We start from the raw sequence: 72089 nt of genomic DNA on the forward strand, positions 1-72089 counted from the left end.
TCTAGCCTTATTCCTTATACTTGGTATCATTTAACCTATGTCCTTTTGTTAATAAACTTGTTTTACTTTTTCCATAAACCAATTCAGTCCTTTGATTGAAATGGAGGGTTTGTCAACCCCAATTAAGTTAATCAGCTGGTGTGTTCTGTCTCTTTAAAGGAACAGCAAACTTGATAAGGATTTGGGGGTGCTACAGTAAGAGGTGGTGAGCACTGAAGAGTAAGATGTCACTGAGGAACTTGGGAATTGGTGTTCACTGACTGTTACCCAATGAGGCAAGGTCTGGCAGAATCCTGGAGAATTTGCTGGCAAGACAGACAACTGGTGCGTCAGGGAGGTGACGAAGCTCTCATTTGCTGAGGCTAGTGGCTCAGAGCTCTGGGAATCCCAGCAGATTATTGTACCAAGCCATGGACATTTGTAGAACCCATGAAGTTAGTGAAGTGAAGATTTGGGTTCTGAGGCCTGGCTTAAAGTTAAAATTTAGGTCACTATAGCTACAGCACTCAGGGGTGTGAAAAATTCATACCCCTGAGCACCATAGCTATGGCAACCTACTTGCTTCTGTAGGTTCCATCAACCAAGCTACTGTCACTGGGGGAGGTGGTGTTCCTACAGTGAAGGAAAAACCCCTTTCGTCATTGCAGCTTGTGTCTACACTACAGGGTTATGCTGGCATAGCTACAGTGCCATAGGTATGCTAGTATAATACCCATAGTATAGACATGGAGTGAACTTGGTATGGAATGAGCAGAATCTCTATAGCATCATTTCAAAAAGAGAAAGCTAGGAATGAAGGAAACCAGATGAGCAATTAAATAGTAATAGAGGGTTTTCTGAGCGGGAAGAAAAAAAATCCTATGCATGAGATGTGGTTGAGAACACGAGCCAAGAAGTAGCTCTGCATTTGGTGAAATACGCCATAAAGTGCAACAGAAAATATTGTTTTCCTAAAGGTACGGGGAGCAGTTAAAGCCAAAGGTATCTAGATTCTGCGAGAACATCAAGGCAGCAACACAGATCCCCTTGTAAGTACAGTGACTGTAGAGCAAACTATTTCAAATTGGCAAATACGCCTAAACATTAATGGCAGAGATGGATCCTTTAAATGGAATACTGAGGCACCCTGCAGTGTTATTCCAAAGAAAATATACAATACTGTCGCTACAGAAGCGGTATAGAAATCTGAAGTAAAGCTTGTTTCAGATCAGAACTTAAAATGCCAGTATGAGGACAAGTAATAATTACAATTTATTTCAAAAAACAGACTCACTTACATTTCCAAAGGATAAAGGCAGGGAAATTACCTGGTAGCCTGATCCTATCTCCGTTGAAAATAGGAATGTTGTGATTTACTTCAATGGTAGTAGTATTTGGCCCCTGTTTTAGGACTACAAATTGATCTAGACATGATTTTATTAGAAGTTGTTTCCTGTAACTGCTACAGAGCCCTCAAAGGAGTCCACTTAGAGAATTCTGAGACCAAGAAAGTCGGGTTGGAGATTCCTATATTAAGACAGAAAAGTCATTAACTCTAAAGATCCATTCACAAAGGCAAATCCCATTTGTCTTAGCAGATAAAGTTAGAAACTGTAATTGATAATATAGAAAAGTTAGGAGTTACTGAAAAGATAGTACAACCTATAAACTGGTTCAATTCTATGGCTATGATAGAAAAGACACGTAAGTCATGGATGTGCATTGCTCTATGTAATTTAAATAAAGCCATGAAATATGGACATTATCCAATAAAAACTACCAAGGAAGTGGCAACTAAACTTTCAGAAGCACAAATATTTTTAGTATTCGATACAGAACATGCATTCTGGCAAATAAAATTACATGTGTCATGCTCTAAGCTAGTGACTTTTAACACAAACGTATTATAAATTGAAGTGAATGCCATTTGGTATTAGTTCTGTCCCTGAGATATTTCAAAGAGTCGCCTCAGATCTCTGAGGGATTATGAGGTGTTAAAGATATAGGGTAAGATTTTCAGCCCTGCTCCAGTACCTCTGGGGCCAGAGTGCTGTACAGAGGCATTAAAAGCCTCATATCTGGCTGGGAAAGGAGTTCCCTGGTACAGGCACTGCAGAGACAGCTGTACTACTGCCTCCAAGGATACCCTTGCAAGCCCTATGGTAGGTGAGATATTGGAGGTGTGGCCAGGATTGCCACCTGTCCAGGTTTTCCCAAGATCATCTCTTTTTTGGGGTAGCTGTCCTGGGAAATCTGTAAGGGTGCTCAGTACATGCTGGCAGCTCTCCAGTTTTATGGGCTCAGGGACATCCTGGATGGCGCACAGTTTTGTACCTCAGAGGTGGCGACTCTAGGTGAGACGATTGGAGGGCCATGTCAGAAGTAAGGCCGCAACATTGCAGAGCTGCAACTTGGCAAGCCTGCCATCACTGAGACAGGCCCTGAGGGCTGTTTAAGTTATACCCAAGGCCTCTCCCACCCCTGGAGTAGTCCAGGATCAGGAGGGAGCAAGGTGGCCTAAAGACACCACAGCTCTTCTCCCTCCCCCACTCTGAGGGGAACAGCACAGAATCTCACCACTAATGTACTAGATTTGAATGTGGATTAGTGATATTAAAGGAGACAACGGAAGGCTTATGTGAGTATTGCTGAGAGCAAGTGAAAGATACTTAACACTGAACATTAAACAACCACAACAATTGGTCTAACAGAAGTCACCCCTGCATGACATAATTAGAGATTGATTACTGATTCAGATATAACAATAGCAATAGCTAAATGCACACACTACGGGATAAAATAGATCCATAGAGATTTATGGGGATGTTAAAGCATTTAGTAAAATTAATTTCCAGTCTGGTCAATAGTGGCCAGGTTTTCAAAGGTATTTAGGCACCTGAAGAGGCAGATAGGGAAGTTGGGCACCCAGACACTTTTGAAAATCCCACTAGGCACCTATCTGCATCTATAGGTGCTTAAACACAGTTGTAAATCTGGCCCCAATCCTTTAAAGTAGCTGCTGGCATAACCTTGCATTGAGAAGTCAGATATAAGAGACATTTGAGCAACTAAAATGACAAATCACCAATTCACCACGTTTAAAATAGTAGTATTTAACTAAGCCTGTTGCACTGTCAGTAGAGGTATCTGCCAAAAGAAGAAGTGCATAGTTTATGCCGGAGAAGTAACCAATTGCATTTGCCTGGAGGTTCCAGAATAGAACATGACAGCAATAAACTGTGCCTAAATTGAAAAGGAAATGATGACAGTTGTATTTGGTTATCTTCAATTCTGGCAATATATATTTACAGAAGCATCAGTAGACCCTAAAGATGCTGCTAAGTTTTGCATATGAGAAAGAAAAGAAACCAATCACAAAGTACTTGAAATTTTGTTTAAAAAATTCTTCATCTTTCACACCAGTTAGAATTCAAAATATGGCATTGAGGCTCCAAAGACCTGATTTCTCAGAAAGAATATAGATAAGATGAGGAACTACACATTGCAAATTCCACTAGCAGGGAAGTAACCAGTTCAAGGCCACCCATAAAAGAAACTGATGAATATGAAATTAATGCAGTGAAGCACATGCCCATAATGACTTCAAAATTAGATTTCAAATTGAAACTCAAAAGGCCAGTTTTAAACTGAACCAGATGAAATTTTTAGGACAAACAGTTTGTCAGCTGAAAAATGCAATTGTGGGTTAAATTCAGCAAATAATTTTGGCTGAAAAAAACGAAAAAGCAAAAAGTTAAAAAAAGTCAAAATGTTTCATTTTGACATTTTCGAAATGAAACATTTCAACTTTTCATTTTGAAATGACATTTCATTTCAAAATTCAGCTAGCTTTATTTAAAAGAACAAGCAAAAAAAAAAAAAAGAAAAAAAAGGGTAAAAAACATCCAGAAGCTTATTTTGTTTGGCTTGAAACATTTTTTTCAGTTTTTCATGTTAGCCCCTGAAACAAAAAATCAATTATTCACTCAACTCCAGTTTAAACAAACTGAAATTAACAATTTTACCTAGATGGCCTAAAAAAAAGCAAAATTGAGGTGGACCATGTCTTAACAAAAGGGGAAGGATTGGGGAAAGAAGATTAGAAAATCTTTGAGGCAGGGACCATATCTCCCCATATGTTTGTACAGTGGTCAACACAATGACACCTGATCCAATGACATCCTGATTGAGGCAAATGGGAGTTACCACTATACCAACAGGCTATATTTAAGTGAGAAATTATTATGGTTGAGATTTTAAAGGAGACTAAGGGAGTTAAGCACCCAAGCCCCAGTGAGATTAATTTTAATAACTGCTCATTTAAATACATCTCTCTCATCAAGGTACTGGAGAATGTAAATAAAAGGCAAAAGGCATTGGGTCGGATTCTCAGTTACATTAAGGCCCCTTTACACCCCTCTGTTGATTTACATTGGCAGAAGGGGTGTACATGAGAAAGAGTTCTGTGCTGGGATGAGAGCTCAGATAGCTGATATGATTACTCCAACCAAAGCAAATACCAGTCTTACAGATACAGCCGAAAGAAAGGCAAAAAACCCAAAACTGTTACTATAATAGTATTGTAATGTTATTGACATGAACTGGGACTGTATAGATCATTGTTGCAACCAAGGTCCTGTAGTGGCACCAAATCTTGTATTAAGGGGAATCAAATAAGGTGTCTAAGACAAGGTTATGGTTTGCTGGTTATGATTATGCTATCTGTATATGTGTATCATTTTTGTAGTTGAAGTTACAAATATTGGCTCTATATTGTATGTATTTCAAATTTATGCTATGCTTCTGGGTGACACCCCAGACAAGTTGGTGTCAGCACTGCCTAGGCTGCTTGATGGCCCATTAAGGACCATCAGCTATACAACTGACCCATTGAGAGAAGGCAGATACACCTTGTGACTCAGGTCATTCCTATGGACAGAACTCTGAGGTTTTTCATTCCATGTGATGGACAGCTTGTCCTTGGGACAAAGAAAGCAGAGACCACATGGCAAGAGACTGTAGCTCACGAAAGCTTATGCTCAAATAAATTGGTTAGTCTCTAAGGTGCCACAAGTACTCCTTTTCTTTTTATAAAAAGCTGCTGCAGCTCCTCCATCTTGTCTTCAATCCTGCTTCATACCTCTGGAGGGACTTTGCTACAAACAGAAACTCTACACAAAGGACTGATGACCCATCCCAGCGGTGGATGTACTCCAGAGACTTGATTTGAACCTGCAGTTTATTCCATCACTGCTACAAGCCTGAACTAAGAACTTTGCCATTACTGTGTGTAATTGATTCAATTTAACCAATTCTAGCTCTCATCTATATCTTTTTCCTTTTATGAATAAACCTTTAGATTTTAGATTCTAAAAGACTGGCAACAGTGTGATTTGTAGGTAAGATCTAACTTGTATATTGACCTGTGTCTGGGGCTTGGTCCTTTGGGATCGAAAGAACCTTTTTTCTTTTACTAGGGCATTGGTTTTCATAACCATTTGTCCCCATAACGCGTGGCACAGGTGGTGATACTGGAAGTTGGGGTGTCTAAGGGAATTCCTTGTGTGACTTGTGGTTAGCCTGTGGTGTAAAACCAAAGTCCTCTCTGTCTGGGGTTTGGTTTCTCTTAGAGGTGGAAAAACCCCAGCCGTGGGCTGTAACTGCCCTGCTTTAAGCAATTTGTCCTGAATTGTCACTCTCAGTTGCGTCCCGCCAGAACCAGCATCGTTACAAGTATACACAACCACTGTTCAGCCTGACAGCTGAGCAGCCACTCTACCGGAGAACAGATAGATAAGAGCTGGAAGCATTAAACCAGACCAGAGCCACAATCATATGCTGCGGAAACAGACAGAGGGAACCATCAGGCTATCCCAGATATCTGATTATGTTAACAACAAATTAAAAAAATTACAGGTGCAGATGTGATTGTGCTAGGAATAGGTAAGGGAATAAGAAACTGTACCAAAGCCAGCAGAACCATAACAGGCAGCTGCATCCCCAAGGTCACCCAGTGCAGAATCACTGCAGGTATTGCCATCACAAGTGCAAATAGCGCTGGGTTGATGTCACAACATAATCCACCTGGAGTGAGTCATTTTAGTGGCAGTGTCCTGAAAAAACCATCCGAACACATATGGGACAGAAATAAACAATCACTGATTCCAATAAGTATTTCAAATCCACCAAGTCTTTCTCCGCTATGTTATTTCAAAGTTGTAGGTATTGCCTTAGAGTCTCAGACTGATGAATTAAAAGAATTTTAAAGGGTGTGGGGGAAGGAAGGGTGGGTATCAAATTACTAGTATGGGAATAACTGCAAATGAGATGGGGAGCATATCTTTGATGAGCTTCTGAGCATACCCAGTGTGAACTAGATATTTCCAGAAGCCTGAGGAGACTGACACTGAGCTGAGTGCTAGTTAAAGTGGAATGCCTTCTCTCCTGTAGCAAACCAGATGCCCAAGAGCTTTCTAAACATTACAGGGATCACTTCACCCTCCCAGTGAAATGCAGCTATCTCTGGGGTGGAACACTGCTGTTGTTGAACAGCCACACAACCCATCCATTCATGATAAGATGAAGAAGACTATGTTCAGCTGAAATGTAAAGAATCACTTTAGGAAGACAAAATGTAATTACCCAAGCTGGAATTTGCTGAGAGTACCGCTAATGTCCCGACTCTTTGGTAAGGTAGCAAGGGGTCTTTAAGGACCTTGAATGGCCAAGACCCCTGTTTTATGTCTCATCTGAGGGATGGAAGGTCCAGCAGTTCAGCCCCATGAGTACTGTGCTGAGGCATTGCGTTTAGTGCTGGTTCAGAGGGAAGAGTGTCCCTTACTGAACCACTCACTGTAGCACTCTGGGGTTCCCGAGGGAGGGAGAGCAGAGGTGTCTCCCATCCAAGTACTGATCAGGCCCAACGCTCTTTTGCCATCAGTGGCAATCTGATTCCAAAAGCAGCAAGACACAACATAGGATGGAAAAGGACCAGCTGGAAAAGGTCCAAGGTGGAGAAATATCCCATGAACTCATCTTCTCCCTGCAATATCCCACACAATCACATCATATCTGCAAACATACAGAAAGGGAAATGAAAAGCCTGATAGAAAACCTTTGGGGACCTGGCAGCGTTGTTATAACTTGTCTGCCTCCCTACTACTCTGGCTCACCCATGTCACCAGGGACAGCAATGACCCTTTCAGCTGAAAGCAGAGCCAGGCTGCTGCACTGACTTGGCTGTTGAGCTCAAGCCCAGATGATATCATCCTCAACTGGTCATTTATATATACTGTAGGCATTTCTATGATGCTATGACCATAGGTTCTGATGTGATGACCCTCCAGGATGCATTTAGAATAGATACAGGGTGCAAATAATACTCAGTGGCCTACGTTCTCAGTGCTTGGGTGGGAGCCCTTTACTAAGGGTATATCTATACTACCCGCCGGATCGGCGGGCAGCAATCAATCCAGCGGGGGTCAATTTATTGCGTCTAGTCTAGACGCAATAAATCAACCCCCGAGCGCTCTCCCGTCAACTCTGGTACTCCACCTCGGTGAGAGGCGCAGGCGGAGTCGATGGGGGAGCGTCAGCAGTCAACTCACCGCAGTGGAGACACCGCAGTGAGAGATCTAAATATGTCGACTTCAGCTACGTTATTCACATAGCTGAACTTGTGTATCTTAGATCGATACCCCCTCCCCTACCAGCATAGACCAGGCCTAAGTATTTGCACTTCAAATACTATACTGCCTCGAGGTAAGAATGGTCAAGATAATACTTAGTCCTGCCATGAGCGCAGGGGACTGGACTAGATGATCTCTTGAAGTCCCTTCCAGTCCTACTATTCTATGATTATTTGTAGCCCACAAACTATCTGATGGCAGGTACTAGTCTTAATTGCAGACCAAGCATTACACAACCATGGGTTACTGTGTACATATCAATTACTATAAAGCAGCAGGGTATTATTTATACAATAAATGCTACATAAAGCAGCAGGGTATTATGTATAGGGCAAGCAGTATAGAGTGGAATGGTATTTACTATACAGCAATGGTACTGTATTATTTACTCACCAAGTATTATACAGGGACAGGGTGGCATTTACATGCCAAGTTCTATACAGGGGCAGGGTAATATTTAAAAACCAAATACTATACTAGGGAAGGGTATTATTTACAGGCCAGATTCTATGCAGCAGCAGCAGGGTGTAATTTCCAATAGAGGGAAAGGATATTATTTCCAAGCCAGTTAGGATAGAATGGAAGGGTAATCACTACTGTAGAGCATCAAGTATTAGCTACAGGCTAAATCCTATAGAGCAGCAGGGTATTATTGACACACCAAATACTATACAGACCTAGGTATTATTTACAAGCTAAATAACAATGGCAGGTTATCATTTACATGGGAACTATCCTATAATTTCTAATAACAGAACTACTTGGTTATTGCTGATCTTGAAAGTATGTTGCAGATCATGCAATGGTTATTAATTTTGGACCTACTGCCGCTTTGCTATAGTGCTGTAAATCTAGAGCAATCCATTGAAATCAAAGGACCACCATGTGTAATGCAGGGGTCAGTATTTCTTATGCTGTTACAGGGTATTTATTGAGTAAATAAATGCAAGTTCCATGTAGGAAAGAGTTACAGATTACTCCACCTTCTGAACAGAGGCTCCAGGAGCAGATGCTGATGAAGAATAAGGACTCCAGATGGAGGGGACTCACTGTTCAGTTCCACCTGTTTCATGAAGTGCTTGTTCCCACCAGGTATCTTCTGACTCTTGCCCTTTTCAGTTTGCTGTCTAATCTCACATTGGATGTTTCCCTTGGTTGTCCTCAAGTGCCTTCTCTTGGAAGCTGTTCCGTTATCAAATTAAACTTCTTATCTAATCTAAAGTCCCTCTTCATTAATTTAAGGCTGTTACTCATTGGGCTGTGTCAGATAAATCCTCCCTTCCTTCTGTTTTTTCCTACATTATTGAAGACAAAGTCTCCGAGACCTCTGACTGATGCTAACCCATGTCATTCCAGAAGCCATAGGCACACAGGAATTGCCACCTCAGACCAAACAAATGATCCGTCTAAGCTAATATCCTGTCTCTGACAGTGGTCAGCATGAAAAGCTTTGGAGTGTAAAGCTCCCATCATGGAAAAATATGGAATAAACTGCTGAGGAGGAAGTTTCTTCCAACACTAGGCAGTTAGTGGTTGCCTTATGCCTTGGAGCATGACGGTTTTACGTTCCATATTTTTTCCTAATGTAAGCTAGCTTATTGGCCATGATTCAACAGACAGTTTCAACCCTCTCCAGCCTAACTATAGCCACTCCCTGCCCCACCAAATAGTTTCCTGTCACACATATTTTCTACCTAAAAGACAAGGAGGTTTTCTATGTCGGCCTTCACTTCATAAATGCTCCTTCATTTGTCCCCCTGATACTGCCTCTGCTAACACAAAGTGCCCTGTCACTGGGCTTTCTGTATAAGCACATGGGGCTATAGGAGAAAGGTCTGTATCGCCTCATTTCTCCCAGACACATATTACACCAAAGTCCTTTCGAACAACCTTCACTCCAGTATCATTGCCTGGTAACACTATGATAACCGGGACCATCTTTTTGTTCTATTTGTACAGCACCTAGCGCAATGGGGCCCTGATCTATAATAATAACAAAAACACCTCCCAGGCCCTATAGCACAGACCTCCCTTTCTCAAGACACCTCCTCACCAAAATCCCTTATAATAATAACCACACCTCCACATGGTGTAAGCCTTCCTGCTAACTAGCTTCAGGGTTAGCAGTGTTGATTATATTTTTTCACACTGGTTACATGACCAGCTTTGCTAATCTGGGGGCAGGGAGGGGAGAAAGGGAGGAGCCCACACATAGTTTATCTCAGAATTTTGCTCCTCCCCTAAGGTTCCTCTTACTGCAAGACACCTAGCTTTTCTCTAGCTTACATCAGAGTCCAGAATGCCAGCCTTAGTGAACTTCCATGCAGTGATGCCTTGGCTGATGAAACTAATGATTGCAAATCAGAAAGTCCAAACCTAAAGCACATGCCACAGCCTCCCATTCCTCTCCACTGTCACCTCTTCCTCTCAAAGTGACATTGCTCTGTCCCCTTCGCTTAGTCATCACCAATTGATTCCCAAACACACACTAGATTCTCCCTTCCCAAGGGTCTCTCTAGTGAGACACAGTGAAATGCAGCACCATGGAAAACATGCAAACTCCACTAACAAGTGGCTTCAGCTGAGGACAGCAGGCATGGGTCTGAGAGCCAGCAACACCGAAGTTCTGTTCTATGCCCTGACTCTGACCCTCCTCTCCTGTTTTAGGCGAGTTACTTCACCTCATTCTACCTCAGATTTACCCATCTGCTAAATGGGGACAATAACATATCCACCTGCCTCATGGAGACTCATGAAGATTAATCAGGTAATGGGCTAACTCCATCTCTAATGTAAGTCCATTAAAGCCAACAAAGTTCAAGCAGGGATGGGTTTGTAAAGTGGAGGAGGAAACTCTAGCAGCTGGAGAGAAGCCGCCTGCCTGCCTGCCAGTCAACAGCCTGGGGGTTTCCAAGCCAAGGCCCATGGAGACTTTTGGGCATCATTTGGGATTGAAGCCAAGTGTCCCACTATTCTCCCACACACACATACACACCCTGTGCCCTCTCTAGTCTGGACCAGCTTTCAGCAATGTGTGCAAAGGGCAAGCTGATCCCGAAGGAGATGCAGCATCTTACAGGGAAGAAGTGGAAATTTTTATTTAAAAACAAACAAACAAAGAAAAAACCCAGGCAAAGCCTCAACGTGAAGAGAATCTAAAAAGCTGGATGGTGACCGTTACAAATGCCTCCCCCCCACCACATCCATTCATGAGCCCAACAAAAAGCTTCTTTAGGTGTATACTGTAAGTCCATTGAAAGCGAGGGAGAGGGAGCTACTCACACACACACTCTCCCCTTGTACATGCAGCCGGAGCCCGCAGATCAGCTCCACACACAGGCTGAGCTGTTCTGCTCTTTCACAAGGAGGCTCTGAGTTTTTAAAAGTAAACTGTAAGGTTTCCGTTGTTGCACTGGGCTCAAGTATTTTTTTATATAACGGCTCCCTCTCTTTTCCTTCTCTCTCTCCCTTTCACCCTGTAAATGGCCCTGAATGTTCTGAGCGGCTCTGCAGTAGCTGAGCTCTGGCACTGTATGTGGTCCAGACCCTGCCATGAACACGGCTTTTGTTGTTGCTGCTGCTAGGAAGCTGGCTGTGAACTGCACACACAGACCGGTTTGTTCAGCGCATGGAAATTGGAGTGGGTGGAGGGAGACCAGGCAAGACTGGCATCATCTTGTGGGAGCAGAACACGCTGCTCGAACCCTGCAAAGGGAAGGGGGCAGATGGGGCAGGAGGGTGAAAGGGGGAAAGAGGCCTTGTTATGTTTAGAAGGATCCTGTTGATTTTTAAAATGGGACGGTGCAATTGAACAGCTGGCCACCGCCACTGTAGCACCCAGCTGAATGCAGACATGCTTAGATCCTCCGCCGCTGTCAATCGGAGTAGCTCCAAAGAAGTCAATTGAAGCCAATATACACTGGCTGAGGATCTGCACCACAGAAGGGAAATACTATAACACATTTGTTTCCCCCAGATTTCAGGCTACTGTATGAATCCCTGGTTAGATATCAGATCACTGAACAAGCCATGAATAACTTGGGTTCCCCCATCACTTATATATGTATTAATCTTTTCTTACATTGTTTTATTGGGTATTAGCCATTCTCCCCCGCCCCCCCCCCCACCTGCCCCGACACTTTACCTTCCCATTCTAATTACATAAGAGTGTAGTAGTGGTGAATTCCTATTTGTTCTGAAGAGGTAAAGCACAGGTGCCTGCTAAATGTTATTTAATGCTCTTTCAAGTTAGTCTCTCTCTCTCATGTTCCCTTTCCCCACTCCCTCACTTTCCTGTCTTCTCGGGTTTCTTTCCCCACTGATTGTCCAAGACTTTGTGCCGCTGTCAAGTAACTGCTGCTGTAGGTGGAGTTGATTACAGGGAACATTAAATAGTAGTTCCAGTGGAACAGATGGACCCCCCCCACCCCCGCAAAGGCCGTGCACGTTACTGAGAACAGACAGCCGGTGTATGCAAATCTTCAGACTGCTCCAGCTGCCTGAATCCAGCCTCCAACCCTAACCTGAGAAGCATGTGAGCAAGCAACACCTTTGCTTCTACAGTATGTCTCCCTCCCCCGCCAGCACTCTGACACCAACTTGAAATGTCTCAGTGAGGGGGGAAATAACCACTTTGATCTGTCACTCTACAGACAGAATCAGTCGAGATATCTACTTATAGCAAGCATGGGAATTTAATATAAAAAAAATCAGATTATGTGTGGCATAACTCATCCAGAGCAACCAGCAATGCCAAGGAAAGAGGATTAGTTTAGAGATACCCAAGCTTTCTACAGATCAAAGTTTGCTTCCCCAGATGTTAAAGTTGTAAATCAGCAACTCTTACTGGAATTAGGCCAGTAGCTCAACTTCCAAATTCGTGTGATGCCACTGGGTGGGAGAAGAGTCTGAAAAATCTACTGATTGTTTCCTCCCTCAGAGCCAAAGACCCTTACCTGGGTTTTATTGATCAGTCGTTTGAAAAAACCCCGAACAAATAAAAAAAACAAAAGCAGCGAGGAAGGCTCAGTAACCCCCCTTGCTATTGCCCTTTGGGAATTCTTTTTCATTTTTGCAGACTAAAACCAATGGCATTTGGTGAACATTAAAGTTTACAAACTAAAGGTTTTAGTGCTTGGCCAGAAAGCTCAGAAGGAAAGAGTTAAACCGGGGCAGGCTTTCCGCAGCATTCGGTGGGAAGATTTTTATTTGGCATCAGATTTAAATGAAAACTTTTAAAAGCAATTAACTGATTTAAGGAGAAAATGCTGATAATGTTTGGGAGAAATGAATACATGAAGCCTGCACTCCCTGCAGACTATTGCTCAGAATAAACTCTGTCTGTGCATTCATTCAGAAAGAGAGGCAGGTCCTTAGAGAGGCTCTTAGCATCTCTGCTGCCTCTTTCACTACAGGTTGCTCAGTTCCAGCTGCCATGACTCTTACACGAGCAGTGTGCACACCTCCAGGGCCCAATCCCTTTTTATTCCCATTGCTGGGATGAATTGATGTACCAGCCATCCCCTATGCAGGGATCAACAGTCCTTTAGCTAAGTTATTCCCTTTGCCCTCTATGGAACATCATAATAAACAATAATAATAAATAATAATAATAAACCCAGGTTAGGACATTTCTAAAGAAAAGAAAAAGCAGCGGCTCCTTCCCACAGTGCTCATCATCAGTGTGAGAACTGTCCTCGGTGCTCAGCTGCCAGCTGAAATCAGTCTTAAAGAGACATTAAGGGTTTAGGGGGTCGCTTGGGAGGAGGGGGGGGGAAACTAACCTCCCCTCCTCCACTCCCACCTGTTGATCTTGGCACGGCTTTCTTTAAAACCAGACACTAAGCTTTCTTTTTTTTTTTTTTGCTAAGGGAACCAACAAACTCAATACCTAGTTGCCGCTTCTGGCTGTAGGTTTAATATCCAGAAAGTGCTCCTGGCAACCTTGAACAATATGTACATTCTAGGCAAACTTTCCTCTTGCTGGAGCTGTGCGTGTGCGTGCGTGGAACTTATTAGAGAAGTTTGGGATCACTCTGTTAGCAAATTCCCTCACATCCTCCAACCCCTGCCCACCAGGGAAACAACCAATCCAAATATCGGTACCCTGCTTCCTTAGGGCACTGAGGAAAGAAAAAGAAAGGTTAAAAAATACTAAAGCAGAGATGATGGATGAAAGTGCTATACGTTACCTTTAACAGTTCAGTGCAGTGTTTCAAGAATCTAAGTCCCATACACCTGGCCGCGAAGTTAGGTTTTCTCCTTTTTTGTGTTTAATAAGGAAAGGGCTTGCCACTTCTTGCTATTACTGTATGTCTTCTTCACAGCCTCCAGATGGGTCTTCTTCACAGTCCCCCCCAGAAGAAATCAAAATTCCCTGTGTGGTATGTCAGGTTCCTTTCAGACAGTGGCAGCAGGAGCAGCAGCACAGTTGAAGAGTACTATATTGGAGTGTGAAAAAATAGAGACGGTTTGCAACATCAGACCATAGCTGCCACTGGCTGTAAGAGAGACCTTCAGACTCCTCCTGTCAGCCTCCTTAGATACCTCCTGGAATAGCTGGCAGATTACTAAGTGTATTGGATCCTCCTCAAACTCGCAGAGTAAAGGTAGGCAGGCATCCAGGGGAAATAACACATGGGCAGGGGGAAATAGGAGGGCTCTAGGACAGAAAGGAAGCCCAGCCTCTTGGAAAGTGGAAAAAAAGCAGAAAAAGAAAAGAAAAGATGACTTAAAAAAAACTGCAAAGGGAGAAAACTGAATGGGGAGGAGGGGATGGGAATTAAACATAGCTCTCCGGTTTGGAGCCAGCTCGACTGGGGACCACAAGTTGATAGAAAGGAATAGGTTAGGTAATGAGAAGAGAGAGATGCAGGGTTTATGCTGAATAAAATAAGAGAAAGCTAATTAAAGAGTGTTAGAATATGCCTGCAATGCAGTCAATATCACTGCAGTCTGATTGGGAATTAACAGACTTATTTGGAGTAATGTAGAATGGAGAGAGCCCGGAATGAGCAGAAAATTTAAAAAAAGTTTAGAGAAGTGGCTCTCAACCTTTTCTCATTTGCGGACCCCTAAAAAATTTCAGATGGAGGCTCAGACCCCTTTGGAAATCTTAGACATAGTCTGCAGACCCCAGGTTGAAAACGACAGTTCTATGGTAACAGCAACCTTTCACAGACCCCTTAGACATAGTCTACAGACCCCAGGGGGTCCGGGGACCATAGGTTGAGAACCACTGTTTAGAGCACTCATGGTGTGGTTTTGACTGTGTGACTTAGTGAGGGGAGGGGGCGAGAGTAGAAAGAAGAGGGGCACAGGCGGTGGAAGGAGGAATTTGGAGATGGAAAGCTGGTGAGGATTTCCAGTGCTAAGGAATGGAAAGGGCCTCAAAACCTCAGTAACCAATGAGCACTTAAAAGTGATGAAGTAACGAGATACTGTCAACGAAAAAAGCCTGTTTAAAGGCTGGGTAGAATAAAAGATGAGGTGGGAGAAAACACCGAGCCAGGAAGAGCTTGGAAATGGTGGGGAATGAAGCAATGACCAAAAAACCTCAGCTAGCTTCCAATAAATAAATGCAGCCTTAGTCCTGAGGTAGTCTGATGACATGGGGAAGTGCTGAGGGCACAGCGATTTGAAACAGTTCACCGGGTGTTCACTCTACTGGCCGTGGGCAAGTTCCAGTGGCAGTGAAGTTGGTCTCTGAACAGATAGAATACATTTGCTTTTGCAGATTTAAACCTTGGCTGATAGAAAGACTGGATGACAGAGGGGATGGCTGGCTGGTGGGACATTGCAGAGGATTTCATCTCCAGGTTGCCATATCCAATCCAGCCTATGCCAATAGTGATCAAAAGCTGTTACTCTATGATGGCTGTGGGGTGGCCTATATGCAAAGAGTAGCTGGTTCAATCTAGTTGATAGGTGTCCACCTGAAAACCTCCCAACTGATACACCTTAGTGGCAGCCTCAACAGAAAAACCAAGGAATGACTGGGCCATGGAGCCTGACCTCCTCTCTCATACCTACAGAGGGCCCTCCAGGTTGGGCTGAGTGTCTGTCCATCATTTGTAAGGTGCTTATTGTCCCACCACCATAGTGTCCATTTGGAATAGCACAGTTAAAAACACCTCTTTTCACCTCTCGCTGTCCACATTTGATCTGGAAACTCTGTGATGATAAACAAGGAGCCCCGCAATGTCATCTGTACAGCACAGAACTGCAGTTTAATGCCGCTGCTTGTGCAGCACCGGCTCTGTGGAAAAACCCAGGACTTCAGAGGAAAGAGTTGCTGGCTTTCTTAAAAGGAAGCCATCTCCCCACTGCCATACCTCAGAGGAGAGAAAGTCAATCAGCCAAGTCTGAGAGAAAGCTCCTTAGGACTGGCTGTGTGACTAGAAGTCGCCAGAGTGATAAGAACAGACACATGTGCAAGGCCAATGGGAATCATCTTGTCGGTCAAGGAGCTTCTGAGTCCCCTCATTCCAAAGTCAGCTACTTCCTTAACTACCGATCCTCCTCCTCTCTCATGATTAGAGCTGAGCAAATAATTGATTTTTCGGTTCAGAAGTTGACCCAGAAAACCAGAAAAAAAAATTCTGTTTGTTTCCAACCAAATCTGAATTTTTAATTTTTTTTATTTTTCTTGATGAAATGAACAGCTGAAAAAATCTCATCTGGGTTCATAGAAACGTGCTAAATATCGACTCGAAACAACATTTTCAAAACGAACCATTTGGACCTTTCCAAAATTTTTGTTTTTAGTTTCTTTTTCAGCTGAAATATTTGGCAAATTCGACCCATATTTATGAAGAGTTTTAGTGCCCCCCAAAAAACCACAATTTTTGGTGAATTTACTATTCCCTGAAAAAGAAATCACCTCACTCGATTTGTGACAGCTGTTGGCACACACTTTCCTTCCTGGATATAAGGACAGGGCTCACATCCTTCTCCAAGCTTACTACCAACAATGCTTCATCACTAGGTCTTGTGCACTCTCTGTTAGCCAAAGATGCTACCTTTCCCTGGCCCTGGATGAGATCCTCGAAGTTGCTCTCAAACTGCTCCCCTACATGGCAGTCTAGTGGATTGCAACTCCTCAGCACCTCATTACCAGTTGTCTTTGAATGGCCCAGACCCTCAATGAGGAGGTGTCCAGAAAGAATGGTGACCTTCTACCACTATATCTGTTTGGAACTTCTTTCCCCGCTGGCTCTGAAGCCTCAAAGCTCTTCAGTGGCTTTTAGTAGCTTGGCCCTGCTTGTGACAGCTGGTGAAGTTTTATATCCCAGGCATGTTCCATGGAAAACTTACTCCCTTGTATCTAAGCCACATACCTCCCCATTCAGCCTTTCTCCCTCTATCTATCTCTTTTGACATGGTATTAAATATCTATTTCCCTCTCTGTTCCCCACTCCCTCCCTTGCCTTCCTGTTTTATGATTATAATAGTTTTTTCTCTCTCCCTGAATTTTTTTTAATCCCATTCCTCATTTCAAATATGCCTCCTTGTCTGTTTCACTGTTAAACCTGATGTCCACAGTCACCTCACAAAAACAACAGGGAGTCCGGTGGTACTTTAAAGACTAACAGATTTATTTGGGCATAAGTTTTCATGGGTAAAAAACCCACTTCTTCAGATGCATGAAGTGAAAATTACAGATGCAGGCATAAATATACTGACACATAAAGAGAAGGGAGTTACCTTACAAGTGGAGAACCAGTGCTGACAAGGCCAATTCAGTCAGGGTAGATGTGGTCCACTCCCAATAACTGATGAGGAGATGTCAATACTAAGAGAGGGAAAATTGCTTTTGTAGTGAGCCAGCCACTCCCAGTCCCTATTCAAGTCCAAATTAATGGTGTTAAGTTTGCAAATTAATTGTAACTCTGCAGTTTCTCTTTGAAGTCTGTTTTTGAAGTTTTTTTGTTGAAGGATGGCTACTTTTAAATCTGTTATTGACTGTCCAGGGAGATTGAAGTATTCTCCTACTGGCTTTTGTATGTTACCAGGATGTCTTATTTGTGTCCATTTATTCTTTTAGGTAGAGACTGTCCGGTTTGGTCAATGTACAGGGCAGAGGGGCATTGCTGGCACATGATGGCATATATCACATTAGTAGATGTGGAGGTAACCTTATAGGTCACCTCACAGAATCCACACCCTTTCTTGGTGGCTTTGCATCCATCATCCTGACAGCTAATGTTCGCCGACCACGCAGCATGGAGACACACTTGGATAGGCAATCTGCCTACTCACAAGAAAGTTATCATATCTCAGAGGCAGATCTGGGCATAGAGCTAAATCATTCCCCCCATCTCCTTCATCAGCTCAGCGTGAGATTTTAATTTAAAGAGAAACCCTTTCCCAGGTTCCAATATGTTAGAGGTCAAAAGGGCAATGGGGGAGATCTCTCTGCAGTCAGTAGAAATGGCATGACTCTAGAGACACACCTTGCAACTTCTTACATCTTTGTTTTCTGTGTCTTATGCCTTTACATGCCGAAGAACTCAGCCTGTCTGCGAGGGGTATGATCCTGTCTGTGAGAGGTCTGATCCACCATCCATGGACCAGAGGATGAGAGCCCAGGCCCAGAGACGGCAACCATATTACTTACCAAGTTACTACAGCCTGTAACAAGGGAGAGAGATACATGCACATGAGTGCACAGCACATGGACTCTCATGGACATGCTACTGTTCAGCTTTCTTGACCTAAGATAACAGTCAGTTCAGACTGAATGTGTATGCTTTGCCCTATGAGTGACACTCATGTGAGCAGTTATGGGTAGCGTTCAATATATCAAAAATGGAGTGAAAAAGCAGGAATCAGAATCCCATAAAACTAGATCCCTCTAGTAATGATCATAGAGTCTGCTTTGGATCTCCAGGACTTCATGTCCTTCAAACACATCTCAGCCTTGGCCTCCTCGTTACTCCACACATACCCCAGCACAAAGTTCAACCCTTTCTCACCATAACTGAAATAATCCATAGGGAAATTAACCGACATTTTTTGGTTTCACCATGAACAGGCTGTGAACCCTGGATTGTCCTCCAGCACCACCTGTGGTTTGGAGACGAGAAGCCCATTTAATCCTTTTGTGGTCTGAAGCCAAAGGAGTTAAAAAAATTCCACTTTAGACCTGAGCAGCTAGAAAAGTGGAATTCTCTTCTTTTCCTTGTCTCCTCATTAGCAATTTCAGAAAAAGGACAGAAACTGTTCGCTATCTGCTAACTGCCCCAATTTCTTGTCTATGGGGAGAGCTCGTGGAAAAACCACAACATATTTTCACAGAAATTGTGATTGAAAAATAGCTACTTTGGGGGGCATTTTAAAAAAAATGACTAAATCTATCCCCATGTTCCTTCAAGAGGGGCTTGAAGAAAGGTCATTTGACTGGTTTTTTTAACAGGGGAAGTGGCCATTTAGAGGCTTGTGAAATGTTTGGAACAAATTGCCAAAGGATTTCCATCTCAAGTAGGTAGTAGTTTTTTTTTTTTTTTTACATCCCATCATTAATTTTAAAAGGACCCATTTGCCTGAAAAATTCTGCTTGGCAGTGGGAGTGTAAATATTTTCATTGCAAATGGACTGTAGTTCCAAAACAAAAAAGGAGTCCATTTTGGAGTGAAGATGGCTTTGAACTAAAAACGGGTGATCAGCCACCTTTCTCAAAACAGCCACTGCCCTGAAAAAATGTACATACTGAAAAAAAGATTGCGACGATAATAATGGACATCATAAAAATGCATATAGAGTAAAAACAGCCACAGTGGGCAGACCAATGGCCCATCTAGCCCAAGATCCTGTCTTCTGACAGTGGCCAATGCCAGGTGCCCCAGAGGGAATGAACAGAACAAAGCAATTGTCAAGTGGTCCGCATCCGCTGTCATCCAGCCCTGGCATCTGGCAGTCAGAGCATCCCTGACCATCCTAGCTAATAGCCATTGATGGACCTTTTATACTCTATGAACGTATCTCATTCTTTCTTGAACCCAGTTATAGTTTTGGCCTTCACAACCCACCCTGGCAACGAGTTCCACAGATTGACTGTGTGTTGTGTGAAGAAATACTTCCTTTTGTTGTTTTAAACCTGCTGCCTGTTAATTTCATTGGGTGACCCTTGGTGCTTGTGTTATGTGAAGGGGTAAATAACGCTTCCTTATAATAACACCGCATTTGTGAATTAATTTAACTTTCTCAAATCCACCTAGAGGCAGAACTCTGGGTGATTTCATAAAACATAAAACATGCAAGACACAAGGAATAAAATCCTCAAGATACATAACAAACCGTCCAACCAAAACGAGCTACATTGAACTCCTCACTCATAGTAATTATAGCTCCCACAATCACCCCATATAAACCTCTGCCCCTACCACCCTTTGTCTTCATCTGGGGGGTGGGGAAGCAGGCCTTTGCAGCATCCTTGGAGCCAGATGATTATTTACTCTGAACAGTGGAGACCAAGTTGGAGGGGGTGGAGTTTCAGAGTAAATGGCTCCTCCCCCAAATGCCCTAGCCCCAGTCCCCCTCTCCTCCCTTTTAATGAGGGAGCTGCTCCCTGCTGGACCACATCGGGTGGGGTGGGAGGATAGAACACACAGTGTGAAACAGCGAGTTTCTGCCTGGAATTCAATGCAACAAAAATGGCGACATTTGTCCTGCTTTAGGGCCAACAGTTGTAATGTATACCCCAGTGCAGCCAAGACTCAAACCTTCCTGTCCCTAAATGGCTACCCTGCATGCTGTGTTATAGGGAATCCCTATCCTCCTTCTTACATCCACTCCCCCTTGTGCTGCTACTGTCTTATCTCTCAGCTGGAAGTCACTCACACAGACATCCTGGCTGGCCTATACTGTCACCCGCAGACCTCCTGGGGCAGTAAGGGGCAGCCCTTTTGAAAGCATCCTTAGTATTTCCTGTTGCTTGCATCCCTTATTGCTTCAATACACAGGAAGATCCCAGGGAGTCCAGCCCTTCTGGGCTTGTGCCAGTTGGCAGAGATGGATTCTGTCCCTGTGCCATGGGGCGGCTTTGACCATTCTCATTAAGACCATCACCTTTTGTCAGACACACGAATTATTGGAAGAATCAGTTACCCCTTTGTTTAAAGTCCTCCGTGTGCACTTCATTTACCATTTGTAGGACAGTTATTGCACGTTAAACACTAATTAGTAATTTTTAAAGACTTACTGTGGCTAAATAAGGAAGGTAACCAGAGGGTGGATTGTATTGCTTACTCAGTGTGAAGGGGACTGAATGGAGGACTTCCGTATTTAAGATTCTGTAGCAGGTCATAGTAAGAAACCATTGAAAGGCCCTGGGAAACCCAGGAGTTTGAGGCTTTAGCTATTCACTTAACTCCTACTAAGTACTTTTATAGTGTCTGTCATCTGAGGAGCCCATTATCCCAAAGTACTTTGTAAACAGTCATTAATTACATCTTACAGAATCTCGTCAATAACCAACAACTAGTACACAGTTATTTGTGAAAAGCTGAGAATGCTATATAAATAAAATCCATTGTGCAGATAGCCAATGGAGGCACATAGACGTGAAGTGACTTGCCCAAAGTTACACAGGAAGTCTGTGGAAGAGCCAGGAAAGGAATCTAGGAATCCTGATTCCCAGTCCCACCCTCTTCTCTAAGCAATTTAGGTATGTCTACACAGCACACTGAGCCCCCATCTGTGGGACCTGGGCTTATGGACTCTCATTTCCAAGTCCATGCTTGAGCATCCACACTGCAAAGGAAACCCGGGCTTCACAACTGTGCTGGTGCGTCCATACTGCAGTATGCAGATCTGAGTCAAAACTTCAGCTTCTTTGGGTCAGTACTATTGTATACACCAGTTCCTAGCGCCCTTGCCAGCTGAAGCTGCTCAAGTTCTTGGCTCGTAGCAGGTTATGGGAGAAGTTGTCTGTTCATGATGTGGAAGCAGACCAGAAGTATTTTGAGTGGTTTTAGCCCTCAAACACATCCAGCCAAGCTATTTTGTGTTTGAATGCTCCCAGCAGCCACAGCCATCAACATGGATCCTGACCCGGTGCATCTCTACCTCATGCTGTCAGTCCTGTTTCGGGACATAGGCAGAGCATCTGGGAGATGCTAGTGGACATTTCATCGGTAGCTTTTGTACTGCTGAAGGCCCCTCTCAGAGGAGGACACTGACGTGCCATCTGCCACCCAGCTGATGCTGCTCATGCCTGTTGTTGTCTTAGCTTAGATTCCGCCTGCTGGTGCTTCTGGAGCAGGGCCACAAGCTGGGATCACATCATCATGCAGGCCTGGGATGACCAGCTGTGCGTCCAGAACTTTCTCATGAAGAAGCAGACAAAACCCTGGACCTGTTAAAATGGCCCAGGAACCACTGCCACTTTACGAGAATGGCACATTAGCAATGGAGAAGTGGTATATTTTTCCGAATCAGAGACAGGCACCAGAGCTTAGGGAGAATGTGGTAGTCTCTCGAAAAGCTCTGCCATCTTTTTAAACAGACAGGAAATAAAAGTCCAGTCTGACTGCCAGTTCTGCTTGCAAGCTGAGAATCTGAGCATCTAGGCGCAGTTCATGGGGAGATGATACTGCAGAGCATTTAGAAATGAAAGGCCAAAAGCTCCGTAGCGCCTAAGGCAGCATGAAGACGACAAGTGCTGCCAAAACAGAAACATTCCATGCTCCTCTGGCATGCTAAAAGCTGTCACTTCGTTGACTGAATATGGAAATGAGCCACTAATTTGGGGCGTGTTGGGCATTTTGTGTAGTTCTTGCTCAGTTTCTCGACATTTTGCAAACTTCTTGGTTTTCGCTTGTCGTTAAAAAATGGGTTCAAATTACACCAAGCTAAGTACCCTGAAAAAACCCAAATGTGACAACTCCATTTCATTGTAGGCCGGCCATGGAAACACCAGATCTCCATACAAGCCCCAGACAATGTTCCTGACAAAGGTGACCATTGAGTAATTCACACTTCTCCTGTGTTATCTGGGGGATGGGGTGAAGGGAAATGGGATGTACTACCAGTGCTGGGCTAAGGTGTGTTTTTGAATCAGTTCCATAGCTGGGAATATTTAACTAGTGGCATTGGGTTATTCATCAGCAGGTACATAGCTTAACATCTGTGTGGCTGCACAAGGTGGCATGGATAAGGGCACATGGGTAAGAATGCTAAATGTTTTGTGAAGTCACATCTGCAAACCACTCATGGGCAACATCCTGAGTGCAATTAACATTATGAATCATGTGCTGCCCAGTTGACAGAGCACAGGACTGGGAATCAGGTCTCTTGAGTTCTGTTCGTATGACTGTCTCACTGAAAGCCCATAGCCCCTCACCGTGCCTCAGTTTACCCCCCATCCCCGTAAAGTGGAGATAATCATTCCACCCCACTGCCCATGAATGTTTGTGAAGTGCTTTGAGATGCATGTATGACGGGGCTGCATACCAAATACACAAGACACTTTCGCGTGCCTCTCTTTACAGGAAGTCTCATGTTCCTCGTTTGCAGTTTGGGAGCCTCAGGACACAGTGAGTTTTGGTGTCCTTCTAACTGCTGAGGCCCTTGTAATTCAGAGACCAGTGTCTGCTGGGTGCCAAGTCAAACTGGTAAATGGCATTTCACTCATTTAGTAAAATAATGGACTAAACCTCACTCTTGGCCGGTGCCCCATTGGTACATTGTCAAGTGGGCAGTTGTGGCACTCGCCTCTCACTGCACAGTGAACACATCCCTCGCTACATGGGCAGCCTGGGCAGAGGGTCTTCTCATTTACCACTTGGACAGCACTGGTATCTCGCGATGAGGGCAGCCATGGGACAGGCCTTGCCAGACAGAATCACTTGGGGGCAAACAGTGGCGAGCCTGGGGCATTGTTCAACCTTTGCCTCAGCTATTTCACAAGCCGCAGCTCACACGTCCCTCACCCTGTTCCACACAGGGGCAGCCGAGCAAGATAGAAAGGGTTTATTTGGGGGCCGACCCAGTGCTGCCGTGGCTCTCGCTGCTCGTTGCCAGGTTTGACCCTCACCTCGGAGTACCTTGCTCATCCAGGAGGAGGGCTTGGGGACCAGCAGGGGCTGGGCAGAGTAGCAGGCTATGTCCCTGGAGACAGGGAGTGAGGGTATGTCTCATGGCTCTGCTCTGGATAGTAGAGGATTGCCATGCAGGCCATGGGAAGCTAGAGGGAGAAGCTGCAGAAACGCTTCGAGTTAACATTTAGGAGGGGCCCTAACAGGTCCTAGGAGAGTCAAATCTAGTCCTCAGCAGGTAGGACATCACCGTGACAGGGTGCCTTGAAGGCATGGGAGGCAAACAAAGAAAATGGGGGTGTCCTCAGGGCTTAAACAAGGAGATGGTGGAGCCCCAGTTCCCATGCCCCCAAACTGCCTTTGCTCCCCTGGTTGTATGAATGGGAAATAAACCCCCCACCTTTGGGAAGTGATCCGCCCCCACAGCCCCGTTGGGTCCCCTGGTTGGAAACGGTGCCTTTCCAGAGCCTCCGGCTCCAGGACAATGTACCTATTCAACCTGCAGCATCTGGAACTCTCCCCTGGATCCCTCTGAATGAGTCGCCTTCTCCCTGCTCACACTGGCATCTCTTACACTTTCAGACATAAACAGCAGCACTCGCTTCCCTACCCCCTCCGCTCCCCCAGCCCCAATATGGTGGTTTATTCATCAGCTGATAAAAATAGAAGCCAAGGCCTCCGGGCGGGCCAACGCTCACAGAGTGGGGTTTGTTTAGCGGCTATTTTTTCATTTTCCATATCCTGTCAGTGTCCTTCCAATTGCTCAATAGGTCTGTCCAGAGGGATCTGGAACAGGACACCTCCAGTCCTGGATCCAGTGCTGGACAGCACGGGCTGCTCGACTAGTGCCATTATTTGCATTCAGGGGACTCTCTCGTCTTCTTCTTTCCATTGTTATTTGAGAACAAACCCAATGGCTCTGACTTTGGGCTCTCCTGGGGCCCCATTGGCCTCCTTTATAGGGTTAATATACTGTCCTGGGAAAAGGGATGGCAGTTTACATCTCCAGGCATTGGAAACTCAATGCCTCTGGGGTGCTGGGGCCTGCTATCTCCCCCATCATTTCATTTTCCAGAGAGCCTCAAAGAGGCAAACTGAAAGAGGCTCGTTTTGCTTCTCACCAGCCTGGACTATGAGCCATTTTCCAATGCAGCAGATTAATGCAGGAGCCATGAGTCTCTGAGATCTGGGCCCTGTGGTCAGGGGATCCTTGAATGAGCAGTGAATCAGATACACGGATGGTGCCTGCTGGCTGGACATCTGTTTCTGTGGAAGGGGCTAGATAGGAGGTACACCAGGCCCATAATATCCTGATGATATTCTCCCTCCATCTTCCTGACCAGTCTTTGGGACAACTAGAGAATCCCCTGGACAACGATTCCCCAGGGACTCTGTCCCAGGTTACATACTGACGCCAGTGCATGCTGGATCAGGACTTTGGGGGTTTAGCGAGTGCAGGCCAGATGCCTGTCTGGTGCAGGCATAGTGAAACAGCTCATTGTCATATACTCCCCTAGTGAGTGTCTCCATTTCACACGTTCCTGGGAAGGAGTCAGGGTGGCAGTGACTGGGTCTTTGGGCATCTGGGTAAGGTGGGAGGTGGGTGTTGTTCTGATGGATCCAGGCCCAGTACAGTCTTAATTCATCCCTAATAAAAGCTGAAGCCAGGTTACACAGCAACAAGCAGAGAGTATCCACCCATAGCATTAGCATGCCGCCATGGTACGCCTCCCTTGGCATTACTGTGCCACTCTCATGGCTCACTCATGCCACAAGTATCATTCAAACAGTCTGATAATTGTTCTCTGGAGTGTGTAGGGTGAAGTGACATTTCCTCTAGAGAGGCTGGCTGACTCATTCCCTATAGCCAGGCAAAGTCTCTCACTAGGCTGGTGTCAGTGCTACATCCCTCTGTTTGTATGTATTTCTCTCTCACGCCCCATTTCAGTTTGGCGCGACCTCCTTTTTTGCACGCTTGCCCTGGTCTCAACCTGTCAGCAGGCTCCTTCTGAGAACCCACCTCAGTCTCCTATGGAAACCTGAAAGCTCAGCAAGAAAGCAAAGGGGCCGGCACAAAGCACCGTATTGATACAATGAACAAATGAACACAGTGCTAATTTTATGTTCCTCCCAGCCCAAGATGGAGTGCGTCAGGAATACAGCACCTTTTGTATGGACACAGGACATCTCCCCTGTTTGCTTTTCTCCCAGAATTCCCTTCCTTGTTCAACACAGTACAAACAGCTTGCTATTGACCTTGGAAGCTGACGAGAGATTACGTCAGGGGAGGCAGGTTTGATATTTATGGCCTCGCACCCTTTTCCCCTGGCTGCAGAGGTTACCTACAACACACACACTCAGTGCAGCGCTGGGCTCTGAAACGGGGTCAGTCACCACGCCACACCCCTCCTGCTGGAGAGGTACAGCAGAGCGAGGCGAAGGGAACTTGCTGACTCCAGGGAAATCTGTTTGTCAAGGGGAGTTTTTTCAGAGAGATTTACCTTCTGATTCATAAAAAGAAAAGGAGTACTTGTGGCACCTTAGAGACTAACCAATTTATTTGAGCATGAGCTTTCGTGAGCTGTAGCTCACGAAAGCTCATGCTCAAATAAATTGGTTAGTCTCTAAGGTGCCACAAGTACTCCTTTTCTTTTTGCGAATACAGACTAACATGGCTGTTACTCTGAAACTTCTGATTCATGTTGGTTTTGCTCCAGGGCTTTCTCTCACTAGTGAACTCTGTCCTGAGGAAAAAGGGTCAGCTTATCTGAGCCTGTGACATGGGGGCAAGGCCCCCGGGAGGTCTCACCATAGGAACACCAATGGCCTGACCCTGGGGAAGGAGTCAACTTGCCAGCTCGAAACTGACTATCCTGGAGTGAGCCTCTCCAAAGATATGTGGGGGCTCCTGCTTGGTAGCTCAGCCAATCTTTGGCCTTTCTACTAATATTCCCAATGTGGGGGCCAGTTAATACCCTGGTGACGAGATTTCTGGGTCATGGACACTTGTTGGCTAGCAGCTGCACAGAGACCCAACAACTCCTTTCACATGGGGATCATTGCACAGAACCCCCTAAGACGAGAACCATGTTCAGTCACGTCCAGGGCTTTCTACAACTCCTGTGTAGTCATGGATTGCATGTGCCCTTTGTGACCGGGGGAGTGAGGGGAGGACTAGATGACAGAGCGCCTTAGCATTTCACCTCGGGAAGACTGGGTTCAAAACCTGTATAGTCACAAAACCAAATATATCTGATGGTCTTTCTCAGGTTCCTTTGTCCATTATGTGGAATCCTTGTAACAAGTGCCGATTACCAGTCTGCGCAGGTAGCCCCCACACTTGTCTAGCACTGGGGGCTACAGGTCAGCACTAGGGGATGCTGGTAGGGCTCAGAACTGGGATAACAGGAAGCACTGCCGGTCAGAAAGAAGCTTCATCAGCAGAAATTTGTGGGGGACAAAGGTTTGGAACACCAGGGGTGGGGCAGCAGCAGCCCAGGATTGGGGTGCATTGGCAGAGCTGTGTGTGTGAGCCCAGGATTGGGATAGCAGAGGGTGCTATAAGTCAGGATCAAGGGGCATTGATATAGCTGTGGGGGCAGACCAGATCTGGGATAGCAGTAGGTGCTGTAGATCAGGATTAGGGTTCATTTGTAAGTCTGTGAGAGGGACATAGCTATTAATTTAGGGACACAGTTAAGTAGCTCTTAGATACTTTATTAAATGGCCTTTGCTCTTGGGGAGAGTGCTGTGACCCTTGTTGCAATTTTGAAAGAAATACCAGCTGTATGGGATTTTTATGGATTAATTATTTTTTTTTTTACAAATTAACAAAAAGGCAAACAAAGCTAAACAAACTTCTTGCTAAAACTAATGATACCTTTTACTAAACTAAGTAACACTGGAACAGCACAATGATCAAAATCGCAATTAGAATTGAGTCACTAAATTGACAAATTTCAGAGTAGCAGTCATGTTAGTCTGTATTCGCAAAAAAAAAGGAGTACTTGTGGCACCTTAGAGAAAATTGACCAGATTATGGAATGAAATCAGCAATCAATTTAGTTATTGGATGAACACAATCAAGACTTCAGTCCTGAAGTTAACATAACACATGAGCAAGTCTTACACATACTATCCCTGGAAACCTAAGGAGGCGTAGTCTATTTCTCAGCCTTGTGAAGCAGTTCTCAGACTCCTTCAAGGTTGCCGTTTACTAGGTGACTTCTAGGTTGACTCTTTTCCTGACTGATTTATCTCTACCGTGCTGTAGTGTGATTAACAACAACCCATAATTTCCCCTTTGGGGCAGTGTTGTTTGTGCAGGCAGGTTTTTACAGCCTGAGGTAACATGAAGTGATGTACGATAGGATAGACTTAGAATCGGGAGATGCACATGCTATTTCTTGCATATACACACACCTTTTAAAAAAGCGGTAGAGAAAAAATTATGAGTACAAGTGGTAGGCGTCCCTGCCACAACACAAAATGGGAAGAAGAGAAAAAGTTATCTGAAAAGAAAAAGGTTAACTCTTTATCTTGCATGATCTTGCAGAGCAGCTGAGCCAGGACTGCAGTTCAGGGATCAGATGATGTCATCTCCAGGCAGTAACGAATGCTGGCTGGCAGGCTTTCCCAGGCCGTTGCCTGGCATTCCCTATAGTAGACTTGGTCTCCACCTTCCCAGAAGAAGCTCTCAATGCTCTGGTAGCCTGGGAGGATCACACCTTCTTCTGAGTTTACCTGGACATTGAAGGTTGCCCTTTTAACTTGCTCCACTTCATGGCACCTTCCCAGAGATCTTCCGAGTGAACAGCGGGTTAGAGGTCTTGTACTGCAACAACATGATCCAATCTGGGTTTAGGGTGGGTGAGTTTGACCTTTGGTCAGTCTGGAAAGCCCCATCTCTTATGGCGGTTCTGTAACAACATATATCTCCAGACCGCAACAGACGTGCTCCAAAAATATTAAAACCATGGGATCAACAGGAGATGACTCCATGGATGGGGTTTTGGCCCCTCTTCTTTGGGAAGGGTGTCGATGGTCAAGTTCCTTTAGGGCTCTAAATGTTCTGGACATGATCAGTGTCCTAATGACAATTATTGTTTCTTACTTCAGGCACACACACACTCGTCCATATTTCATTCTCTCAGCATTTCTGAAAATATTCTGGATTTTTTGGGGAACGAACAATTTTGGCTCAGCCAGGAAATGGTCACCTCTTAACAACTGAGCTGTCTTAAATTCTCGTCGTTCATAATTCTATTCATAAAAAGAAGCTAAATCTAAAGAAAAATTAACGTTTACAGAACCTAAAGAAAATTGAAGGCTATAGACTAGGCCTCAATCACCAAGGCCCATTTCCCTTATGTCTGCAGGGGAGGGGCGGAGGGGAAAGAGGGGAGTTTGCACACTGCTTGCTTGTGCTGTATTACTCTTTAGCCAGTTCTCACGTGAGCATCATTTTAACTCACAAAATTAAATTAAATCGTTAAAGATGTGTGTACGAGCGACTCCTGCCCAGTGATGATCTGTTCTGAAATAGGGAGGGAAAGGGTTTTTCTGTGCCCCCATCAGAACTTGAAGGAACACCCCTCCAGTTGATCTCCTACTGTCAAGGTCACAGTCATTGTCCTTACAGCTTTGGAGGCCATGAAAACTGCACCTACTGGTGGGCTCACTACATTCAGCCATTAACCTTTCCTCTGCTGCACCGATCATGGATTGAAAGGGACGGAGGTGCTGGGTACTTCCAGACAAGCTACACAAAGGCCTTTGATGGGTGTGGCTGATAGACCATCCAGCCCCAGGGTTAGCGGGTGAGTTAGCAAAGTTTGTTGCTTCCCCCTCAGTTGGATTTATTATTAGTGTTTCCCTTGCTTCTTAGTTTATTTGCCCAGGAAACCGCATCCTCTGGTTTCAGTGATTTCCCCTTGTTTTCCAGGGGCTTTTGAACAACATATGGAATGTGTTGTTTTTGTTTGCAGAGGGAAAGGATTTTTCTGTTTGGATTGTAGGGCTGGGTGGGGCTGGGGTGTTAATGCAAAAAGTCAAGAAATGTCCTTCAAGGTACTAATAATAACATCCCTTCACCCTCCTCCAACTGATGGAAGGTGTAACCCGCCTTGCCTCATAGCTCTGGACTTTCTGAGAGCCAGATTAAACCCCCGTATGAGAAATTTACAGCAGAACAGAGAAGGAGAAATCTCCCTGTCTCCCTCCTACATGGAATTAGCAGGAGATTCTGCCCCGAGAAAGAGCAGTTCTCTGGAGATCTGCCAGGGTCACAGGGCTGTCCGTGTAGAGGGCCTGTGCCACCACACCAGCTCCAGGGCCTCTTCCTCTGACTCCTTACAGCATAACTTCATGACATGCTTCACAAGGGTTTCTCCATTCACCATTGTCCGGGGAGACAGAACTCCAATGGATGGTTTCTATTTTTTGGCCCTGTGGGGATTGTAACTGGCATTGGGACAATGTGCGTCTCCCCTAGCTCCACCCTGCATCCTCTGCTAGGCCCAGGAAAGATAATGCCACAAAAGTGGCAGTCTCATTCAGGGTGGGTATAGGGAGAGCCATGCATCTAGGGCTAGGCTGAGGCATATCAGTTAGGCAGGGTGAGGGAAGCTACCCTGTCCCTGCCTGGGCTGCACCTGTCTTGCCAAGAGCCCTTGGCCTTGCACCTCTTACTAGTGCTCGTCACACACACAAATATCATTGGAAAAGCTTTTGAGGAGCACGGTGGCTAATTTGCATGCTCCCAGCATGCAATGCCCCCTCAGCTTGAGCAAAGATGCTGCATTGACTGGTGCACATCCATAAAAAAAAGATGATGGCAGCTGCATTTAAAACTCCCCTGAACAGGCCACCCTCCCAGCGTTGGTACTTCTTGTGAAACGCTCTCATACCGCCTGCACAGAATGGCCTTCGGGTGGCGTGCCGCTAGGAAGACATTTCTGTGGGCCCTCTATGGATTCCCTGAGGCAGGGGTGGGGTTTCACAGAGATTCAACAGGTCTGTGTGAGCAACTTCCGTAGTAGAGAGGGGAGGGGCTGAAATCCAAATTCTCTCCACTAAATTAAAAAAAACCTCTGCAGATCCAAGGCTTTCTGAAAATGTTGTTTCTAGACTGAGACTCGGAGATCGCAGTGTCAATATTTGTGAAGTAGGAAGGGCCCCGGGCAGCTGCAGCACTTCCAGAAACAAGCGCCTCTGTGCAGGGCCCGGGGTGGCTGCTTCAGGACAGGGCATGGCACTGGGAGCTGCACTTACAACCGGCACAGCCCATGCCAGACCCACCCTGTGTGGCTGCTGGTGCAGCCTCCCACTGTACCAAGACGGGAAATCACCACTCCTTGATCTTCCTTAGACAGGAGTAAAAAAATCTCATGCATGCCTCAGAGGGGTGAGTAAGCGACCTGACCTTGGGGCAGTGATGTTACAGCTTCAGGCAGGGGGTGAGGGTGAGGGTAAGAGGCTAGGCCTTTGGTACAGTGACATTACAGCCTCAGAGGGGTGGATAAGAGGCCTGGTTTGTTCTGGTGACATCACAGCCTCGGTCCTAACCAGGGCTTTAGCAGAGGCCAGATCTCCCTGTAGCACATAGAACACTCCTTTGTTAGCAGTTTCCACCTCCTGCCTAAAGCAGGCCTAAGCTAGAACAGATCTGGACTGCAGTACATTGCATCATACCCTAGTGAACCGTGAATAGCATACAACTGGCTTGTTTTATGCTTTATGTGAATTTGCTGCATCATTTGCCGTATGTGTAAAATATAATTAGAGGCTTGCTAGGTAGGTGACGTTAGCAAATGAACCAGTGGTGTTTAGTATTGGAGCTCGGTGCCCACAAAAGATGGAAAATGCCCTCTCTGCATGGAGGGAGTGACAGCTTAGTTCTAAAGCTCCTTCTCTGACCAGCGTATCTTCTCTCTAGTTACCACTGGAAAGGGACAGGAACATGGCACAGAGTAGGAGCAGCAGCGGCTGCAAGAGAGACCAGACTGAAGTTCAACTGACAGTTTTAAAGATGGGGAGTTGTAAACTTAAGCATGACTACCGATGTCAGGAGAGTCCCAGAACTTAATTAACAAAGGCTGTTGCAGGACAGAGGGGCACTGGCAGAGAAATGTAGGAGGGACAGGATTGGGGGAGCTGGATGAGATAACAGGGGCTGCCACAAGTCAGGTCTGAGACGCATCAGTAGAGCTTTGTGTCAGAGGGAGGGGACAACACTGGAAAAGGACTGGGACTGTGTGCTGGGAGGAACTGAGGTGTATTGGCAGAGCTGTGTGTGCCTGGAGGGAGGAAGAGGCAGCAGGACTGGAATAGTGGGGAGCATGGGGCTGCATTTGAAGACTGTGTATTTCACAGGGTTGGAACGGGAGCGTGTTGAGGTGCACTAACAGATAGGAACAGCCCTTTACTTGCATGAGCAAAATAATCATAACTCCTCTCCCCCCAAAAAGATATGCAAATCAAATGTATCCTAGCCCTCCTGAGAACAGAGCAAATTCTCTGCATTCAGTCAGCCATGTTTTAAATCACATCTGATTAATGGTGCACTCCCACCCCCTGCCACCCAGAAATAAATTTCCCACCCCCTCAGCACAGCTCTGACTAGCAGCATGTATATTCTGTTGCCCTGTGAACAGCAGGTCCTGTAGCTGGCCAATATCCAGGTGGAAAAATAGAAATAAAATATCCTTTCAGGGTTTTGTGCTTTGTTTTACTCTTTCCTTTGTTGGGTTCTTCTACAGGAGCCTGAAAGTACAATTATAAAGAGACAGCCCAGGCGGTGTGGACCTTGGGTAACTCTTTTTGAAGACTATGAGGCCTGCCAAATAGACCAAGAGAAAAGATCTTACTGTGTTGATTTGTTTTCTTTGGTTTATGGGGGGAGGGGGATATTTCACACGTAATTAGAGCAGCCACAGAGAGATTGTATTAAAGGCCCTTTACTGGAAATTTCAAGGGACGGAACAGGGGAAACCTGTGTTAACACTAGCCAGCGGGAGAAGGACCCTGCTTGCAAAATGATGGGTGAAGACAATGCAGAGTGTTCAAACTGCAAGAAAGAAACTGTTCAGGAGAGCAGCAGCCACATTAAGCTGAGCTGGAGAGGATCATAGAATCCTAGACTTTAAGGTCAGAAGGGACCATTATGATCATCTAGTCTGACCCCCTGCACAACGCAGGCCACAGAATCTCACCCACCAACTCCTGTAACAAACCCCTAACTTACGTCTGAGCTATTGAAATCCTCAAATCGTGGTTTAAAGACTTCAAGGTGCAGAGAATCCTCCAGCAAGTGACCCCTGCCCCATGCTGCAGAGGAAGATCATTTGGCTTCTTGCGCCCAGAATCCTGGGAGTGCTGTGGAATTCCATCCAGGGCAGTCACATGTGGAGCACACGGTGAACAGACTATTCCCAGAGTGGGAAGAGATGGCAAGACAAGGGGTCTGACTCATCCCTCCCAGTGACAAGAGCCTTTGTCCTCCCCTCTTGTTAAGCTCTCCCAGTTTCCACTCACTGGCAAGTGGCAGAAGCTGACCACAGGGGGTTGTGCATGCTTTCTCCAGAAAGCCAAGCACTAGCTGATTGTTTTGGCTATTGAGAGATGTTTGTGTGGGAACCAGTTTAAGCAATGTGTAAAATGTAGACTATTAGGCAAAACAGTTGAAGTGTCACCTGAGGCGAGGCGGGGTCTCAGGGCTAACACAATCAACCTTGCAGTTGGGAACAATGGACATCTGTGGAGACATCACTTTGTTTACTCTCTGGACCAAGTGGAGACTTTGCATTTACAAAGACAAACCAATCCCAGGAAAGTTCTCTGAACAGGAGGTCCCCTGAGCTAAGAGACTATAATAGCCTAATAGGCTAATAGCTGTAGCTATATAAGAGCAGAAGATGGCCCAAGTTGTTATCCATTACAGAGGAGACTTTGCCCGTGGGGTGTTTCATGAAAGCTCTTTGACCTGGACAAGCACTGCAAGTACTGACCATTGGGTGAGGAATACCTTATTAGACAGGAAAGTAAACTGTTAATAAGTACAGGCCATTGATTGCACTTTATGTTTTTCTTTTACCTGTAAATGTATGTTTCCAAACCCTTATACTTGCTTTTATTTGAATCTCTATCTCAAGCTCCATTAAATACACTTCGGTTTGGTTTGACTATAGACATGTCTCAGTGCTTTGTGATAAGGTGTGCGTTGAGCAAAGGTGAAACCAGTGAACAGAGGTGCACTGCTTCCATGGAGCAGTGGATTGGTGTACATTGCAGGTGTCCAGAAAATAAGGGGATAGGCACTGGGGTGTAACAAAGTGGGGTGTGTAAACTGATAGCCTGCAGAGGGAAATAGGCTCGAGAATTCTAGAGCAGAACCTCTGTGCTGACAGTAACCAGTGGCTGGAACCAGTTCCCCCTGGTGGTCACAGACAGGGTCCCCTCCTGCTGTAAGCTGGTGACAGTGCTTCACCCCGGACATCTCAGGTTATTTCAAGAAGTGTCACATCATGGTGCTTATCCCGGAGCTTTAGTCAATCTTTTAGATACCCTGGGCCCACACCACTGAGTGCCTTGAAGATAAGGACCACAGCCAGGAACTTGACTCACTAGTCTATAGGAAGCCAGAGTAGAAAGCAGAGGACAGGTGTGATGTGTTTGTGGTACCCATGTTGCTAGATACTTATATGGCTTCCATCCTGTAGTATCTGAGAACCTAACACCCATTAATGGATTTATTCTCATAACACCCCTATGTGGGAGGGAAATATCATTATCCCCATTGTACAGGTGGGGAGCTGAGGCACAGAGAGACTAAGTGTCTTGCCCAAGGTCACACAGGTTGTCTTTTGTTTACATGTTTTCAAGTATCTAGAAATGGCTCTAAACCTCCCCTATCTCCTTCCCCAAACTTAGACCAAGCAGCATCTGGACTTGTCTGCCTTCAGATTCTGCTCTCCTCTAATAACAGACTGCAGAGCTCACTGCGAGCAGTTTGGAAGCAAACCCTATTATTTGTATTCCTCATTATTACTGCTTGTTCCATTTTTTAAAGCCCTTACATCCTTCCATCATCAGCAGTGCCTTTTCTGTCATACAACAGCCTCTCTTCCCTGAGTTACCTTGAGGGAAAGTGGGAACTAAACAGCAGCTCCAGAGCCATTTACTCCATGCAGCACTCAGAAAATGAGCAGAGCATGCTCATGCTTGCTGTCTGCTTTTAGACCTTAGGATGTGATGGTTAGCGCAGGGAGCTGGGAATCAGGACTCCTGGATTCTACTGATAATAATGCCACTGACTAACTCTGTGATCGTGGGGGTAGGCTACATGACTGCCTCACTTCCCCATCTGCGTATATATGGGTATAATTATATTTAACTCCCCCATAGGTGTGCTGGCAGAGTGCTATGTCAATTTGTCCCAGGACTGAACAAACAAAGGATAAGTCGAGTAGATGGAAAAGAGACTTCCCAAGAACAGCCAGATAATGCAGTGACTGAGGCCAGGTCTACTCTAAAAAGTTAAGTCAACCCAGCTACATCACTCAGGAGCAAAAAATCCACACCCCTGTGTGGACCTAACCCCCAGTGTATACAGCACTAGGTCGACAGAAGACTTCTTCCATCAACCTAGCTACCGTCTCTCGGGGAGGTAGATTAACTATGCTCTCCCGTCAGCATAGGAAGCAGCTGTGCCACTGTAGCATTTCAAGTGTAGACAAGCCCTTCATAGGAAGCACTTTTCCCTTCTGCATCTCTACTGAGCCAAATGCCCCACTCTGGTGGTAAGGTGTGTGACAGTGTTTTGGTGCTGGAGGGGCCAGCCATCAGATGAGATGTAAACAGAAGGTCTGAGCACCTGTGCTCCGTAAAGATTCCATAGTACTTTCCATAAGTGTCAGGGTGGTGGCCCCACTCTCCTAGACAGATTGTATTTCAACTCATTTCTGCCTCACTTAGTTTCTCTTGCAGACTAATTTAGATGTCTATAAGAGGCCTCGTCATGAGCTGTGTAGGGATGCTGCTGGCTGTTAAACAACCACAACTGCAGAGACTGCGTTTCACTGTGAATTTGCAAAAAGCTTTGGGGTCCTCTGGTGGGAAAGATGCTTTAAAGGTGTAAGGTTTTTTTTAATTAATAATAAGGAAGCCCATCTCCCTCTGGATCTCAGAGCTCACCCCAATTCTGGGTCCTGTGTGTGTGTATGTGTATCAGAGGTCACCCCATTTCTGGGTCCCAGCTGTGTGTTCGTCTCTGAGGTAGCCCTGCCTCTGGAGTCCCATCTCTCTGTATCTCCTAGGTAACTCCAACTCTGGGCCTCTCTCTCTCTCTGTGTCAGAGATCACCCAGTTTCTGCCCCCTTCTCTCTCTGTAACTCTGGAGGTGGACGGATAAAGGGGAATGGGCAAGAGCTGGGCAATAACTGAGATAAAGCCCAGGCACTGGCAGGCAGTGGGGACGATGCTGTGGCCTGGATGGGTAGCACCTGGTGAGCAGCGAGGTGAGATTGGCGTAATGCCCAGGCTTGAACAGGCAGAGGAATGATCAGGGCTATGCCCAGGTGGAGGAATTGTTGGTGCTGTGCCCAAGCACTGATGTGTAGGAGAGAGATTGAGGGTACTGCCTAGGCCCAGCCAGTAACTGGGGTTGTGCCTGGGTTGCTGGGGGCAAAGGGGTAATAAGGTTTCTGGACCTGGATAAGTAAGTGGGTATTTTGGGTAGTGATCAAGCACCTGTAGATAAGAGAGTCACTGGGATAGCTCCAGCGGGTGGTAAAGCAATTGGGAGTTATCCTAGCAGGCATAAGAGGGATAAGGGTAATGTCTGTGCTCTCCTCTATGGTACACCAGAGTCACACCGGGACCAAACCTTCACCAGCCAGGGATGAGCAAGTGATTTTTTCCATTTGTCCTGTCTGTGGGTCTGTTTTTTGTCCCCTGCCAAGCACAAGGTCTGGGAAATGCCACTGCTATTATTATATCCAGACAACAGGGTGTCTATCTCACCCTGCCTGCGGCAATAGGGGTGAAGTGCAGGGAGGGACTGCGTGTGTCCCTGCGAGACCATCACATACTTAGGAAGCTGCCGTCTCTCCATTCCCACGTCTCCTCACTTAACGCCACATTGTTTGATTTCAAGTCTGGAGGAGAAGGTGCGGAGTTGGCAGCAGCAGTGCTCTGGCTTTCTGCTGCCCAAAGGTATGAAACAAAAGATGGGGAAGGGAAGGGGAGATCAATGGCACAGCCAGCCAGAACTGCAGAGATTTTCCTTTCCCGTGTCTGTCTCTGGGCAGTTCCATTCTGCTGCTTCCACAGCCGCTGGAATTACACTGCTCTCTTCCCAGCCAATTTTCCACATCTCTTAGCATTGTGGCTGGTCTGTGACATTAATCCTTTCCCTGCTGAGGTGAGTGAATAAGCTACTGGGATATCTCTGGTTTAAAAAGCCAAAGATCCAGCAAGCTTTTGCCTGCATCTACTAAGTATGTAGCTCACAGCAACAGAAAAGAGCGCACAAGAGGAAATAGGAGGCACAGGCGAGGGGGGAAAGGGAGATTTTAAAAGAAGGTGACCCAAAACATACCCTTCTCCTACCCTGAACACTCAACTCCATGGGGATCCTTTCCAAATACACCCCGCAGCTGGAATACTGATCTCAATTACCATCCATGTGTCTGTGAGAACCTGGAACAAGTGCTGGGTCACCTTACCCACAAGAGGGCTATACGGGCTGCGATCCCTAGCCACAATGGGACCAAGTTCAGGATGCCTTAGGAGCAAGCCATCTTACACAACTAGTGACTGGGAGCATCACCCCCCGCCATTGACACCTGCAAGTGCAAAAACCCCACCTTAAACGTGATCTCAGAACACACCAGCTGAGTCTCCCATTGTAACTGGATCTCCCATGCATAGCCCTAAATAAAAAAGGAAGCAAGGAAAAATGTCATAAGTGTGGCTAAATGGCAAGGTTCAAGAGTTATTCGAGGTATCCTTCTGAAAGAAATCCAGCAGGATCCATACGCTGCAGCTTTATTGGTAGTGAGCTCCAGAGATGCCTCCTTGGGAATCTCACTGAGCTGGTCACAGCTGGGATCTGCCTCCCCAGGGACTACGCGGGGCCAGTCTCAAACAGTTATCACCTCCGTCAGCCACACTAGTTGCAGTCAAGGAGTCACCCTCCCATAGTGGAGCCGTGCTGAGCTAGTCTTGGCCAACAGTCACACATTGCATGAACATACAACCAGCTCAGTGACTTTTCAGCAATGGGGCAAGGAAGGGCTTGTTGCAAACTGATTCTGACACTCCAGTCATGGAGCCCTCCATCCCTTCCCTGGAAAGGTTTTCCAGCCAACTTTCATTCTCATCTCCTGCAAGCCAGAGGTGGTAAAGACACCAGGGGGAACCCTGCTGAAGTTACCAATAGGCATTTAAACACATCACAAAAGCAAAAGCGGCCCAGTGCAATGGGCTGCAACAGCAGGAGGTGGTCCCAGATGCGTTACAGAGTTGCATAGGGGAACCCAGGACTGCATCGTAGGTCAGAACTGAGGTGTATTGGTGAGGTTGGGTGAAAAGGCATAGTATTGGATTAGCAGGGGTGCTGTGCACAAGCACTGAGGTGCATTTAGCCTCTGACTTCTTTCAGGCCATGAATAAGGAGGAGGGGAGTTAATGTATGCCCTGTGTTCAGTGGTGATGCTGATTATGCTGCAGGCTCCAAATGAAAAACATGCTTGTGTTTAAATTAAAGCAATTTGTTAAACTGGTGAGCAATCTGCATAACTCTGTGATTTGGGAGAGGAAAGACAGCTCTGGACATCTTGTCTTGGCTGCCTGTGCCAAGAAGCTGATGACCACAGGAATCTGGCAGGGAGCAGCGACTCCGGGACACTGACTTTAGGGGAAGAACTGGAAGTCCTGCAACTCTCGGCGCACAATCGGTTCTTGTTTAGAAACCCTCGGACACGTCCCCTGCACTTTGCTGCACACTCGCCAACCTGGCAGGGCAGCCATTTTCTGCTGAGCACCTTCCCCAAACTAGCTAGGCTCTTTTGCTTGCTGCTTTTTAAAAAGCTTTGCAGATCTCTGTAGCAAATGATCCTGAGCTGTAGTGAATGGTTATTAAGCTGTAAAAATTACGTGGCCTGAGCATAGCCCCCATGTTTGGCCAATACACAGGGTTGCGCTGTCAGCTTATCCAATGGAAGTCTATAGGGATAACCACCCACAGAGTCACAAAAAGGCACAGGCAGAACAGCCCAAGTGGGCAAAGCCAATGGCTCTGGAATATGGCTGGGGGTGAAGAGCCACTGCCTGCTGGTCCCCTTCCTGTTCCATCTCCTGAATATGTTATGCAAGCCATTACTAAGCTGAAGGATCTGCAGAGACAAGGTAGCCTTCTGGGAGCTGGCTGAAGAGATCTGGTGAGTAGACGGTGTCTCTGAACACAGCACTGAGAGCCAGACAGTCCTGAGTTCTAATCCCAGTTTAGCCACCAGCTCTGGCCAAGTGACCTCACCCTGGTGTGTCCCAAGCTGTAAAATGGGGATAACAACACTGACTCACCTGCTGCCTTTCAGCAGGTGTCAAGAGTTGTTTATTGTCCATCCAGGCTTTCAAATGGAAAGTCCTGTGTGAAACTTACCTAGATAGAAACTTGCACTATGCTTCTGGCGCAGGTAGGATGAGTCCCACCTACATGGGCTACCTGGACCTTGGCTCTGAATATGAAGGAGGATTACTGCCTCCCGGAAGCAGTTGGGAAGGAGGGTGGCCCAGTCTTTAAGGGGCTGACATGAGAGACCCATCTTTAATTCCTGGCGCTGCCGCAGACTCCCTGTGTGACCTTGGCCAAGTCATTTAATCTCTCTGTGCCCCAGGTTCCCATCTATTCCATGGGGATAATAGGTGCTGTGGAGATAAACCCATGAAAGTTTGTGAGACACTTAGGTACCATGGTGTTGGGGCCCATGCAAGTACCTAAGATAGAGGAATGGGTGAAGACATGACTCTACTCACTGGCTAGCATGGCTATAGTAATTTACCAGTAATATAGACAAGCAACTAACTACTCTTCCTCCTGCTCTCTCCCTGATGCCACCTACCCACCACTCCTTATACCTTAAGTCACAGTCTAGCCCTACGTGAACATAATGCTCCTCTCCTAAAATTGTGGCCTCACATATAAAGGATGTGACCTCCCAGAGCCCACTGCATGTTTGTCAGGACAGCTGAGCAACTGGCCATGGCTTGAGCTGGAGCTGGCATAGGAATAGCCTGTCAGAATGGCTAGGGAGCATCCCAAACAAGGTTGCAACATTGAGCAGACTGGAGTGGCTGCTTTCATTACGAGCTTATATAGGGTTACACCCCGCTTGTGGGTTGGATGCCACCGGACCCTTAGGACGCACAGGGAATTGCCTCAAATGACTCATCAGAGCACTCAGAACACTCAGGCTCAGGAATGAATCACCAGGCTCAGAACACCCGTCACAATATTATCTTCTCCTAGCACTTATGTTTTAAAAAAAAGTGTGGAGGTCTTGTTGTAACACCCCTGGAGATGACGTTTGGTCCTGTGGCTTCTAGTGGATGTTAAGTATGTGAGGGACTTGATGCAGGAAGATGTTAGCAGCACCCATGATGTGCAAATCTGAAGGTAAATAACAGGAACATTTTGCTCTTGATCCCCACCCCTGAGTGGGACCATTTCTATTGGAAAGTGACCTGGCTTGAAATGAAGCCTTGATTACAGTACTGCAGCAGACAACAACAATAAAAATAGAAAATGCCAGAGACAAGCTTATAAACAGTCAACCCCCTCCCACCCTCCAACTTCCCCTTGTGTTAGCTATTACATCTTTTAAGTGACCTCTCATTATTAGGCTTGCTATTGAAGTGCAGGTTCTATTTCTATCTCTGTAGAAAGGGACAGTGTGGTTGATTGAGAAAAGAGTGTCCTTCCACTGATAAAGAAAGGAGCGGTAGTCCCCAATACCCTCCTGTCATCACAGAAACAAGGCAAGTAGAAGGGATATGGCCTGTCCCATCTAAAGGAAGCTGTAGGGATATCTGTGATGTTGATTCACAAGAGAATCACAAAGCTAAATGTTCCAAAGCAGTATTATTTCACTATAGTAAAGGGGCACTTATAGAAACTCCAGTGGAACTGGATAACCTCCCAAAGTCTTTATCAAAGAGCCTGCAGACCCCATTTCAAGGCAGGTGAACTGGTCATAAATACTGAGCAGAGAAAGTTGATCTAGATCCAGAGCATTTTTAAAAATGGAGTTAAAAGGCAAAGAGCTAGTGCAGACCCACTGGCTATTTCGATTATCTGAAAACGGGAGCTGCAGCTCTGACTCCTGTGTTTATGGAGGAGAATTATAAAGAGACCTGTGTTTGCTGTTAGTCACTGGGCTGGACGGCAGGAGCTGGAAGAGATTGTTCAAAGGATAGGAAGGTTACGGAGTCTGAGCAAGGCGACTTCTCTGCGTCTGTGTATTTGTATTGAGCTCACAGCCAGATGACCTGGATTGTCCTATCTTTACACAGCAATGGCTTGAGAAAATACATGCATCTGTGTAGCTCTGGGGCGTGTGTGCTGTGTGGGTCATCTTGTTTGTCTGACACCAGGAGGTGTCTCAGCAAGTGCAATGACCCACTGCCCGACGGTTCCAGGCAATTGCACAGAACTGTTAGAAGTCTCATGCCGCTGCTTCAGCCAATCAGAATCAACTAACTCTTGGAGCAGTGCAATGTTTCTACAAACCATCCATGTATGGGCCTGCAGTTGAATTCAGTGGGTGTGTTGCATGTGGAGGGCTCGCAGGATCAGACCTAGAGTGTATTATAACTAATTCCAGCGGGAACTAGGCTTGTACCAGTGGTGAGAGTAGCAGTAGTTTTCAGGTAAGATGTCCTCTAGGCCCTCCCCTCCACAGTGTAGTGAAAAAGTTGAGTTCTCTTGCAAGGCCTATGTTGAGGGACTGATAGAATCCTACATGCTCTGGGAGATGTCTGTTCCATGGAACGTTATTCTCCAGCCTGTTTGAAAGGCCCAGGGTCAGGAGTTTGCATTCGTTCTGGAGACCATTGCTAACTCTCCATGGTAAAGATCCTTCCCGCGTAGGAAGGAGTACTGTGGAATGGGATCTGGGGGTCACAGTGGCTCACAAGGTAAATATGAGTCAACAGTGTAATACTGTTGCAAAAAAAGCAAACATCAAGCAGACAAGAAAGTCCAGAGAAGAGCAACAAAAATGATTAAAGGTCTAGAAAACATGACCTATGAGGGAAGTTTGAAAAAACTGGGTTTGTTTAGTCTGAAGAAGAGGAGACTGAGAGGGGACATGATAACAGTTTTCAAGTACATAAAAGGTTGTTACAAGGAGGCGGGAGAAAAATTGTTCTTCTTAGCTTGTGAGGATAGGACAAGAGGCAATAGGCTTAAATTGAAGCAAGGTTGTTTAGGTTGGACATTAGGAAAAACTTCCTAACTGTCAGGGTGGTTAAGCACTGGAATCAATTGCCTAGGGAGGTTGTGTAATCTCCGGCATTGGAGATTTTTAAGAGTAGGTTGCACAGATACCTGTCAGGGATGGTCTAGATCACTGGTTCTCAAACTTTTTTACTGGTGACCCCTTTCACACAGCAAGCGTCTGAGTGTGACTTCCCTTATAAATTAAAAACACATTTTAAAATATTTAACACTATTATAAATGCTGGAGGCGAAGTGGGGTTTGGGGGTGGAGGCTGACAGCTCACGACCCCCACATAATAACCTTGCAACCCCCTAAGGGGTCACAACCCCCAGTTTGAGAACTCATGGTCTAGATAATGCTTGGTCCTGCCTTGAGTGCAGGGGACTGTACTAGGAGACCTCTGAAGGTCCCTTCCAGTCCTATGATTCTGTGACAAACTCTATTGAAATGTTAAAACTCAGGCTTTTGATACACACATTTTTTCACAATGGAAAATACACTGAAAGGCCAAGATCTCTCCTTCCCTCATCCCTGAGCTGCTCTGAACTGCTGATCCAGGGACACATTTTATAAATCAACAAAAACAACATTTGTGTTTTATATCATTGCCTGGATTCACTCCTTTGCCTATTGACAGAGATGAAGTGCTTCAGGTAAGTCAGCTAGAGACAGCCATAAATTATTCACCCAGGGTTCCTATGAGGCAAGAACCCATCCCTTCCAATTGATAAATCACAGCAGGAATATGTACTGGCAGCTTTCAGCTCACTCAGCCATCTGATTCCCACTGTCCCTTTACTACAGCTCTGCCATTAGGTGGAAGTGTGGCAAGGCATATATCACTACAGGGGTAGGCTGGACAAAAAGGTCGGGGAAGTCTATGGGCCAGTTGGGCTTTAGAGTTTGATAGAGTCTGAAGTTGCCTGGGGTATGGGACTGCAGGGGCGCTGGGACTGCCTAGGTTCACAGTTTGGGACAGCTGGGAGCACTGTCTATGCTGACACCTTTTAGATGGCCTGTGATTCCCAGTTTGAGCAGCTCTGGGAGGCAGGGCCAGTCAGTGGTCCATTTCAGTTGCAGTTGTTGACAGGCCTAGATCAGTTTCATTTCCACTCTAGCTCCTGTGTTCGGCACAGGGAGGGTTACAACGAGGCTGTTATTTCTGCTCATTCAGAAGGTCACAGACCTGTTCTTCTGAGACACTTGGCTCCTCTGAGCAGCTCTTGGGCAATTCCAGAGTCCTGCTATACCCACAGCATGAACAGAAACAGCTACAGCCACATGCCAAGTGCTCCGGGGCTCACACGTAAGCCTTAACGGTTTATACTGTGCCTATTGTAATCCCCTTTATGGCAGGCACCCGGCTTTTCTAAATGTCTGTAAACACCATTCACTTCCCATGGCCTCACCTAAATAATGAAGTGCAAGTTCGGGGTGGGGGCCTGTGCAAAAACCCCGGGCTGGCAGCAGATGGGCACAGTGGAGAGCACATGTACAGCACTAGCCTTCTCCGAGGTTCCTGGAATGGACAGCTAACCCTAGTACTTTTCCGTTCCCCTTGGCGAGTCTACAGGCTGTAGTCCTGATGCAGGGGGCGCTGTTAGTGAATCTAAAGCCAAGAATGTCCCGGGATATGTCCACACTGCAATTAGACCCCCACAGCTGGCCCGTGCCAGCTGACTTGGGCTCCTGCTAAGGGGCAGTTTAATTGTGGTGTAGACGTTCGGGCTCAGGCTGCAGCCCAAGCTCTGGGACCCTCCCACGTCACAGGGTCCAGCCCAAGCCTAAGTCTACACCACAATTAAACAGCCCTTAGCCCATTCCCTGTGAGCCCGAGTCAGCTGGCACAGGCCAGCTGCAGGCTTTTAATTGCAGTGTAGACATACCCACATGTCCTGTAACCTAGCGAACCCCCAGCTGCCAGGATCTCCCATGCTTATTTCATGTTTGTTTTTCTCCTCTGGCTGGGCAGGGTCTGGAATGCACCCAACATGCTCACAGAAAAAAAAGATGTCAATGGCTGACAGCCCCATGGACAAGGGAAGGAATTTAGCAGCTCCAGGACAAACCCAGTGCTTCAGAGGGAACTAAAGAAGTTTGTGGATTCCACTGAGGCCTTTCAAACCTCTTGCTGCAGCTTAACCTCTTAAGTGCTGGACCCTCCCACAGCCTCTCTGCAGTCGCAAAACATGGCAGAGTTCTTTTAATTATCAAAGGCAACTCTGATACTGTCCCATGTCAGCAACATAACGTACAGCCATATTTTAGATGAAAGTGAGCAAAGCACCAGCAAGTGGGGTACAGAGAATAATCTCATGCAGTTCCCCAGCAGCATGGAGTAGATGGGACATCATAGCGTTTCCTCATCTCTAATGGCTCTGGTTCCATTTCCAAGAGGCATTTCATTAATAAATAATAATAAATCATCATAATAAAAATGCCTAGCTCTTCTATAGCTCTTAGGGACTTACTATGTGCATGGGGCATTTTTGAGGCAGCATCAAAGTGTCATCATCTGGAAAATGTAATAATCCAAAATGACTGTCCATAATGGGAACTGGGCATGCTCCCAGATTGTGGGGCTCATTGTCCTGACATTTCAGTGTCTGAGGGACTAGAGATGATTCCGGAGAAGCTGGAACTCACTTGGTCTGACAGGCTTGTGCCAAAGAGGTGATGGAGACAGGTCCCAGGGCTTTTTGTGGAAGGAGAGGGAGGGTTCCTGTTTAGTCCTTTAACTAGCACTGACCCAATTGGTTAATTGAGAAGGGCTGAGCCATTAGACCCGATGCATGAGCGTCACAGCTCGTCCTGAGCTCCCCTCTTCTCTGGGGAGGAATAAGTTATTTCTCCCTTTTTGGGATGTAGCTTATTCCCCTCATTGTGCCAGGCTCTGGGGCAGAACCTGGTCTCTGCATTCACCCAACCTCGCTACATCCCCTCCCAGCCCACTTGCTCATGGAGGGGAGAATCAGGCAGATTGCCTTGGAATTCCCCCTGAGCTGCAAGCCGGCTAAGATTACTGCAAGTACCCCAGGGGGAGGTGAGAGGAAGGATGACTTTGTGGCTGAGATGCTGACCAAGAGCTTAGGAGTTCTGTGTTCAATGCCTTGCACTTGCCCCAGATTCCCAATGTGAGCGTGGGGCCTTGGGCAAGTCTCTTAGTCTCTCTCAGCCTCGGTTTCTCCTTTGTGATCCTCCCACCTTTATCTATCATGTCCATTTAGACTGTAAACCCTTCCAGGCAGCCTAGCACAGCAGAGCCCTGATCGCAATTCTTGTACCGCTGTACAAGTAAACAATAATAAGGGGCGCAACAGGTCCCTTATTGCCCTGCGAGAACCATAGTCTAGCCCTTTGTTCAAAGTGTCGTGCACATGCTTAGCAACACACTGAATAAGAGTTACAAAAACTAAATGAAAGATTATCCAGCGTGAGATCCTGGGGAAAGAGAAACAGCCAAAGCTCCACACCAGCCTTGGAGAGTTAGAACCAGACTGTGACTGTCTGCTGCGACAAGGGGTCCATATTCTCTTTCAAGCATCCAAGAGCCAACATGCCCCGGATTGATTTTGCCAGAGCATGCTGACACCAATTCACCTGCACATCACCAGTAGGAATAAACAGGGATGGACAAAACCCAGGCAACGTGATATTTTGCCGAAAGCAAGAATAAGGAAAAAGCAGTCACAGATAAAAAAAAAAAAACCTCTTCCCCCGCCCTCCCCAAGGCATGTGGTTGTGCATCCCGGCCAGCTGCTGAGATTAGAGGGTCATTTTGTTAACGTGATGTTCTTTTAACTGGAAAACTTTCTGTTGTCTGTTTAAAAGAAATCCAACCCAGCAACAAGTGCCTCTAAGGTCTGTATTCCCATCACTCAGACCCTTCACTGGCTATATCTTCTTCTCTACCTGGGTCTATAAGCCACCTTTTCTTCTTCTTCTTCTTCTATTTTTTCCTCCTCTTTGCAGGTTCCAAATACTATAGGTTCTGTAACTATAGCTGGGGAAACAAGTGAGGAGCTGTGTGCACTCCTAGCCAGGGCTGATAGTGTGTGTAAAGCAATTGAATACAAAAATTAGAAATGGAAAGTGGGTCAGAGCCAGGCAGCCAAAGCAAATACACATAGCAAATACAGGGGAGAAGAAAGCTGTAAGATCCCCAAATTGGACAGCTCTCGGAGCTGTTGTGTTGGGCATCAGGGAGAGGAGAGTTATCCGTCTCTGTTCCTGGGGGAGTGTGTGCAAGGGAATGGAGTGCTGACAGCTGCAATCTGCCCAGCACACGCCGGACAAGTTTTTGGGGGGACATGGCAGAATGGTTTGCAAATACTTGGTGGCTCTTTGCTCGACAGATGTATTTGAGAACTAAACAGGGATCAGAGTGGAGGTTGCCAGGAAAGCAGGCCCCACCCCTGGGCTCAGTTTAGCTCTGAAATGGACCTTTGGTGCAAAGATCATCATTCACTTGCAATGTCAAGCTAGGAAATAACACTCACTCCTCTTCTCTATTCAGCCTTCCCACCTCCATGTCATTTGTCCCTGTTGGTCACTTTTTGTTATTTCAATAAACAAATTTGGATTGTATCAGGCAGGGATGGAAGGAATCTCATGTTATGAATCACTGAGAGCTCATGGAAAGGACCCCCTTAAAAAGAGAGAAGAATACAAGTACTCAGAGACATTGCTGAATGGTAGGACTGGGTCAGCTATTCATTAAAAGTAATAATTGTTATGAACTGAGCTTCTGTGGTTTTTTTCCTGGGTTTTTTTTTTTTTTTTTTTTGGTTGGTGCACTGCCCATGAATTGATCTTGATTTTCCAACTTGTTGGTAAGAATCCTGTGAGTAACATGCTTTTAGTTACAGATTTCCTTCCAAATAAATCTTTGGGATAGAATGTACAAAACTGTTGGAATTCACAGATATTTCCATAAGTTCCCAGTTGGAGTGTTCTGAATACAAAATAATATGGCCCTGACTCTCAGCAAACAGGATTCAGCACTTTTAAAACCAGTTTTTACTTATTTGACCAACTCTAGTAATAGGATAGGGGGACTTTCCCTTCTGAAGAGGATATGGGACCAGGTTGGAAGCATCCACAAGTCCTTACTATTTTGGTGGTCATATGGTGGTGGTCATATAATGGCGTTCATTTAAAATAAGTTGGGGGGTTCTCAGTTCCATTCCTAGTGAAGAAGTGTTTATAGAGCTGGAACCATCAAAGCAACCGGCACTGATTGTCCCCCTTGTTGGCTCGCTCAGAAAGTCCCAGGGCTGAATGAGTCAAGGACACTGACCACTCTTCTTTGCACTAGTCGTAGTCTCTTCAGGTCAGGTTTGAGGTAGATGTCAATGTGTGGGAAGCCATCCCTGCTGCTGCCCAAGCAGTACCAGCCTATGGATCAATGGAGGCCTATCTCCAGGCCTGTCAATACAGTACCTTCCAACAACATGAAATTCACTTAAAGAAATACAGACTTATTCATTTACAATTCAGGCAAGAACTTCTGGCTCCTCTGTGTTTTAAGGAGAAATGCAAACTTTAGCATCGTGAGGAAGCTGGGAAGATGCTTCCAATTCCTAAATGTGTTTAATTACATATTAATGGTCAGATCCTCAGTGGGTGTAAATTGTTGAATCGCTGTGGACTCCAAAGGAGCTACGCCAATTTACACCAGTGCAGGATCCAACCCGTAAGGCACATATAATAGGATAGTTACTGTATGCTGCAGAAATACAGATGGCTGGATGAACTGTGATTGGCCGAAATCCACAGCAAGTCTCTTCCATCACGCCAATCAGAAGGCAATTTTTCCATCATGAGGCCATAGGCAACGCTCATTCTCCTCCTCCAACATCCATCAGGCAAAAAGCTGCAATCACCACCAGCCGTTCACTCAGAAGGAAATAAGGTAACTGGGATAAAACATCAGCACAAGGTTCAGCTCTCTTGCCCTGAAATTAAATATCTTGGCTTCCCCGTGGCATTTCTGTAGCAGCAGGAGACCATTATCTGGTGATAAATCACTGACTTCGTTGCGTCAACAGATGCTGTCACCACTTTGTTAAAGAGTTTTAATTTTCATTTCACTTTCCAGAATGTGTGTTACTCTTGTAGAAGCTTGGAGCTAATGCTTTGTTCCCTGAAGCTTCTCCCTCCTCTTCTCCTCTGTTCCTAACTAAACCTGTCATAGTCTGTCGGTATAAACATATCTAATGAAAAGCAAGGGAGAGAGATTCAATGCAAATGATGTATGGGGCTTTGGCTGAAATTTGATATGCATAAAGGTAAGAAAATCCAAGATTACAATAACCATCATTATTTATCATTAAAATCTCAACAATGGCACATTTTCATATGGTCTCAATTGGGAGCCCTGGTGTGTGCCCATGTAGGAGCTCTCTGACCCCCTTGCACAGGCTATCTGCATCACTGGAGCCTGTGTGGTGGACAGATCAACCACCACTGAGCTGCTACTCTTCTCCCGGGGAGTGGGTGGAGCCAAGGCTTTGCCTCTACAATCCCCCTGCAATGCACTGGCCAGTGCAAAGGAGCTGGCTCAGAGACAGAAATAGAGGGAAATAGCTAAAGGACTACTTCCGCCGGAGCAAGGAACCCGATTGTGACTTTCGAAGATTACAAGCCAGCCAACAATTATTTGCAATTAATTTCCATGCCTTAAAAAATAACAGAAAAAACAAAGGACATTGTAATTGATAAATTGTAAAAGGCCTGCACCTGGGTTGCCATGTGGTTTGAGAATCAAATGATCACACGATCAGCTAGAGGTAGGCAGTGAGAGTTTCCAAGTAACAGTTTACATGACTAATGGCATCCGCTCATGTTCAAATAAATGCACAAGTGCGTGTTTGTTTTCCTATCTAATCACTGAAGGAAGTGAAGGCGGGTTTATGTCAGCGTAGGGATAGCCGCATAAACACACGTTCTCGTGTGTGCCCATCTAGATAATGAGAGCTGGCATACCCATAGTTCAGGAAGAGAAACCTAGGGCTCTGTATGTTAGTTTCACATTTGCCTGTAAGTGGGATCGTAGGAAGCACATGCTCCCTGCCGCAACTATCATGTATATACGGATTTCACATTTCTATGCCAGTTTACACCAGCTGAGGATCTAGTCAGTAGTTACTACTGTGACTATTTTATTACAACAGTTAGTGTAAACAAAAAGAAAGGAAGAAAGAAAGAAAGAAAGAAAGAAAGAAAGAAAGAAAGAAAGAAAGAAAGCAAGCTCAGTGGAACTTATTTTTTCTAAGTGTAAGAAGTGAAGATGTTAACAGAAGCCAAGAATGACTTTCTTCTACTGAAAATCTCTCTTCTGTTTGCCCTTAAGTGTGGTGCTGGCACAGTACTCTCCAGCTGGACCTGCTATTCACATTGCTAAATGTTCCCTTGAATGGCCCTTTGAAAGAACAGTCTGTGAAGAGAAAAAAAACCCCACAGGGCCTAGGAATATATAAATACTACCTGTAAGTGATGATGTTCTCTCTTTGGGATCCAGCCCATTTATTTGAGATTCACCTTGGATAACTCGAATCCAGATTGGGATGACCCAGCCCACCAAAAACTGATGTGCACTATGTTATTTGGTTATCTTGCAGGCTTGGAAAGCCACCCTCAGACTGCAGATCCAGAAGTTTGAAAAGGTTTGGAAATTCTGTAAATAGGTCTGGGTGCTTCAAGGTTTGAGCTGGGTTGCTTTTTTTCTTTCCCTAGGTTTGGCAAACACGTCACACACACTCCATACTTTCCATTTGTAAGATTGCCAAGGAGTTATTAGTGAAATCAACAATTAGGAACGGATGCATTTGTTCGGAGGGGAACCTGCAAACGTAGTTGATACCCACGGACACAAATACTGTGTGGCTGAGCGTGATTGTATTGCCATGGCTTGTGGTGGCATCCCACAGTGCCCTAAGGAACATCTGAAATCCACAGCAGCAGTCATTTAGAGATACATAATGAATGTGTGGACAGGCAGACACAGATAGCTAAACCAGCACACAGACATGGTAAATAGACAGAGAAGTAATATAAATGAGGACAGACAGGTAGGCCTCTTCCTGTACACCCCTGGTTGCCCTCCAGCCATTTCTGGGTAGAAAACTGTTTTGACTAGAGACTTCAGTTAGAAAATAATCCAATGCATTTTCACATGAGGATTTTCATACTCAAGCTTAGTACTCCACAATACAGACAGCAGTATGGGGCTAGGAAACACAGTAGCCATCATGCACTCTGCAACTGCTGCCTCACGACTCCGGGTGTGAATAGCTTAGTGAGAGTTTTGTGTGTGGCAGAGCTGCGAACCCAGGCTGTGCTATTTCTCTAGCGTCTTTCATTGCAAAGGATACCACAGTTTCCTGTTGTTCATACTATATATAATGGAATCTCTTCATGCAGCCATCTCTGGGGGGAGTGAGAAGAGCTGTTGGAGAATGCACTGTAACACACCTCAGCAGTTTAGGACAGGAAGTGAATTGGAAAAGCCAGTAGAGCTGGTCAAAAACTTTCCTTCAAAACAATTTTTCAACAAATAATGGCTTTTTTTTTAAAATCAAAATGGAGATTTCCACAGGAAATGTCCATTTTCATTGTGTTTGTATGGGAAGGCCATCAAAAAACTGGAAAGCTAAAAACAGAAACCCAAAACTGAAAAATTTCAGCTGAAACTGAAAATGTTTTGGGGGTTATTTTTAACAAAAAATTGAAAAATTTTGAAGAAAAATTTCAAAGAAAATTTAACTTTTTTTGTTTCTAACATTTTTTTGCAGGCGGAAAAGGCATTTCCCACCCAGCTCTAAAAGTCAGAGCTTTTTGTACAGCGTCCCCGAGTGACTTGTATTACAAATGATGTGAATAAACATTGTGTGTTTCGCTTGGGGGTGCCAATTTTGGTTGGATGTATGTCTGGAGGTTTCATCACAGCATAATTTTAATTAAATATTAATTTTTAATTTCTGGAGACTCTAGGACAATCCTGGAGGGCTGGCAACTCCAGTTGGGCTCCAGCTCCCCATTCCCAGCTCTGTGCACTTTGGCCCTAGTGGATGGGAGGAAAACGAGACAGAGGTAATCACCAGGGTGAGAGAGTGGGGAGAAAGGGAAGGAAACACTGGCTGGGAGGAGAGCTGGGAAGAAACCAGTGTGGGGACAGAGCAAACAAATTATTCATCAGCAGGTGGGAAGAGAGGACAGGAGGCATCGATAGATAGATAGATAGATAGATAGATAGATAGATAGATAGATAGATAGATAGATAGATAGATAGATAGATAGCAAGCACTGAAGGGAGTATGGAAACAGCAATGAAGAGGCTCAAGGCAGTAGCTGCAGGATAGAGGAAAGGTGCTTATTTTGCTGCCTAATTGAGTCCTCTTCATCACAGGAGTCCTCCAGGTGCCGCAGTAGCTCACATTGTCCCTCACTGTCTCATGCTCTCAGACACAAGTTAAAATTCTGAGTGTGACTGTCCCACAAGACAGCTGGCCCCAGCAGGTATAAATCCCTTACTCCACATGAAACTTCAGGAGGATTTTAGGTAGGTGCACTGTAATTAATTGCTCACTTGGAAATTGGCAGGATTTTAGCTTTTCCATCTCCTCTGAAGGACAAAACTTCCCAGAGTGTAGCACCTCCCAGCACCATGTCATTGTGACTCAATCAAGGTGAAAGAATATTCATTACCCAGTCTTAAGTACCACTTCCGGCAGCTCCTAGATAGACCTTAAAGGTCTCCCAGCCAAGTGCCAACACAGCTCAGCTTATGAGATCTGACAATAGCATGTCTTCTCAAACTGTATTCTGAGGCCATGTAGCAGACAACATGATTGCTCTGTAGTGAGATCTACCTTACTATCATGCGATCATTTGACTCAACTAATTAACAAGCTGGTTTCCCATTGGGGAACCTGAATTTAACAGACTCAGGACAGGCTGCTAACAGAAGCAGAATGGGAGCCATTCACGGTTGTTCTCTCTTTCATGCTCTCACGTTGCAGTAATGTTGACTGAGACAGACAATCTGTTTAACCTCCTGGAGCAGGCAGGGTCTGACACTCTGGCCATTATTGCCTATGCAAAGAGCATTAGTGTGTCATGATGAGAAGTGCTGGCTCCAAAAGCCAAGTAGATGGGGCTGGGATAAAACCAAAGAAACATCTGTACTGGTCTGGAATTTTATTAGTAAACCACCGAGCCATAATCCAGGAGCATCCAAATTTGCATCAAGGCCATTCAGATCAAGATGGAGCTTTGCATCCTGGGATTTGTAGTCTCCCTGAGCTGCAACTATCTACACCTCAAGGAACTAAAGGAAAATGTATGGAATTGGGGTTATTTCTTAGAGACACTCCAGCACTTCAATCATGATGCAGAATCCCATGTTTGTATCACAGTGTCTGAACCTTTGCATGATCATTGCTTGAAAAATATAAGGCTGGATCCTGATTGCATCTGTTTTGGGCTGGTTAACGGTTGGAAAGCACCGGCAAAACCAGCTTAGTTGGCTATCCATAACTTCTCCCAGTGCAACAGCAATCCAATAACCCCTTCTGCCATAATGGTGCAAGTCAGAGTAGCCCAGAGGCAGCAGCAGACTCATAATAAACCAGTACCCATGGTCTACTTTACAGGGAGACGAAGGGCCCCATTCCTGGCATGGGTCACACATGCAATTGCAATGTTGTTACCTGCATATTTATTCTATGTAGAGCTCGTCAAATAATCTGAGGAAATTTAGTCTTGTGGAGTTGATCAATTTTTCAAATAAAACCGTCAGAGCTGAATATTTTCATTTCTTTCCCACCTCCCTGTAAAATAAGTCAATGGCCTTTTAATTTAGGTGAAACCAATTAACCCTATGTGATTGGCTGGGAAGTATTTGCAAAGATGTGAAGGAAATCTGCTCTTTACTGCCAACAAAGATGCTATATATTATAAAGCCCCCAATGTCAAGGAAGAAGCCGCAAAAGTTCAGCCAACTAGTTTTGAACAATATCCCAGGCCAGGTATCAACCAACACTGTGTTTCAGGACACACACACACTGCCGGCTGCAAAAAAATTTATGGGCTGTTACTAAGGTAATTGAGTGCTGGCAACCCTGATGGGAGCACACTGAAACCAGATAAAGATTCACTTTGGGAGTCTGCTGGGACTGAAGTTGAAGAACTCTCAGGATGATAATTCACTTCTGTCACCTTTTTATCCTCCCAGCAGTCTTTATATAAAGCATTTAATGTCTCTGTGTGTTCCACATACCATATGGAACAATGGCCTGGTTCATGGAAGAAGAAAATGTTAACACACACGCATGCACACACACAGACAGCATTAATGATACATACCTGTGGAAAGTGATTATCCAGGTTTTGCAGAGTGGAGAGGTTAGAGAGCCACTGTCTGAGATGGGAAAGACAGGTTCAATATATCCTCAAGTGCTTCAGGACTTCTCTTGTTAAAAAAAAAATTAAATCATAATTAAAAGCTCCTCTAATTTTAAAAAGTTTTTTTAACACTTCCCTCTTGAGCAGCAACAGTGGGACAGCCCAATGGCAGTTCTCTTTCTGGATGGCTGTCTGAAACATTCACACACTACACTGTTGTGTTATTATTTCCATTACACAATGCACTTCTCCTGATCCTGAGTGATATCTGGTGCCCCCACTTTCCATGTGCTTCCAGTGTCATCAAAGCTGCTGATTTCAGTGGGAGCTACTGGATTAAAATCAGGCCACTTGTTTACTAAACTAAATGCGGATATAGAAGGCTAACTTTAGGCTCCTATTTTTGACAGTCTTGGCCTAAGTCACACAATGAAGTCTGCAGCAGTACTGGGAACAGAATCCAGCTCTCTTGAGCTTCAGACCACTAGGCCATTATTCCTTTTACAGAAATTACACTACAAACATTATCTTATGCATACATCAAACACATATGATACCTTTGGCTGGGGTTCAAACCATCACAGTATCCATTTTTTTATTTCATCAATCTGAATTACAGCTGGTCAGAAAAATTCCAACAAAACAGTTTGTTGTTGGAATTTACCAGTGTGCTGAATTCACAATGTTCCATGGAGAAGGTTCAATTTTGATGAAGTCCCTCCAGAACCCTGCTTGCCAGGCAGCTTTCAAAACCTGCCTGGTTTCCCAGCAAGTCACCTGCCCAGCTCCTCAGCAGCCCGCCTAATTGGAAGAAAACCAAATGTCAAGATATTGAAATGATCCATAAACTGGAATTATTTTTCTCTGTACAGCTCTAATGCAAACAAGGCAAGATGAAAAATGAGTTGTTCCAGCAACAGATGTATGCTTTTCTCTGCACTGAAGGAGAATTTAGACTTTCAGGGACTTTAGCTTTCCCAGTCCCAGCTACAAGATGGATCACTGGAAATCCACTTTTTCCAAGGTACCAAATAGCTGAGCTGATTGAAGAATAACAAAAATTATTAATGCATTTATTCATGAATCTGAATTCCATTGAGGGCATGGGGTTCTATGGTTCATGAGTGATAATCCCCAAATTCTCACTAGTTTTAGCCCTAACAATCTTTTACCCGGAAGGTTTTATTTGCTATCCGTTATTATTTGTTATTCCCTCCAGTAATCCAGTCAGGGATCAGAAAAAAGTATCATGTGACTTGGCTGACCAATGACACAATGCAATTAACAAACTGCGAATAACAATTAGTTAATACAAAGAGTTTGCAAACAAATCCATAGTTTGGGAATTGTTCAGCCAAGTTCTTAGGGGAATGTTTACGAATAACAAAACCTTCTACGAAATTGGGATCTGCTCATGGACAAACTGAGAAAGAAGCTAAACCCCCTACTAATATTACTCAACCAAATTTTCCATGCTTCGGGGGACTGGGTAACTCCATGCACATCAGACTCTGGGTCTTTTCCAATAAAGAGGAATTCCTACAATCAAATCTCTCATCTGTCCCCAGGAAAAACACCCCCAGAGTCATTTTAGTCTTAAATGGGCTCCCAAGCCAGATTTCCCATAGAAATCTGAGGTCATCCTCCTTTTCTTATTGCCCAGGTTTAAAATCAGAAATGTGGAGCTGTTCAGTTGAGGTGGCCCAAGATTTTATTTTCATGAAAGCTGCCCAGCACGATTATTTCTCTTCTTCCCCGCTCTTTGGAGCCTTGCCTCTCAATGAGAACATTGAGACGTCTGAGCCCAAATGGTCTGGGAGTAAACAAGCTAAATAGAAATACCTCTCAACAATACTACTGTATTTAACAGGCAGCTATATATACTGTGCATGCAAATTATTATTGGGGGTTTTAACCACATAGATTAATATAGTCACCTACTTTGAGAGCACAGTCTGTTATTAGCCAGTTCTTTGACATCTAGCCTAATTAATCCCTGTTAGGAAGGGCTGTATAGGAGATCGACAGCCTGTGATAAACGGGACATAGATCTTTGCCAAATAAACCACAAACCCACTGGGCTGTCTAGGTTGGAGACAGACCTATTGAGGGAGAGCCGATTTGCACTAACTGCTTCCATCTTTGCTAGCTTATTCTTGTCATTTATACTACAGTCTGGATGGGAAAAAAATCAGATCAATTGAATCCATTTGTCTCCTCTGATTTTACAACAATTGAACTTTTCTCCGTATGTCTTCCCTCATTTCTTGGTAGGTTGGGAGGGATTTTTTTTTTCATTTAGATAATTGAGCTCATTTTACGCCAAACCAGAAAGAGATGCAACCATTCCTGAATGCAGCTCAGGAAGCACATGATGTTGTTGGAAATGTACCCCCTTACTGTTCGGCAGCCAGGCGGTGGGATGAAGTAGCCTTGCCACTTCCTCCACTGTCTCAGCAGCTCCACTGCTAGGAAATTAGAACCAGAGGCTTGGGATGTCGGCCACTGTGAATGAAATGCCAGGTTGGTTGGAGCTGCTAAAAATACCGGCTAGGCAAGGCTGCTGAGAAGGAAGAAAAAACAGCCAGGCCAAAATTTTGCCAGAGTTGCAGGATTTGTGTTTCATTAACTAGTAGAAAATGTGAGCAGTGACTCATACTTTGTTCAGCAAATTGGAGCACTTTGGGTACATTGTCAAACCAATGCATCAGTGAGCCCTTATTATCTAAACTAACCAGTTGCCTTATTCCTCCAGGCATGGCTCCAAAAATGGAAAATTCTCATGCAAATAAAGTGCAGAAGGAGACAGGAGTGGAATGGAGGTTTCCCCCAGATTTCCAACAGGCTTTGGAATATGCCGCCTGGTTTTATAAGGGAGGAAAATAAGAGGGGCCTGATTTTCAGCACCCATAATCAGGGCTAGGTCTTCAAAAGAGTTCAGCTCCCATTTTAGGCACCAAAATATGTAGCCATATTTTCAGAAGAGCTTAGCACAGTGGGAGCTGAGCTCTTGAAAATGTGGTCGTAAGTCTCATGTTGGGTACTGAGGTCTTTTGAAAATCTGGTCCTAGCTCTAGAAGATATGCTCTAGTTCAACCATAAATTGTGGGCTTGATAATCTTTACTTACCTAGTTGGGAAGAACAATTCCTTCCACTGTAGGAATCACTGGGTGACATTCTATAATCTGTGTTACGCAGGAGGTCAGACTAGATGGTCATAGTTGTTCCTTCTGGTCTTAAAATCTATGACTCTTTGAAGCTCTCCTCTCATGTCTTAACGTTTTAGATCAGCTGGATGCAAAAAAAAAAAAAGGGGGAGGGGGAGGTGACATCTTTATATTGCCTTTTGCTATCCATTACATACGGACCAAAATAATATACAGTCTCCAAGGAAGAGGAGAACTAGTCCACATGACTGATTTCCCTTGCTAGGCATACTATTCTCCATTCTAGGGAATGTCCTACCCCCACATCCTTTTATTGTAGCACAACCTGTCTTGCTGTCATTAGCCTCTTTATAGTCTTCAGATGAAGGCATTATTCTCCTTGCTTTGCTCCTTTGTTCATGGGCTTGTTTGCCTGTCTGTCTCCATCTTGAAAGGGGGTCTGCATTTTTAATTGCAGGACACAAAAAGCCTCATCACTGTTTTCATGTTATTCTACTTTCCAAAGAAAAGACTTGCTCCATCCAGTCTGGAGTTCTCTCTTCAACTCTTTTTACTGATTTGGAATATCAGGGATCGCTTGCCAGGTGGACATAATCTTTAATAGTTTAATAATTCTTTACTCATTCAATTACATATTTTTTTCTTCAGTGACTCCGTTAAACATGGATGTGGCCTTCTGCATATTTGCCCCCAAATCTACCACTCTTCCTCTTTCAGTTGTGTTCACTTTTCATTGCTGAAATGTCTCCTGGGGTTTCAACAATGCTTACATTATCAACCAGATACCTGAACTGATGCTCGTGCTTTCAGGCCCTACCGTGAAGCTAGATAGGAACCATAGTTCTGTAGTTCCTCTCCCTGGAACCCATTCCTAAGAGAGATTTCAGCAGAAAGGCCAAGTTTTGCAATATTCCCTGCACAACCTCCTGGCAGAAATTTTAGTATCTCCTTGCTCCCTAGAACAATGATAATCTTCATTTGGGAACACAAACCTTAATGGTAGTAAACAAATTAACAGAGTTACTTCTATTTATGCAGAACCATTTCCACACAGTGCAATCCCATTTTCATAAACCAGAGTAACAGTCCAATAAGTACAGTAAAACACTGCTGCATAGAGTACATAGGACAACTCTGCTCTGTTATATAGTACATGCAGAGTATTCTGCTACAGTACAATGGGAAAGCCCTGAAAGAATTTAAGGAGAGAGGAGTTGCTAGACTGGGGCAGACCAATCACCTGCTTAGTAGGAAACCCCACCTCTAAGGAATGGTGGGTGCTTTAGGGGAAGATCTGTGGAACTGTGCAAGGACAGTAACTTCAAACTGTGTCAATGAATGTGAAATGACAAGTCCTTGTAACTAACTGGCCACAGCAGTTATAATGTGTTTCCTGCTGTTGCAATTGCTACCAAACCAGTTTGGCAAGAGGGCCTTCTTCCTCTGAAACTGTAGCCACAGGAAAAGGCCATCATCTCTGGTCCGCCCAAACAGGCTCACCGCACCCCTCTTGACCCCTTTTTGTTTCCTTTAATCCCATCTGCCTGGTTGTTTTTTCCCCAGATCCCTCAATTGCCTTTTTCTTCAGAACAACCTAGGAGACACATCAGCTCTATTTACCCTTGGGGAAATGTGTGTCTGGAAATGTTCCCCTCCCAAGGTTGGGTTCAGTGAAAGAACAGTGTGATGTGGAAAGCAAAGAGAAAGCAGCTTCCTGCTCCCAGACCTCCACTCCCCCACCTGAGCCTGGGTAGTTGTGTTTAATCACTAAAAGCCTCTTTGTCATGTCTTTGAAAGAACATATTTATTTTGGTTCCTGAGCCATGTGAGCAGTGCATTGTATCTCCTGGGTTAAGAGGGCTGTCACTGTGTGCTGCTTGGGGGCCTATTCAATCCCTCTGAAGTCAGGCAGATGTGAAAGGATTCCATTCATCCTGGCCCTCAAGCCTGGTGATATCTGCTCAGCGTTCATCCTAAAGTGCTAAAGAGCTTCTACTTTCATCTCACCTCTCTTCCTCTCCTACAGCCTTACTATCCTTCCTGCTCCTCCTCACATGCACTGACAGCGAATACAAGAGAAGAGGGGGTGGGTGCTGTGTGTCAGGTTGGGGGATGTCTTCCATTCTGGTTCTCATTCCCACAGGACTCGCCCCAGTACCCTACTTCATGCCAGCACAAGCACTTGCTCCTGCAGATAGCCAGCAATATACAACAAGGCAGATCTAAAGGACTGAACATTCTGGGAGAGGCGTATTTGGGGTGATGACATGTGACTCAGCAATGTCTGCATAACTGCTGCCAGGACACCACCTGCAGCAGGTCTGGGGTGGGGGTATGCAGACGGCCAGGGGTACACAGAGGGGCATGTGTGCAGGGGAATTGCTGTCTGTGAGCTGGAAAGGAAATGGGAGGAAAAATAAATCAGTGGAGTCGTTTGGTATCAGATGCATGGGGGAGGTCAATGGGCTGGACCAATTTCTGCTTTCTTTCCCTCTGCTTTCTTTGAAATCAGCTCACCCTCAGGATCTTTTTGTGCCTTGGTTTTGTGAGGTAAAGCTGGATGCTATTTATTTGCTCTTTGTTTTTCTTTTCTGACATCTACTCAGGCTATTAGATGATCATGATGGTCCCTTGTGACCTTAAAGTCTCTGAGTCCATATCCTTTTGTTAGTGTTTACTGGCTATGGCCAAAGCTGGCCAAATATTGCAAGGACTGCTGGTGAGAATGTAGTATCTCCAAGCCAGTCTCTGATCCCTAATTTAAACCTAGTCCTGATCACTTCCCTCCTCCTTGATCACATCTCATTATAACCTGCTTGAGAAACCTCCCTCTTCCAATGTGACAGGAGATTAGGATGGAGCTGAGGTAACCCAAACCATGACCAGGCAGGATTCAAACACAACCCATGGCCCATGCTCATTTCTCCAGCAGAGGAAAGGGCATTGCCATCTCTGTGCAGATCTCCAGCCAGATCGTTCTTCAGGATGTTGATTTTCAATTCTGACGAGATAGGTCAAAGCTGGGTCAGGTCAGTCATGCTTTGCCAAACGGGGAATTGAGTTTGGAACTCCAGATTAGTCCCTTACTTCTGCAGGTCAGCAGTGGGAGAGCAGAGGCGTTGACGCAATGTGGCAAAGGGCATTGCTCTGCTCTTCTTACACCTTCTGCACTCTCCAAGTTCTGGATGGAACTGAGAAGGAAGAGCCAAAATACCCAAAGAACACTTGTTCCATCTGTACTTCTGGTCCCAACAGAAGCAGGAAGTCCCGAAATCTCACCAGGAAGTGAAATTTCCAGCCCAGCTTTGCAGATTCAAGAAGCTCAACTCAGATAGTGTGGGTGCAGTGTGGAGAATCAGCTGAACTTCTCAGTGTGTGGCCAACCCGGACCTCAGCTTTGCCCATTACTAACACAGTTTATTGTTTCTAGAGGGAAAATATAAATTTTTAACACAATGTTGCCAAACCGTTGACTTCTTAAAAAATAAGAGAGAAAAGGGGATTTCTCAAGTCTGGCTGGAAGTCAGTAGTTTACTTTTGGCCCCCTCAGAAGAGTGAGAGGATTCAGATTTCAGTCAATTTGCCATTTCTATTTACACTCCTAAAGCTCTCTACTTGCTATAGGCATGGAACAAAAGCGCCTTTCTTTCTAGAGATGGGGGTGGGTGTGTGTGTGTGGAGGGTAGGGGAGAGATCTGGCCCTCAAAGAAAGAAACACTGGTGTGAAGCAACCTCAGTGTATGCTTCTGGTGGTGACCTTGCAATGTACTGAGAGAAAGAGAAAGAAGCCCTAGCATGATTTAAACTCCCTTTAGATAAATGTACACTGACCTCACTGGAGACATGACATAATCACAGAGGTTGTGGGGAGAAGGCCCTGGAAACTGGCTTCTCTGAAACACTGTTTCCTTATGCCTAGAACAGCACTTCCAGTCTTTGAGTCTCAAGAAGTTACAGTCTGTCACAACGCCAGACTGCAGAGCCCTGTTCGCTGGGCTGGAAACAGACGTATGGAGGCAGCAGGATTCAGAGAATCTGAGAGCTGGTTCAGAGAAGGAACTGGACGCTTCAACGGAGCCCCTGATGCCTCTTGGGAATTCTCTTGAATATTCTTCTCAGATTGCTCTCTCTTAAAATAAATTAATAAAACGGGCAGCACTTTCTGCTAAGGGGCTACACAGCTTTGCCATTCAATCCCATGCCATATTTTATTTAAAGTAGCTCAAAATCGACTGTTCTTAAACAGGAGCAGAGGCAATACCAGCCGCTTATATTATGTACATAGCAATTGAACCATTCCATTCCCCGATGTGGAAACAAATTCTGCTCTCACGTATGATGGTACAAATCCACAGTGATTCCCACTGAAACCAACAGCGTTATTTTGTGTTCAGACCCACGGAATGCACTGTGTCTCCTTGGCAATTTGGAAGGTACTTTACAATAAGAACTGGCTTGTTGGTCCATATGCAGGGTGTTATGCTGCCTCTCAGCCAGGAGCAGCATTGAGGCTTGGAGCCCATTACCTCATGCTCCATATAGCCCTGGGAGTATGGGGAGGTGGATGCACATCAGAGGTTGGGTTCTCCAGTGACCCAATCTCTGGCCAGTGTAAAATTGGACATGATAGCTCTGGTGGGAGACATTTTGAGACCACTGGGATGGAGTGAGAGTCTGCATTCAACTGGCACTACAGATAGTGAGGAGAGAAAAATGGGGCAAGTATGGACGTCCCAGAGGCCTCCTCAAACTCAAGAAAACATGCTTCATGAAATGATTTAAGAATATGGAGGCATCACTCCAGCTCATTTAATTACAGGGAATAAAGCATTTGCTGTATAAACAGGACCTTCCCCTAACAGCCCAGATTATCAGAGGGGATGGGTGCACTTTTACACATCTAATTTGCATGTGCAATTCCTGCACTTTGCATGTGTGACCCACTGTTCAGGGAGTGTTATGTATTCTGCTCTGTGCTGGATCCACAGAGGATGTGAGTCTGTTCCAGCCTCCAGCTACAAAGCCTGGCTCTTCAGCTCAAGTAGTAGAGACTCAGTCTTTCAGCTCTGGAGAGCCCATGTGTCAGCCAAAATGGCAGCCTTCATACATGCAAATCAGGTAACTGCACAAGTAAATAGCCTTTCAGATACATTTGTGCATACAAATTCTGTGGCTAAACTGCCAGAAAATCTGGCTCTAAAATATTGGCACATTCTTATTCCTTTGACTATATGCATGTGGCCAACAAGGAGAAAGGATCAGATAGGGATAGAAATAGAGACTAAACTGAGTATAATTTAAATGGCAGTGAATTAGAGGAAAAGGAACTGGACACAATGATAGACTCCCATGCTTGCATTCTCAGGCCAGGGTCAGCAACAGTAAAGAAGGCTAATAGAAGGTTTGTTTGTGTCAAGAGGGGTGTGCTGTAGAAGCCCAAGTCTTATAAAGCACTGATGTGACCACATTTGGAATACAATGCCCAGGATTGGTCACCGTGTTTGGAGTAAGGTACTGGTGAGCAGAATACAATGCAGAATGGTAAATAGAATGCAAGGGCTGACAGAGAAGCAGAGACTATGGAAATCTGAGATTGTTTGGTTTGAAGAGAAGATGATTAAATGCTTGTCTTGTGAACCCCTTCTGCCTTTCTGAATTACACAGCATCAGAGAAGCTCATCAGATTCCTTCAGTGAGGTTGGGCTGGAAGATAGATCAGGTTAGTTGGGCACTTAGATAGGGAAGGCTGCAGTGGGAACCAGGCATAAAAGTTACTCTTTGCTCAGTAATATCTGCTAGTTAGGGAGCCATAGGTGCTGCTTGTGTAGTCTCCATGTGCCGAGGAACATGACCAGTGATGTTAATTTTTGGAATTGTCTGGGCCAATACTGACAAGCAAGCATATTGCAATGTTTTAAAAAGCTCCAACCCAATATCTTCCCTAACAAATTATAGGGAACCAATACCATCAAATGATCTCTTGCTGCTTTTTACCAAGCTACTATATCTTTATGTCACTAGCCATAGGCATGCTGTTAGTTAATGGTAGCCACAGACATGCCTTCACTGGTTATGAAAAAAATCCTTTTCACAAATACTCTCTCCCGTGGGAAGCTGTTATGCAGACTGATGTCCCAAAGGGGGAACAGCAGAGAATTCATCTTCTGGAAGCCTATATTAGACTGAAGCAGTTGGAGATATAGATTTATACACTTTTTTTTATTTTATTTTGCATCCAGCCTCACAGATTGCTCTGTTGACACAAAGCAGCTAGTCTGGATTTGTAGAATCTGCAGGCAAAGCTCAGTCTCTAAGAAAACAAAAAGACTGAATAATTATTATTAAAAAAGAAAAACACCTTTCCCTCCCCCAGCCACCATCAAGAAAGGGCCTGTGTCGCTGGGGCACGCAATGAGCTATACAAAGCACCCACAATTGCACAGTAAACCACACAAGACTCTCACTTCGATTCTGGTTTTGCTATAATCTTGAAATTCAGAGCAAGATGATGGACAGATGGAAAGAAAGGATGGCCTGGTGGTTAGTGCCCAGCTCTAAGGCCAAGGAGACCGGGCTTCCATTTCCCACTCTTCACAGACATCCTGCGTAACCTCAGACCAGTCACTGGATCTCTCTGTGCTTGGTTCTCCATCCACTTCTATGCTAGATTTCTTTCTCTGTCTTGTCTAATTAGAATGTAAGCTCTTCAGGGCAGGGGCTGTACCTTACTATGGGTTCATACAGAAGAAAACAGGGCCAGAAGGTTCAATGGGGCCTCTGGAGCTGCTGTAATATAAATAACAACAAGAAAATGTTCTCTAAGGGTATGTCTACACTGAAATTAGACACCCACAGCTGGCTCGTGCCAGCTGACTCAGGCCCAGGGGCTGTTTCATTGCAGTGTAGCTGTTCAGGCAGCGCAAGCTCTGGGATCCTTCCACCTCACAGGGCCCAAGAACCTGGGCTGCAGCCTGAGTGTCTATACTGCAATTAAACAGCCCCGCAAGCCTAAGTCAGCTGGCACGGGCAAGCTGCAGGCGTCTAATTGCAGCGTAGACATTCCCTAAGGTTCATGCACCTTTCTGAGTGAATCTGGCCCCAGTTCAGGGTTTTGCCTACGAGTGCCATCAGAATAGCTGTTCCATCCAGATGTGAGAGCTGTGGAAAATGAACTGAGACACGTCCATTGAAATCACACTAGATCCAAAGGCCCCTCTGGCACTAGTTAATTTCCCTCCCTCTCCAAATAGAATCCTAACTGCTGGGGCTTGGCAGGCACCTGGTCACGTGCAAGGGGGAAAATTTGTGTTTTGTGTTTTAAGTATGTTTAGCAGCCAAGAAATTGTCACCTGAAAGTTGACTCTAATGCATATCCAGAGGACTTTCTCTGCGGTTTCTATCACACTTACTATGAATAACAGGTTATGACAAAATGGTACTAGTTTCACTGGTGGCAATTCTGGGGTAGTTATCAAAATCTAAGGATCTGCTACAACATCACAAAGTATTTTTTCAATGATTTCTTTTCAATCATTTATTGTCAGTTGTGATGGGCAGCTATTTGACAATGGAGAGTATGTAAAATAGCCGCAAGCAACTGAGCTGACCCTGCTACACTTGTTATACTTGAGACCCAATCCAAAATTCAAAACCCTGGTCTCCCAAAGTGAAAATCCCACTCAGGCTTCTCCTTCAGTCTACTTAATGAACTCCTCGTTTCCCTAAAGAATCCACAGATCAGAGGTGGTTACATGAATAGCTCATTTGGTTGGCAGAGAAAAAAGGTTATTGTTGTTTTCACAGAGGTTTCATAGTGTGTGTGTGTGTTATTTCAATTACAACCATCCATCTCTTCATAAGGCCTGATTTCACTCTGCACTGGACTAAGCCTTGGCTGAGTCCCAACTTTGAAAATGCATGAATGACTCCTCAGAAAGTAGGAACTTTTCAGCAGGCATGTCTTGAAATAAATGTCTGCATCTCTCTCACCTCCTCCTCTGCCGCTCTCTTTCCCCCCATCTCTCTCTCGCTCAGAAAGAGCACCACAACGCAGTCTATATTTTCAGAGAAAGCAATTACTTGGCAAGAATAAAACATGGGCATTGCGCTCCATGGAGGGGCCAAAGTGCAGTACTAGCATTTGAGTGTTTCTTAAAACACTGCACTGCAGAGGATCAGGGCCATGTTTTCCCTGCTCAGAAAAGGTGTGTTTTTTATCTGGAGGTAACTAACACAGAGAGCTATCCTGAGGTAGAAACACAGTGAAGATCATGCCCTTTAGTTATACTGTGAGGTAAATTTGCCAAGACAAGCATCCTATCCCCGCTTGGGGTTGGCTTTGCCTAGTTAGTTTACCTCACAGTCAAACTGAAGTGCCTTGTCTTCATTGTGTTTTTACCTCAGAATAGATCACACTAGTAACCCTGAGGTAAAAAATGCACCTGTTTTAGAAGTGAAGGCTAGGCCAAGGACAGACAGCTCCTTTCATCCCCCCCTGACAGTGCAAGTACACAATCAAATATTTAACTAATTAAACCACAGGCCCATAGGAGTTGCCATATTGGACCAGATTATTGGTCTATCTAGGCTAATATTCTATCACCAACAGTCGCCAGTACTGGATGGTTCAGAGAAGATACATGAAACTCTATTGGAGACAGTTGTCAGATAACCTGCACTCAGGGAGTGTTTCCTCCTAATCCTAATAGCTAGATGTTAGTTTAAGCCCCGAAGCATGGGGGTTTAAAATCTTGCCACAAGTCTTGTTTATTTTTTAAATATTTACTATTATAACTCTGGATATTCTTGTCATCCATATAAATATCTAATCCCTCCAAATATAAGCATCTTACTCTACCAGAAATTGTCCTGGCCAACTATAATTTGTTGAGGGGTCTTAAAGGATATACATGTGAAATCTCTAGTGCAAGCCCTTTCTGAGCTTTGACAAGACTGAAAAAGTTAGAAGAAGTTTCAAGAAGCAATTTCACCTAGATTTTCCTTAAGATCTATATTTTAGAAACAGCGCATCGGAGACGTCTCAAATTTTGCACACATCCAACAGTTAGCTGCACACCACACAAGTGATGTGTGAAGCACAACTTACTTTGTGAAGGGTTTATAGACAAAGGCCAAAATTTGGATTGCAATGGAAAGATAGTCACAATCCTAACTACAGATTGACTGAACATATTTCCATCATGAGTGTGTGAGAGGAAATTATATGCCGTCCTCTCCCAGCCAGTGTTGCAGAACTTGGACTGAGAGAGCGGGGACAGAAGTGCAGTGGCAAAATCTGGAGAGGATGGAAGGATGAGAAAAAGAACACCAAAAAGTTGAATACTCCCTGTGACAGATTGCTGGGCAGTACTCCAATTATTTGGGAGTAAACCTGACGATAATAGCTGTGCCTAATTAATAGACTGGGGTTGGGCTGGAGAAAGCTACAAGGCTAATTAACCTATTAGCCCAGAAAGTTGAAAAGGCACAGGAAGGAAGCACCAGGGGAGATAGGGCAAGAGAACCAAACTCTAGAGTCAGTCCAAGAGCACTCTCCTATCTTTCTCCTATCCTTGCCGTAGGGCTCTGAGGATGGTATGCTGTTGTAAATAAGGAACTGCACAATGCTGTAAAGGTGCAGGGGAACACTGTAAATAAAACTTGTGTGGTGTTTACAGAGTGTCTGAGCAGCCTGTGTGTGTGCAGAAGAATACAGGAGCAGAAACTCACCCTGCTACCCTGTTTTATCAGCTGAACAGCCGCACCCTTGTACATCCTAGTTGTACATTTGTATGTAGACTTTGAGGCTCAAACTCCTTCCTGTTCCTGCTGATCTCAAATACCCCAGCCTGCTCAACACCCATCTCCCCCTGGTTTTGGAGATGTATGCAATATAACTTTCTGGAAAGAGCAAAAAGTTCTGCAGCATGTTGGCATGCTTTAATGCAAACACCTGAGGGTGTCCCTTTGGGGTTATGGTCTAGTTTATTTGGGTTCTCAGCTCAGGAGCATCAATACTGTCCTTTATGTCTTATGCAATGGCACTTAGCACCAAAGTAGACATCACATGGAAATAATAAAATTTGGATGGCATGAATCATTATCTGGGAAGTCATACTTTATAAAAATCCTTGTTCCCAAGTGTGAATTTCTTGAGAACTTCAGGAGCATTCTGGGAATTGTAGTTCAAATTATCCCACTTCAAACCTTGACTCTGAAAAGGGTCTAGAATCCATTTAACAGCTTAAATCATTCTAACATACTGTAGTGATGTCCTAGGAAATGTATTAAGATCTTGAAACAAACTCTTAATGTTAAGAGACTCTCTCAAACACCAACAAATGGATAGACTGCCTTAAATTATGGTGGAATAAGTTCCAGTCTCCTGTGGGTTTCTGGTGACGCAGGCTTTGCATTCTCATGGTTTATGATTTCACCAAATCTCTTCAGTGGAATTATTTCCCTGTAACTCACTGCAGCCTATCAACTCTACATATATAACATTGCACATAAAATAATAATAATGCCATCTTTCCTGAAGCAGTAGCTGGGCTAAAATTCTGCCACCCTGATCCTTTTTATATTATATTAGTCATGAACTGCAGCTGACAGGAAGTACCTCTATGGAGCCCCCTCCCAGAAGTCTGATGGAAAAGAAGCATTTCTTTAAAATGAATTCCAGTTGAGTGTATCAAACAGGAAAATGTTAACATTTTCCAGAAACAGCTGCTGTTTCATGCTCCCTTGAACATAAAAGCACATGAGCTGTCTCAATTAGCTGCAGCCCATTAGACAGACTTACTGGAGAGATGCAAGTGACTGAGAGTCAGGAAATGATGTCATCACTAAGTACCAATAAAGACCCATGAGGCTGAGTCTTAAAAATAACTTTTATAGTCTAGTAATCCAGAAAGAATAAGTTCGGTTTCTCGTGCAGTCCCTGAGCAAGCATACAGGCCACCTATAGTAGCTGCTGTATTAGATCCATTCACCCCGGGAAGGGCTGGTCACTGAGACACAGGACCCAGTTCCCCACTGCCGTGCACCTTGTGTTGTCATCAGCACCTGGGCTAAGCAAGGATAAGGTGGGTATAAAATACTCCCAGATCTGAATGGCAGCACTTTGCAGCCACTTGGCACAGGTAGAAAAGATGCCACAAGGTGCCAGGCAAGAGAGAATCAGGACCTCGATAGTCAGTCAGTGACACTCATCGCTCCACCAGCCATGCCTGTGCCTTCCCCACCAGTGGGCCTCAGCCTGTGGCAAGTCCAGCAAAACCACTACCTACAGCACCATGTCTTCCCCGCAACTCTGCTAACTGGAGCTAGGCAGGGAGACAGAGATAGATCTACCTCTGGACAAGTGCCCTAAATACCCTTGCTTTAGCCAAAGGAATCAATGTCAGACACCAGAAGGAAGAAAATGCTCTCCCTGCCACCAAAAAGAGTCATGAGAGCTGCTGGCCACCATCCTGTTGGTGCACTGACATCACATCCTTGAGATGGAACGAGGGACATTCCCGCCACCTTCGCTGGGAAGTGCTAGGAGATGTTATCTGTCTATTCACCCACTAAGCACACACCAACTTTCTCTTCTTTTCCACCATTAAGTACCACCCCTGCACATACCCATACCCACCAGGAGACAAGGTAGCGCAGGACTGTTGCACATTTACAACATACTATATGAATGCCTTGAAATTGATGGTCAGTTCCATTTGTGCTATGCTTTATGTTAAAATGGACAATTGCACTTTGTGTAATAGGTTGCCTATTGCAAAATAGATTTGGCATGCTATATGTTTCAAGTGCAGTTATGAAAATGGGGGAGGGGGTGGAATTAAACTTAGTATCAATGGGAAACTAAGGGAATTCAAAGTTACGGTGGGGGCATGCCACTCTTAACGCGTTTCTTGATGCCTAGAGATTCCCAGGTAGCAGCACAGGGGAGATCCTATTACAAACCATTTACCTGATTCTACAGTCCTAATTCTTGTTGATATTAACAGGGGTTTTACCTGCATGAGAATCATTCTCATTGCCAGCACATCGCTGAGGCCCCATAATAAAGCCTTTATTTCATGCTTAGGCAAATCCCTCTTTGACATCCACTGGACTTTTATCTGAAAAAAGATAGGGTTAAAACTAAGTTAAGGACCTCACAGATTTAGCCCTAGATGAGACTCATGGAGTTATTGCATCAGGGGACAGATGCAGAACCCAGACAGACAGACTAACAGGGCCAGGAAAGAGGGCATAAAGAAAAGGAATACTAGTGGCACCTTAGAGACTAACCAATTTATTTGAGCATAAGCTTTCGTGAGCTACAGCTCACTTCATCAGATCCGATGAAGTGAGCTGTAGCTCACGAAAACTTATGCTCAAATAAATTGGTTAGTCTCTAAGCTGCCACAAGTACTCCTTTTCTTTTTGCGAATACAGACTAACACGGCTGCTACTCTGAAACCTGTCATTATGAAAGAGGGCATCTTACAGGCCTCCTCAGAACAAAGGAAGTGATCTGAATCTGGGTACTCAACACTCAAGCAGAGGCCTGCACTTTGCCATGCCTGGCAATCATGGTGGAAGAACTTTGTTCCTTACAGGTGAGTTCAAGTACTGAGTGTCTCCCTCTCTTTTCACTGGTTTTCTACCATTTGGAGGCCATGTGCACGACTGGACTAATGCTGTTTCTCTGGCAGGTTTGCTTTTGTTTTCCCAGCTTCACATCAGATTCACTCCAAATGACTCGATCTCCTTTTTCAAGCCCAGTGATCCAAAAATCAGAAACCCAGCATCAATTCCGTCCAGCCCAACTCCTGACTGGGTAACAACTATGGGGACTATGGGGCTGCTGGTGACATTCGTCACCCACCATGATACGCTGCCTCCCCAGCAATCCTCAGAAAACAAACAAAAATCTTTCCGTACAATAGTCAAAAGATCTGATTACTATTAAAAACTTAAATCCTGTGGAAGGTAGGGTGAGCGGTTTATGACCATTGACCTCTAATGCAACTTGGTTTATAAAGAGCTGTCTTTCTGCCGTGCCACTGGGATTGTACAATTTTCTTGGCTGTGAATAGCAGCTTTGTAGTATTCCTCTGTGTGGTCATTCACAGGCAATCTGTTGGTCTTTTTAGAGCAGTTTAATAATAATAAAAAATGTATCTGAAACACCAGGAGGGGGGAAATCAAGTATCAACTCACGGCCCAGTCAATGAATGAATGTATTTGGGCCTCCTCGAGGAAGAAGAAGGTTGTTTTTAGGAATTTAACCTGGCACTGGCAGGGTTCTGTCTAGCCCGTTCAGTGAAAAAATGCAGGGAATTAGTACGAGACAGTTGGAGTGAGGACAGGAAGAAGAGACAGGGAGAGAGGAAAAGACAAGAAAAAGGGCCACAGAGTAAAATAAGAAGGAATGCAGGGAAGGGTAGCTCAAAGCAATGTTACCTTCTTCTTTTGCTAGGGCCACTTCATTCACAGATTGTTGAGTCTCTACTGGAACTCTACTCATGGACTGTCTATACTGGGGTAGACTTTTCCAGTTCATTTTCTAGTAGAGCCTTAGTCCACTCATTTATGTCCTTAAGACAGGGCCTTTATTGCTGTACTGATATTAGCAATGGCACCCTTCTGTTCAGCCCCATTCATACCTCAGCTATGGGCCTCATTTGTTTGCTCATTTATGGGCCCTGCTGCTGAGCTCAAGTCAATTGCTGGGATCAAAGGGGCTGCCTAGCATAGGCCCACTGGAGAGTCACTGACTTTTTAAACTGGAAAAGTTCTAAAGCAGCTGGGAGGTCTTGGCAGAAACTGAACCAACTGAAAAATGTTTTCATTCAGTTTGTGTTTGGGGGAAATGAGTATTCACTGGATAAGAGCTGTCCCACATGCAGACTGCATACTTCTCTTGGGAAATGCCATATAGATAAATGAGGCAAACAGTTAACGCCAAACTTCCAATCAGTGCAGAAGTATAGCCCATTCTGTCATCAAAGAAATATGTCTTGTGCTGATACGCATAGTTTGGTCTTAACTCAGAGGTCCTTCAGCCATACTGTTCTACTTGAAGAGGGTGAAGAGGGGTCAGAGTGAGGGGAAACACTGGGTATGACCTACATGAACCAACATTTCATTCCATTTGTTTGTAAAATTTCCATCTTCCAATGCTGTATCTAGGATGCTGCACAAACAACCTTTACACCAAAGTTCATGGCCCAAGTGGGCCAGAAATGGCAAGTTTCGGTTGAAAGTAACATTTCAAATATCAATCAGTCTCTAGTAGATGAGGGAATTGAAAGATTCTTTTTGAAATAATCTTTGACTACAGGAACAGGTCTTCAGAAGGAGCATACTTTCAGCCAGCCATGTCTATCTGTCTGCAGTTTTCGCTGAGCTGAACGCAGGAGGGACTTAAAATCTGCAGAAGTGTCTGCAGCTTCTAAAAGATGTTATGGGAGCCATGAAATCCACTTGGGGGAAAACAACAATCCCAGCTCTCACCACTGGATGGGAATGAACAGCAATGAAGTTCAGACACTGAATTTGTCTATTTTTCTTTTCCTGCCTTGCTGAAAGTCTCATGACAGCCTCTTGGAAGCCACTGATGGCTCTCATGGTTCTGGATTACTTGACCTGACATAACCGGTCTTGTTGGTGTTATCAAGGGTAGTCTTTGCAATAACAAGATGTATTGTCTGCTTCTCCCACAAACATCTGTGTGCCTGCTTCCACGCCACCCCCTAAGTCCTTCCTCAGCTGATCTGCAAAACCCCTCCTCATTTAAATCCCTCCCAGAAACCCATTTCTCCTACAACCCCTTACAAGAAACTAGCTAAGGGCTTGTCTACAAGTGCCATGCTGCACCGCTGTAGCACTTCGTGAAGATGCTACATCCTCCGCAGAGATTAGGCTGGTATCACTGCGTCACTCAGGGGTGTGGATTTTCCGGCTCCCTGAGCAACATAATTATACCAACATAAGTTTGTAGTGTAGACTGCGGCTCAGGCTGTGGAACGGGACTACTCTCATGCTTAACATTAAACATGTGTAAGCACTTCACTGGATCAGAGTCTAGCTCATCTATTTATCTTGGGAGTGAATTGCTCACCTGCGTGGAGGGAGGATATTGAATGTTGGAGACAGGGGAAGATGGAGATTGGAACTGGAGCCAGAAATGGGTATGGGAGCCAGATCAGAAGGCTGAATTCTCCAGCAATTTAGTCTTTAGTTTAAAAAAGCAACAATGACAAAATATATGTAATTAATAAGTTTTGACCTGTCACCAACCTGCTCCGTATTCTCCCTTT

Source organism: Eretmochelys imbricata, chromosome 10, assembly GCF_965152235.1.
Source record: "Eretmochelys imbricata isolate rEreImb1 chromosome 10, rEreImb1.hap1, whole genome shotgun sequence".
NCBI lineage: Eukaryota > Metazoa > Chordata > Testudines > Cheloniidae > Eretmochelys > Eretmochelys imbricata.